Source organism: Equus asinus, chromosome 30 (genome assembly GCF_041296235.1).
Source record: "Equus asinus isolate D_3611 breed Donkey chromosome 30, EquAss-T2T_v2, whole genome shotgun sequence".
Taxonomy (NCBI): domain Eukaryota; kingdom Metazoa; phylum Chordata; class Mammalia; order Perissodactyla; family Equidae; genus Equus; species Equus asinus.
In genome coordinates, this window is record NC_091819.1 from 17,381,911 (window position 1) to 17,453,999 (window position 72,089).

Here is a 72,089-nt window from a genome sequence, read left to right on the forward strand (position 1 = left end):
GTGTGGTAGCCTAGGTCCAGGGGTCTGTAAAGAGCAGATAGAAGGTCTGCTCCTCCGAAACACTGTTGACTCTTGGAAACCACAGCTATCTCACTCAGAGCATTCTTTGCATCGAAGTGTTGAATGTGACTTGTAACCTATACAATGGAGCCTCATTTGAATGTTGGTGTCAAAGGACAAAGAAAATACCTGCTTGATAGGCTGTGAGGTGGGAGGTGAGGTGAGAGGTTCACCATTTACATTCATTCATTCATGTATTCAACATGAATTGAGGATTGACAGAAAGATACCAAGGTATCTGGATAATAGTCTGGCCACTCACAAGCTGTGTGACCTCCCACGCTATGACACACATGCTATCCAGACTCTCTGTAGTTCTTATTATTTGACCCCATTGTGGTAGTGATGACTGCAGTGACACGAGAGTATTTCCTATGAGTGCGTACAATGGAAGCACTAATCTTAGGCATCTGGCAGGTCTTCTCATCGTGATGTTAATGTTGTTTTTTAAAATAGTCCAAAGATGTAGAGAAACAAAATGAGACAAAATGAGAGACTGTATTTGATTCATGTCCTAAAATGAGACAGTCATGGAGGCAGACAAATACAGAAGGACTCGACAAAACAACTAACGTTTTTAAAGCACTAACTCTTTACCAGGAACACACATGCTATCACTTAATTTTCACAACACCCCTGGGAGTAGGAGTCATACCTCACACACCAGGTGTGGAGCATCCTGATGCTCCAAGAGGTGAAGTAACTTGCCCAGGGTCACACAGCTTCTAAGTGACCTTCTAACCAGGATTTCAATGCTCATAGCCTCACGCTAGCTTCATTAAAATGTACCAACAAATATAGGAGTACCAAAAATATAAGAAAGAGACAAGCAGGTCTCCTGACATCTGGAAACTGACCCCTACAGCAAGGCCTTGGTGTTGCCAGGACAAGCCTGGCATTCACAGCCAAGCCCTGGTATTCTCCTGTTGAATACAATCTCTCAGAACACCAGCAGCAGACAAGAGGCCACTCTGTACTCTTGTCTAAGCATAGACAAAAACAGGAGAACTCTGCAAACCACAAAAATACCAGACATCCCCTTGTCTTGGATAATATGAGTGACTGTTGCTTCTTTACCAATTAGAACTTGAGCCTTGCTTCATTCCTCCCATCTTGCAGACAGGATTTATTAAGATGCCCAGTCATACAGAGAACAGATTGGTGGCGGCCAGAGGCAGAGGGTTGGGGTGGGAAAAATAGGTGAAGGGAGTCAAAATGTACAAGCTTCCAGTTATAAAATTGGTAAGTCATAAGGATTTAATGTACAGCGTGGTGACTATAGTTAATGATACTATATTGGATATTTGAAAGTTGCTAAGACAGTAGATCTTAAAAGTTCTCATCACAAGAAAAACAAAATTTGTAACTATGCATGGTTATGGATGTTAACGAGCCTTATTGTGGGGACCATTTTGCAATATATACAAATAGCAAATCATTATGTTGTACACCTGAAACTAATAAAATGTTATATGTCAATTATACCTCAATAAAAGTAAAAGATACCCAATCATAGAATGATCCCCACTTGGTGGCAGCATCCAGCCCGGGGCAAAGTCCCACTTCCTTAAATCTTCCCCAGGATATTTTGTTTTCCTAGGGATATGGTGCCTCGGGATTTTTCGGTCATGTGATCAGGTCTCCATTGTTCTTTGATGAAGTCATGGAATATGGCCTCTGCCCTCCAGGAGTTCAAAATCTAATTGGGTGCTGACACTCAGGTTGGTCTACAGTATACATTTGGACATTTCCACTGCAACTAGTGAATCAATATAGGAATAAACCTAGTTGTCATCTTAATTACTAAAGTGGGCATTTGAAAGAAGATCTAACCTTCCCAGAGCCAGACCCTGTGCTGAGCAATCCACGCAGGACATCTCCTTTCATCCTCACAACAATCTCATGAGCAGGAATTATGATTGTCTCCATTTTTACAGATGGCAAAAATGAGGCCCAGAAGACTTTTTTTATTCACTGACAATGTACTTCCTGACGTCAAGCAGCTAAAGAGTAGTAGAGCTGGGATTTCACAGCAGGCTGACTCTAGAACCATAACACTCAACTTTAAGCTATACTTCCTGGTATCTGTGAATTTTTATAATAAAATCTCTCTTTAAAGCACTTTTCTATAACCTAGGTTTCATCATGCCACAGGCCATGTCTCCCCACTTAAGTGTTATGTATTGCAAGTTTTAACAATAGCAAGCAAGCATCAAGCATCGTTCCATCCAAATGTGTCATATTAGTTTTTTCTGAACACCTTTGAACATCAGATTACAGCCAGAAACTCACGACACTCCAGCATGATCTTCAGGTTCCCAGTTTTCTGAGGCAGATAGGAGACCTGGTTATTATCATCGCCACTGCAAGCCTGTATCAACATGAGCCGTTCCAAGAATTTACTCCTCCCTCTAACCCTCTCCCCTAAGAAAATGTAGACAAAATACCACCCAGCCTTGAGGTTATAAATCCCATGCAAATTTACTCTTGCATCTCCAAGTCTAAAAGAACCCGAGTGATGTGCCATATATTTTGGCTCTACATTGGAGCTCATTATTATGGCATGGCCACATTTGTGACCATGTGGTAAAGATGTGAGACAAAGGCGAGTCCACCATTCTTTTTGCCTCAGTAAAGACCAGAGACCTCATGGCTCTGCTTCCAGGCACAGGATATGTCAGTTTGAGAGTGCACTCCTGAATCAGGACACTAGCCTGGAAGGGTGGCAGTCTGTCATCCACAAGAAATCATCCTTTGGGGCAAAGTAACATGCTAACATAGAAAAGAAAGGAATCTGCAAGAAAGAGAAACCAGAAAAGAAATAACTTGGTAAATCTAATTCAAAACTCCAAAAAGTGAAAAATGTCTTTTGAATATAAAAGGAACAGGTTACTGTATAATATTTACCCCTCAATTCACACAAAACTCGATTTACTAGTTAACGAGAAACTATCTATACTCTCTCACCTTCTAACTTCCTTAGGTATCTGGGCTCTTCTTGTGTGCTGAAAAGATAAAGCTTGTGGGGCCCGGGTGAGGAGAAAGCTTCAGTGACAGACTAAAGAGTTTGTCCCTCTTCCTGGAGCAGAGGGAAGCAAGAGGGTTGACAAGAAGTTTCAAAGTGGCCAAGGGGCTGGTCAAGAGTCTTCTGCAACAGTACAGGTGTGAAATGATGAAGCTGAACCCAAGAGATGGGGACAGGAATAGAAAGGGAGGGGCTGACATCAAGAGTCCTTTGAAAGGAACATTAATTGAGCACAATGACTAGTTAGAGGATGAGACTAGAGGCAGCATTAAACATGGCAGCAAGGTTCAAGGTGGTTTGGGGGGACGAACATGAGGGGACTGTGGACAAGATGCTCTCACTGAAACCAGCAGAAAAGCATCACAGAAAGATGAGTTTAGAATTGGGATAAACTCCAAGTGAATTTGGAGTGTCTACAGACTCTTGGAGGACATGCACAGTGAGTCTTAGCAACAGCTGGTGGAGCTCAGGACCCCGGGAAGGACAGGAGATGAGGTGGCAGATGCTCTGAACTTGGAACAACAGAGCAGCATGGAGAACACGTCTGGATGACATTACTTCCCAAAAATATTCTACTCCTGACATTTCCCCAATCTGCACCCTGCCCCCACCTCCCTCCTACAAAAGCTTTAGGGTCAACTGCCTCAAGAATGAAATCTAAACTCTCCAATTGGATTGTCCTTTCCTTCTTTCTCCACCCACTGAACTACTCCAAGGCCAATTCTAAATGCCAAGTCTTCTGTGAAGCTGTCCTTGACTCCTCCTTCTTTCCTCTTCACTTTTATCCATGGTGATTGTACCACTATTTAGTGCTATTTAGCTTTAAGTGGTGTTTGATTGACAAAATGGAATTTCAGAGATGAGAAGAGGCAGGATAGGAACAGGAAGAATGTGGATGGCAGATTGAAAGTGTAAGGTAATAAAATCCATTGACACTTAACTCTGCTCTCACATCTTATCTCCTAGGATTCCTACAACAACCCTGTAAGGAAAGGAACACAGGCTTCATCATGAGCCTCATTTATAGATGGGAAAACTGAAGCACAATGAAGTTAAATAATATTCGAAGCCTATAACTGGGAACACCAAGAGTTGAACCTATTCATTCATGTGTTTACTCATTCATTCATTCGTAGTCTCATTCATCTAATAAATAAAGATTTATTGAGCCACTACCATGTGCCAGGTACCGTGGCACTGTTCCAATCACTGTGATAGAAGCTGAATAACACAGTGATGCATTATACAAAGTCTTATTCTAGTTGGGGAGGCAGGAAATAAACAAATAAATGTACAATAGAATGCTACCAAGTGATAGTACTAGGAAGAAACATTAGGCAGGGTAGGAGAGACAGAGAAAGGCGAGATTCTCTTCTAGGTGGAGTAGGCAGAGATTCTGTACCACAAGCCCTGGGTTCAGTCCCCTGCTTCACACTACAGACTCTTATTGCTGAAGGAAGCTGCTGGTCATGGAATGTTGTATAGCCTTCTCCTTTTGCAGATGCTGCCCAGGGCTTAGAATGTGCACATTCAAGTACCAGAACCCATAGAGCACAAGATCCCCCCACTCTACCCGCGGCAATCCCAGGCTATGGATAGCTCTCCTTAAACTCCCACAAAGTTGGACTGCCTTACTTAGCTCCACATGCAGACTACAAACTCCTTGGAGGCAAGAACCACTTGCACACAGTAAGTATATGCTGATTAATCAGCTGATTGATTGATAAAATAAAAGACCATTGAAAGAACTAGAAAATTCTTCCCTTTTTTCAATATTCATAAAGATGACAGTCAGCTCATTGGAGAGTTTCCCAAATCTATAGGGTCTCTCCAAAGTAATGCTAGCCTCTCCACCATTCCCTAAATCCTAGAAGCTCCCCTCCCGCACAAACCCTATTGGGTAGTCCAGGGCCAAATAGACTCCATGAGAAAACCAGGTTAGTCCAGGTTACAGTAACTATGGCAGCTAGATCAATTTGTGACATCTCTGCCAAGAAGGGCCTTGTGACAATGTAGTTGGTGGAGAATGGCAGAAGGGGTGTGATGAAGAGAACAGCAAAATGGAGACAGAATTAGTCCCAAATTATTAAAACCAACCCACAGAGTTACTGAGTAATAAATTGACTCAAGTCAGTAACAAAGACAAAATGAGTTCAGCCACTTTGAATTATCTGTTTAATTTCCACAAACATCTTGGTCATACATTTCTTTTTAAAATTTTTTATTTACAGCACCAATGAACATTTTTCACTTTTAAAGGTGTGCATATGTGTACACATTACTGGGGGGTTTCATGTGCAATTAGTAATGAGTTATTTAAACTTCATATCTCAGAGATTTAATAATTCCCCCAAATGTGACAATTATAGCTTGGCAAAATCGCCTATGAAGAGAAATGGAAGACTTTAGGCAACAGAACTCCAAAATACTGTAACATAACTTCAGACCTCCAGGAAGGTCTTGCAAATTACCCCCTTGAAAATTATCATCTCTTCTGGATTACTCCCATTAGAATTCAGAGCAGGTTCAGTGTCTCTGGCCTGGCTTTGAACCAAGAGGAGAGAGTTGATACATCTAGCAACATTCAAGAAAGTTTCATGTAAACAAAATGTCCAGAATAAAACATCTGAAAAGAGATGCTCCAGGAAATGACACACGTGCGTTAGCTAAATTCCAATTCATGAGAACATTTAGATTGCAGTGAGGATTATGGTCCAATTCAAGCTCCATTTGAGCAGCTAGTTTCCTGATTCAATTACTTCATTCTTACTTCATTCCTGTAGCTATTCACGTGCAAATACACTCAGAAGCACAAAGAGGAGACAGTTTATCTGATGAATGACAGAGCAACGGAAGAGGCACGTAGTGGATATTCATTACTCAATCTAAATTCGAAACCCAAATCAGGTCGTGTTTCCCCATTTTTTTCTAAACCAGTCTGTTGTTGTAGTCTTTAATCACAAGAGCGTGAAGATCTATTTAAAAGCAGGATAATTTTAAAGCAGGAAATGTATTTTGTCCTCCTGGAAAAAATGGATATGTTTTGGCAACGGATTAAGTTAGCCATAAATGTCAAAGAATTTGTTTTAACATCTGAACTTATCATTAGCACTAAAGTGAGCTTGTCAATAACAAGAAACATCATGAAGTTCAAAATCGGTGGAGAATTAAACACCTTAACCCCAAGAATCAATTGTACTGATATTATCCAGTCTTAGCTTGGCGTGGGGTCATCAAATTGGGGATATTCATGAGTTGAAGAAATCATCACAGAATGGTGACAGCAATTGCTTTTTTCTTCGCTTCCTTCAGTGGTATAATGGCTGAACTGTATCATCAGATTTGTAAGGGCTTTTTTGTACAAATTATATTTTTTCTTTAAATGTCCAAAGTTCCTATGTAGAGACAACTGTAATTTTTATGAATAGTTTGATCTCGCCTTGAAAAATATTTTTTTACAGAGTGAATTCTGCAGAGTGGATTATATTCAAAGAATTATTGAGCTCTGGAAGTGCTTTCATCAACAATATCCTACAACTATCTCTAGGTTAAGTCAGTGGTTCGGAACTAGAGGCGAATTTGCCCCCAGGGGACGTGTGGCAATGTCTAGAGACAATTTTGGTTGTCACAACTTGTGGAGATGCATCCAGTGGGTAAAGGCCAGGGAAGCTGCTAAAACTCCTACAATGCACACAACAAGGAATTATCCAGTTCAAAAATATCAATAATGCCAAGATTAAGGAAGAATAACAAAAGCTCTTACTACCTCCCAGGGCAGCTGCCTTGTTATAATCCAGAATCTGCCTCAGTGGTTTCTTTGACATTCAGAGCACCCATTCCTTCTGAACTTTGGGGTTCCTGATTGACCCCCACTAGAGTCTGGCCAGCTGGTGGCAAAAAAAAAAAAAAATTGTAACTAAATATGGAGAACATTTGTAATTCTTCCTAAACAATGTCTCCCTATTTTATTGATATTTTATCAAAAAATCTGAAGGATAATATGTTTTTTTCTGTCAACAATGGAGCCTGGTAGCCCTATGGATATTCATAATGGCCAAACATCATGAAAAAAAAGTTAACCTCTATTTTCAAAAATGAAGTTGAAAGTTGGAAAATTAAAGCAGACATAGGGCTTGCTAAAGCTGGTGCTGAAATAAAGTAGAAAGGACTCTATCAAAATGGAAAGACAGAGGGCAGTGGAAAATGCCAGCCCTGTCTTTCAGGTGAGCATACAGGATGGGTAGTCCTGACCTGACACTCAGAGGACGCCCCAGACTTTTTAAAAATTATTTTCAGTCCCTAAAAAAAAAGAGAGAATTTTCTGGAATTAGCCTAAGCACCCAGGAGCAGTAAACTGAGTGACAATATTTTTCTCATCACAGAGAAAAATAGCATTCAAATCAACTGTTCATCAGATGCTACTGCCACCAAGCAGGGCTGATTCAAAAGGCAAAAGAAAACTCCTGCATTTCCTTGGAAGGCTTAAAATGCAAGACAACTAAACAAAGAGTAAAACCCAAATAAAAACACCAGCCAGCAGGCATCACGGTGCCTGAGTGACAAATGCAACCACTTCCCCCAATACAAAAATATTGCACTTAATCAGCCTGTTTGGACCTTATTAAATGCACTCACCAAACTGTCTTAAAAAGGTATTATTTCACATGGACTCTGCTCCATAATTTGGTATGTTCATAAATGCCCATCAAGATACTTTTCTGAAGTGAGATTTAACTACATTGTGATGAAGTGCCTTTTCCTTTCCAGAAAAATACTTTCGAGATTAAAGAACACTATTTGGAGGTAAGCGAATATGCATTCCTTTAGCCAGTGGCACAAAAACTATAAAATTATAATTTTTCCCTTTTAATAGAAGCAGAATGATGTGAAATCAAATGAGACCTTCAAATTTGGAAGTGAGAGACAAATTTCTTCTTTGGCTCCAGTTAAGGCGTCTCACCCAACATTTATCTAGGAGTATTTGGTCCATATATCCCTATGGTGAGTGTCACAGAGAATCCTCTGGTTTTTGTGAGTGCCATACTTTCAACGTTAAGAGCAAAATTTTTGTCTTATATCTTACCCTCTTTTAAGTTACACAATATATATAGCCTAGTTCAACGTACTCCTGGGATAAAAACATATGTGGGCATTTTTCTATTTACCTAATTCGTGGCCAATTTAAACTCACATAATAAATTTTCAAGGAGTAAAAAAATTCCTATCCTACTGATTTTGGTTGCTTACTTATTTCAGCCTTTGAATTTAAGCCTAAGACACCTTTTTTAAAATGGCGTTTGTGCTGAAAAACGTGAGTGCTTTTTCCATTACCAATCCAGCATTTCTGATGAGTTCTATGCAGATTTTAAACAGGACTCAATGCTTAGAGCCTAAAAGATGATCATTTTCAGTCAGACTGGCAACCCATCAAAGAAGATTCTAGTTCCCTAGTGAGGGGCCTCTTATTTTCTCATAGCTATTTTGAGACTGTTCTAGTTAAAATATCGCTGCCTGGGGCTGGCCCAGTGGCATAGTAGTTAAGTTCATGTGCTCCACTTCGGAGGCCCTGGGTTTATGGGTTCGGATCCCAGGAGCAAACCTACACACTGCTCATCAAGACATGCTGTGGTGGCGTCCCACATACGAAAAAACAGAGGAAGACTGGTACAGATGTTGGCTCAGCAACAATCTTCCTCAAGCAAAAAGAGGAAGATTGGCAACAGATGTTAGCTCAAGGCCAATCTTCCTTACCAAGAAAACAAGAAAAATATATCACTGCCTAAACAATTTGTTAGGTACATGACAGATGCTTCTCCAATACTAATATAGGTTGGTTATGGATCCAAATCAGATTCTAATCAATTTATTTGAACTTGGTAATGTCAGTCAAAAACATAAAAGCAAAGTGTAATCTCCTCAAAACACATTAAAGGCAGCAATTAAATTAATGCTCATTTCTCCCTTGTACATACACTTTCCCATCAAGTTACTAGTTGGCAACAATAATAAATACTTTAAAATACGTCTAATTAAAGAAAAGTCAATCTAGCTTATTATTTTGGCAGGAATGAATATTCAATGCCGTATATTCAATCCCAGGAATATACTCATTCTCTCCTGGTAAATGCTCATAGATCAATGTGATCATATAAAAGAAGATTCAAAGGAAATTTAGACAAATAAGTAAGTCATTATGAAGCAATAAATGAAGACAGTCCCAACTGGACTGACTTTAAAAAACAGTATATACGTGGGGCCTGCCCAGTGGCACAGCAATTAAGTTCGCACACTTTGCTTTGGCAGCCCGGGGTACCCCAGTTCAGATCCCAGGCACGGACCTATGCACTGCTTATCAAGCCATGCTGTGGCAGATGTCCCACATATAAAATGGAGGAAGATGGGCACAGATGTTAGCTCAGGGCCACTCTTCCTCAGCAAAACGAGGCAGATTGGAGGTGGGTATTAGCTCAGGGCTAATCTTCCCCCCCCCAAAAAAAAAACAGTATATACACACTTGTGTCATATTTAAGGATGTAGAAATATTTCCACACTTCCAAGTGGGAAAAAAAATATTTTATGTATTTAAACACTTGAAACACCCTATAGCTGACGTTCAGTTCACAGCAGAAAGTAAATAGTAGTTTCTCTCCACCTCACGAAATGAAGAGGTAGTCAAAAAGCATTTCCTTCCAGTGGAATGGGGGAAAATATAGCTATTATGGTTCTTAATGTTCTTTGTTTTTTTATGTACTTGGCTATGACCTCACCTGAGAGTCAGCTAGGAGTTCTAATCAGTTTAAAACAAACACTACCTTGAATCCTTGTGTCCACAGCCATTGAGGCCCAGCCTTCAATGTCCCTGATCTATAGACTAGTGCCGTTTGCTTCCGAAAATAAATGTTCAAACTAAAACTGTAGAAGAGCAGCTTGAGACACCCAGGACAGTGCAAAGAGGTTATCCGTCACATCAAAATTAAGAGACATGTTCAACTAACATCCCAAACAGCCAACCTCTTACTGAACACAGAGCGTGCACATTGTGAGTGGTCAGTATCTACAACCCACAAAGCGCTTTCCCAAGCCAAGCCAGTAGTTTCAAAGAGTCTTGTCTATACAGTCTGTTTATGTGGGTACCAGATTAAAAATGGGTGCTGTTGACATAACATTGGTCCTCCTGAGTTTTGCTAAGAGCTTGTCCGTGCTCACTCAGAGAGCCATCCAAAGATACTTCAATAGTCACTTCTGTGGTTTCTTGTCTCCCAAGGCTGTCACTTTGGTGTGTGTCTAGTGAGGGACCGCCATTGTGCTCAGCACAGCCATTGACATGGGCCAGAGGCAGAGGCCTAGGGGGACAACACAGTTGCTTCTCACAGCTCTTGGAGATGCAGGGTGAGCTGCAGAGCAACAGGTCCCCCTGCTCTGGAGGCTCCCTCACGTCCACCTTCTCAAACTGTACGGTCACGCTGTGGATTCCTGCCTCGTGGAAGATTTCTCGAATTTTGATGCTGGCATCCTGATAGTCCCCGTCTTTCTGAAACTTGATGTGCAGGGTGGCAATGATCTTTCCACTTATAAGCTCCCAGATGTGTACTTCATGTACACTGCTGATTCCGGGCACGTTGGAGAGTTTACTCACTAGAATAGAGAAGAGCGAACAATAGCCAAAGTGAGAGCTGTAAGTAACACATGGGACCACTCACCACAGGACAGATATGGACCCTTTAAGCAGTTTCACCAAAATGATGTATTTACTGAGAATAACAGGAAGAAAAATAGCTATACCTAGACAGGTACATTTTCCCATAATCTTCTTTCTCCTCTCTGAATTCCTACACTATACACTGTTAACCCATAAAAGGCAATTCAAGAAAATAAGTTTAACAACAACCAAAAAAATGCCCAGAGTTGTTGAGCTTACAAGAGAATGGACACCTTAATGGGCATATAAACTAGGATGCCTTTTTTTTTTCCAGTTTTTTTTTTATTGAGTTATTGACAGGTTACAATCTCTTGAAATTTCAATTGTACATTAATGTTTGTCAGTCATGTTGTAGGAGCACCACTTCACCCTTTGTGCCCACCCCCCACCCCACCTTTCCCCTGGTATCCACTAAACTGTTCTTGGTCCATAGTTTTAAATTCCTCATATGAGTGGAGTCATACACAGATTATCTTTCTCTTGCTGGCTTATTTCACTTAACATAATTCTCTCAAGGTCCATCCATGTTATTGCAAATGGAATGATTTTGTTCTGTTTTGCAGCTGAGTAGTATTCCATTGTATATATGTACCACATCTTCTTTATTAAACTAGGATGCCTTTTTGAGAGGGGGTAACTTGGCAATATGAATCAAAAACTTATACCAGCAATTCCAGTACTAAGAATATAATCTAAAAGAAATAGCCAAATATTTATGTACAAGAATGGTTTGGGCAAACTTTGTATTAATGAAAAAATGGAAACAACAAGGAAATAGTTAAATCAGTTATATAATAGAATGTGATACAGCTGTTAACAAGTAAGTTGCATACTTAAGGATATGAGAAAAGGCATATAAGTATTTTTAGGAAAAAAAGCAAATAGCTAAACTGTATATATGGCATGATCTTTTTTTCTTTTTTTTTTTCTTTTTTTTTACAAAACGTCAGTGTATATACACACAAAAATTTTCTAAGGCAGATAAAGTCTTGTTTTATTGAATGTTTGGTACAAAAATATTAAGAGTGGTCATTTCTGGGTGATAAGATTATGAGAGATTTCTACTATTTGACTCTTCTGCATTTTCCATACTTTCTAAAATGAGGGTGTATTTGGAGAAATGGTATTGAATGGTGATTATGAGCAAAACCCCTGTAGACAGCTAGAGTTTGAATCCCAGTTTAGTCATCTACTACCTGCATGACCTTGGACAATTTACCTAGCTCCTCTCTGCCTCAGTTTCCTAAATTAGGAATAAGAATAACAGTACCTCACAGGATTATTTTAAGTATTAAAATGAGTTAATACAAGTAAAGTACTTAGAAAAAGCCCTAGCATGTAGTAAATGCCATGAAAGTGTTGCTATTCTTATTACTATTTTTAATATCTCTTTTTAAATATATATATTATTGTGTTAAAAGTCAATATAAGCCAGTATAGGTCACAAATTGTTTTGTATATGATTTATCTTGTTTCCTCAACTGAGAAACAAGCTCCTAGAAGGCAAAGACGATGCCATCATTCTGTACGTCACGGCTTCAGAGGAGCAAGTCTAGCCACAGCCAGACAATGTATTAAGAACAATTCAAAGCTAATTTCAGGTATTTGTCATGAAATAAGGTCTTCCAACTTTCAGCCTCATCGTGGACCTGGGCTCTAGTTCATGTTCACTGGCTCCCTGGTGAAGCAATGACAGACAGCACAAAAGCAAACATGCATGAAAGAGAGAGAGTTCGACCTTCTGTTTGAGCAAAGCAAAGAAACAGATTTCATTACTGAATGAGGTCATGAATGATGTGAATTTAAAACACGGCCCTTTTTACGGTGTTATAAGAGCCGTGGTGAGTTGCATGCTCATAAAAGTCACTTAACTAGATATCAGGATCTAGAATATGAAAGAATGATTTGTGTTTTCAGAAAAAGGACAATAAAAATCAAGTGCTTGGCAGAGTGCTCTGTTTGAGCTTAAATAAATCTTTGACATGAAGGTAAATACCCAGGAGTAGGTATTGACAAGTGCTACATTCTCAAAAATTTGCAGCTGAGTCAGAGAATCATGGGTTGCAAAGAACCTTTGATTCTTGGAGCCGTGAGGCATTTTACTAGGCTACAACACATGTGATGGATGTCTTTATTGCTTAGTGATTTTAAGTATTTCAGGATATATACGGCAAACACCACTCTGAAATGACGCTGGCCCTTCGGCCTGAAGAACATTAAGTGGGCAGTGGTTCTAGATCAGAATTCTCCGACTTACTCAGCTCTTCCATGTTGACTCCTTTGGGGACCATCTGCAGGAGAATAACAGCAGTCTCCTTGATGAGTGGGAAGGCAGATGACAAAATAATGATGACCATGACCACAGTCAGGCTGGGGTCAATGTAGCACTGCCAGTTACACGGGTCCTCAGTTTTCAGGGGACGCACATAGAATATGATGGCTGTGATGACCACAATCACTGACCCCAGGGCATCTCCCATCACATGCAAAAGTACACCTGCCAGAAAGAAAGAAAGACCATTAAAGCACAGATCCAAGTTGGGGAGCCATGCGACACTCAGTGACTCAGGTTCCCAAGTCTATGAACACCTGTTGCTATTTGTTTTCTTTTTGGTTAAAACAGCAAGATGGATGTGAATGAAAAAACAAATGGCAACTGCTTCACAGTTGCCCAGGCCACCATCCCAGGACCCAGAGAACCTAGAACAATCCAGGAGGATTCTGAGCTGCAGACGCCTGTGGGAAAAAGGACTGTGCTCATTCATAGTGCCACATGGCTGCCACCCGTCCAAGGGCACCAAGCTGGAACACAGAGGCTGTGCAAATGGTTTCTTTTTCTTTCAGACAAACGTCTGTGCTTTAAATTGCTTTAAACATTTTTAAGAAGAGAAGCAACTAAGATATGTCATGAGAGTGGTTCTTTTGATTCCTGCTCTTGCCTCTATCTAGATCCATTTTCCTTCCTTATACACATTTGCCTACTACTACCTTAGCTCGTGGTCATTTAAATCGCAATTTGTTTAAGAAGGCCTCAGAACAGTGACTCCAGCAGTGGTCCCACTGAATAGAGAACCATTTGTCACAATAAAATAAAATTAAAATTCTACAGATAATAACAAAAATTGTCAACGCCTATAATGAAGGGACCGTTTCGAAAGGTTTTGATTGTGATACAGATAACATGCAATCCTAGCAAAGAAGATCTGGTGTCCAGTTGTTTGTCAGCAAACAACACAGACTAAACTGGGGTTTAGTGAAGTAGGTGAAAGCTTTGTCAGAAGGATTATAAAATATAAACGCAAAGTATTTTTATGCAGAATGCAACACCAGAATCTTGCTATTCAAAGTATGGTTTGCAGACTAGCAGCATCAGAATCCCCTGGGAGCTTGTGAGAAATGCAGAATCTCGGGCCCCTCCTTGGATCTGTTGAATCCGAGTGTACATTTTAACAAGATCCCCGGGCGATTCAAAAGTTTCCAAGCCCTGCTCTAGAAGAAAGCATATAGATTAAGAAAGGTCTTCTTTGTCTCTCAAAGTATCCCACAGATTCACTCAGTAGAACTAATAATAATCCAAAATACTAACAACTCACTCATGGCAACGACTGAACAGTCTCCCTTGGGCTTTAGTCGAGCTAATTGCTCCTCTTGGCAACACTTCTAGGATTCTAAGCAGCATCGTAGGTAAAATAACATTCCGTAAACATACTAAAAAACAGGAATGAAAAGAACCCCCACATTTCCTTCTGGCTGAGTGTTTATTTATGGTAATAGAACCTTGGTTTACTAAATGCATTGAATGATCCCATTTTCCAATTCTGCGCTCCCTTTTCCCTCACCTCACCCCCAAAGGAGCTTCTTACTCCCCGGGACCTGTCCTGAGCCATAAAGGGAAACTCAGAATGTTCCCAAGAGTTGGTCTACATGACGTATTCCCACAGGAGGAACTGAAGGAGCTGAAGATCGAAGCTTTAACTCTCTTCAAGGCAGGACAAAATATTACCATAAAAATAGAAAGACCAAATAGTTCCCCCACACACTTGACATCACTTTCACTGCCTGAGACATGCGTTATTCTCTCAATGTTTCTGCATGTCAGCCTTGTTTCCTCCATTAGACTACAAGCAACATGAAGTTTACAATGCAGCTACTCAATACAACTGCATTTTATGGTTAGTAAAGTCATAACTCCATGAGACAGAGTAACTCTTGTCTTTTACTTAATAACTGTAATGCCAGCTGTCACCAGGCATGTTTTAAGTATGTTACATGTATTTACACACTAAGTCCTCTTAAGGACTCCCTAAGGTGGTTACTGTCCCCATTTTACAAATGAGGAAACTAAGTCACAGAGTAACTAAATGACTTGTCCAAGATCACACAGCCAGAAAGTGTGAGAGTGAGAATATAAGTCTGGGGAGTCTGACGAGAGAACCACTGCATTCTGCCTCATACAAATCCTAAGTTCCAATTTCAGGTTTTCCTTCTGAGAAATCTCACTACCTACCCCTAACAACTACATAAAATAGCTTTCAGATCTATTTTTCAATAATCCACAGTAAAAATCATATCTTGCATCCTAGCATACACATTGAAACAAATATTTCATGAAAAAATAAAACCTATCCTTACATATGACTTATTACCATTTTCTGTTCTATTTCATTCAGTTCTAGTTAATTTTCTAAATGTTGATCATACTCTAGTAAATTGATTTTATGAACCAAACTATCATTATCTTCAGTTTGAAAAAGTACTTAAGGCATCATTTCACTAAATTCTTGAGATTGAATATGGCAATGTGTTTTCTGGCTTCTCATGCAAAGATGAAGAAGGCATTGTCATTATCCTCTGGGGACCACAGTCCATTGGCAGGATTCTGAGACAAGTGCATCAATAACCCCAAGGGGGAGAATTATTCCCTGTAAAGGGAAAGTTCCTCGAGAGGTGGGCAATGTGGGCAGGACTCTGAAGAGGAGACAGACTTCAACAGCAACAACATTCCAGGCAGAGAATTCAAGGGAGGCTGCAGATGAGGACACACTTGTCAGACAACGTGGGAGACAGGTGCGCTAAATGTGGAGTCATAGACCCGGACAGCCTTTATGAGCCACGGACCTTGTGAAAGTCAACCTCGCTAAGCAACAAGATTCTCATCTGTGAAATGGGAATGATTATAACATCTGCCTCACTTCTCTCAGGGGCTTGTTCTGAAGAGCACGTGAAACAATGTCTGAAACCCTCTGAGAAGTAAGTGCACAGAACTGATGACAATAATGGGCACCATTTGTTGAGTGGGTCCTCCGAGCTGTTCCCACCACTCATGTAACTCTCACAACACAGTGATGCTGATACTGTGATTATCTCCATTATACAGATAAGGAAACTGAAGCTCAAAGAGGTTAAGTTACTTGTCCAAGGTCACTCAGCTAATACAAGGTAGAGGCAGAACTCAACCCAGATCTACCTGACTGAGCACTTCTCACCTAGCTCTAAGTGTGTGTTAAATGGTGGATGCAGGGGAGACCGTTAACGGGTGGCAGGAAGGTAAGGCTGTGGAAGGGTGAAGAGAAGGGCAGAAATGTCTAGAAAGGAGTGTTAGCACCAGAACAGCAAGCTCTTGAATGTCAGCAGTGTTAGGACCTTATTCTGGAGGCAGTACAGGTGTCTGAGCAGACTCTGATGCGATCACATCTGTGAATCAGAAAGACATATTGGGCAGTGCGATCGGAGAGACAGAGATTGCCACTTGGTAGACAACTCAATCGCCTGGTTAGTCAGAATGCTCACAGGGTAGCTTTGCAAAGACAGGACACCTCAGCACTTGGCCCTCCCTTGCTGTCTCTAGATGAAAATAAAACTCAGAAGAAACTGGCATATAACATGAATTGGCCATTCGACATAAACTGAAATTTGATGCATGTCCCGGCACTTGGAAAAGCCATCAATGCTGTTGACTTTATTGAATAACTGGAAACACGGTGCATTAGCACTGGGCATTAGCAAGTGGTTATGAAAGGATAAGAGATCTTTCTTATTGGGAAAAAAAAACAAAAGTTAGAAAGAAACATCTCATCAAAGGAGATTAATTTTCGAATGACATCAAGATTGCTATTCATCTATTTATATTTATACCCAAATAGAAAGGGCTAATTGCCTTTTTTTTTCTTTTTCTTTTTTGGTGAGGAAGATGCACCCTGAGCTAACATGCATTGCCAATCTTCCTCTTTTTTTGCTTGAGAAAGATTAGCCCTGAGCTAACATCTGTGCCAATCTTCCTCTGTTTTTTGTATGTCGGATGCCTCCACAGCATGACTGATAAGTGGAGTAGGTCTGTGCCCAGGATCTGAACCCACAAACCTGGGCCACTGAAGCAGAGTGTGCAGAATTTAAACCACTCAGCCATGGGGCTAGTCCCTAATTGTCTTTCTGACACTCCATTGCAACAGTTTTTAATGTATCATGTTTGATCCTATTAAATAAAATTGAGCTGAAATTTATATAATGTTACAAACCAATCTTACCTCAATTAAATAAATAAACAAATAAAATCAACCACTACAAAACACATTGACGAGAATTTTTAAGGAGCCTGCTTTTACTACGCTTTGTGGTAGAAGATGGAGTGTGTGTCTTAGAAGACATTTTTTTTACCTCACTGGAATAAGAGAACTAATAATGAAAATCAAGAAATGATTTTCATTCACAAGAATTCTTATTGTAGATCTGGGGGGACAGTCCTGCTTTCTAAAGCAGTGGCTTAAATGTCAGAAACGTCACCATTCAGTGGACGGTGGACACTGGAGCAGCAAGCCATCCTGCGTGGAGTCTAGAGGCAGTGTGCAATAATGGAAAGAGCTAGAAATGCACAGCAGTAGCCCAGGATTCCAGCCTTGCCTCTGCTGCCAGCCAGGGGACTTGCGATGTCACCAGACTCTCTGGATTCTGTTCCCTCATCTGTAATGTGAAGGGGTTGGGGTCCATTGTCCCTGAGGCCTTTCCAGCTCTAACATTCTGTGGTCCTTCCCCAGAATGTGGCTCCATGATGAGGACACATGACCCAAGGTGAGGCCAGCCTCACACTTAGCCCCAAATATGGAAACGCCCCTGTTAGCCATCACCTGGGCACTCATCACAAGCAGCAGGAATGATCTGAGCTCACCTGATGGTGAGTGAGTAAGTAAACAAGCTGAAGCATTGCAGGTGTGTACCCAGCAATTCCACTCACTCTCTGAATGACAGTAATGAGATTGTTACTCATACTAAATGACTCAATCGTGAATGGTACCTGGCACAGAGTACTAGGCATGCCATAAAAATGGTAGCTGGTTTCCTTCATGTGCCTGAGCACTTCACATGCTTTATCTCACAACCACCCCATGAAGTGGGTACTCTTATTATCCTCATTTTAAAGATGAGGGAATCGGAGGCTTAGAGAGGCTCCAGAACTTGCCCAAAGTCATATAGTCTTAAGGGGCAGAGCCAGGACCCAAACCCAGGCAGCTTGAGCCCAAATCTCAATCTCAGCCACTGCATTATTCACCTCTATTGGAAGCTAGAGGCGCACTTTTGTCAGGCCCTGTGGACCACAGGCCTCAGCATTTTACCACCGACACACTTCTATCCAGGAGCTCCAACAGCTTTGACTAAAAATTAAGAAGATCATACAAGTTTCCCTAGGCTATGCTTCCCAAACAAAGTCACAATATCTACTGGGGCCTATTCTTTATTCCTCTCTGCTTCTTTCCACTTACCTCTTCACTTTCTCTGTAACATAACATAAGAATGAATAATTAACAATCTCACTTATACATGGAATCTAAAAAATAAAACCAAGCTCATAGCTACAGAGAACAGATTGGCGAGGAGTGGGGGGGTGGGCAAAGTGGGTGAAGGAGGTCAAAAGGTACAAACCTCCATTTATAAAATAAATAAGTCATCGGGATGTAACACACAGCATAATCACTACAGCTAATAGTACTGTACTGTATCTTTGAAAGTTGCTAAGAAAGCAGATCTAAAAAGCTCTCATCACAAAAAAAAAATCAGAACTTTGTATGGTGACAGATATTAACTAGCCTTATTGTGAAGATCATTTCACAATATATACAAATATCAGATCATTACACTGTACACCTGAAACTAATATAATATGTTAATTATACCTCAATAATAAAAAAAGAATGAATAATTGACAGAACGTGCTTTGAACAAAGTGCGATGATAGTGAACTCCATCTTAAAAACCTACAATATATATATTTTTAACTGAACCTTAAAAAGGAAAGAAATTAAAAGATAATGATTTTTCATTACAGATTCTTTCCAAAAAGATTCACCACCAAGCTCTTTCGAAATTCCCCTGTCGCGGTTAAATTTTTTAAAACTAATTCATTTAGAAATTTTGAGGAGCTTATGTGTTGTCGTTATTTTCTGATTTTCCCTATGGATCTATTCTGGGTATCACTTTGCAAAACAGATGTGAGACATTCAGAAATGAAGGTGCCTCCCACATTGTGAGTTTTTCTTTCCGTTATTTCCATCTGAGCCCCAGGACAGCTTCCCCATCTAGAGGTAAAAGTCTGCATAATCTTTGTTGAAATTCTCAGTCAAGATTGGGGATTGACCCCTCTTGAATCACTCTGAAGCAAAGTCTGTGTCCAAGAAGCTGGAAAGGAGAGATGCTGTGGACAATGTTGGTGTCTGGTGAGAATCACACCTCTGAACTCCCTGGGCTGACCTCTGCCCAGTTCTGTGACCTTGAGCACATGGTAGAAGGGATGCTAATGATGTGAGTTCCAGAGACCTCACCAGAACTCCCACTTTGGGGATGGAAGTGGAGATTCAAGTGAGCCACCAGACCCATCACAAAAGCAGATTTCTGGCAGAAATAACTGAGGCAATGAGGGTCATTCATCAGTGCCACCTTGGACAGCAGCCCAGCTACTCTTTTTCTTGCCTTTCTCAAAATGAGATTCAATTAAAATAGGCTGCATTTTATGTAGCGATATCCAGAGCAGGGCAAAATCAAGTGAAATTGTATCATGCCACTGCTCTGTGACACTCTGGAGCAGGCAGCTTTTAGCAGGGACCCAACTGGAGCAAGGATAAATCATTAGCAACTAGCTTCTCCCTCTGAATCGATGCAATGATTAGGCAAGAGACTAGGGTCATAGTCTCTGCGTGTCACTGGCCTACTTTCTAACCCACCTTATGAAAAGGTAAACAGAAATGAAGAGGACAGCACAGTCCACATGTGCCACTGAAAAAGATTTCAAATGGACCCAAAGTCAATCCTACCTCTGATATTCAGGGCTTCGGACTTTTTCTGCTTTTTCACAGTCTCTTCTGGCTCATTCTGGGTGTTCAGGGAATCACCTGCATTCAAAGAAGAAACCTTGTGTTGTGTATAAGTTCTACAAACAAAAAAAACCAAAGGACTCAAAAAAAGTTTTGTTATTTTAAATTCCTCCTAGCTTATCAGACCCCTTATCTCTCCACACACACAGCCCAGAATGGTCTATTTTGGCCTGAAAACAAGCCATGTAATCCACCTTTGGACTTCATCCACACTTCCATTCAAGTTAAAAGAAAAAAGAGGCAAGTGGGAGCCCGCCTGCACCCCAAACCCATAACTCCCAAGGGGGCAGAAGGATGGACAGAAGGGGGAGGGAGAAAAATAAAGTGCAGATGGCATCTAATGAAAGGAGGAGGGGTGGGAGTGCTCCTGTTGACCAATAATAATAACTGATTTCCAAGGAAATCAATACTGATAAACAGAGAGAATGGGGTGGGGGCGGGGGGGAGCCTGAGGATCCGGGAGAAAGAAAAAAAAAAAGAAATAAATCGTGGGGAATATGGTAAAATAGCAGAAGATAATTAAAGCTGGACTGCAGAGGAAACAGATTTAAAAAAAAAAAAAAAAAAGCAGACAGGAAGGAAAAAACAAGGCGTGGGGTGAAGAGGAAGGGACCAGGACAGGCAGGGGGGGAGGAGTTGGGGCGGGGAGGGAAGATGGAGAAGCGGTCCAGAGGATGCAACCGAAAGGCACCTGCTACGTTTGAGAACACGGTCGCCCCCTCCTCCTTCTTCCTTTCCACCGAAGCCCCGCGGAGGGTCACGACCGAGTCCCGGCCGGCGTGCCACCGGCCCTCTGTGCCCTGCAGACCCCCGAGAGCGCCGCTAGGGCCGCCCTGGGCCAGCTGCTCCTGATGCTGCTGCTGGCGGCGGCGGCGGCGGCGGCCACAGCAGGCGAACCAGGAGGCCCAGTCCTGGAAGATGAGCAGCCCCACCACGTTGACCGCCAGCCCCAGGGCGCCCACGATGAGCACCAGCTCGGCGTCGTCGATGCGCTCGGGCCTGACCAGGCGCAGCATGGCCTCCACGAAGATGGTGAAGCAGAGCGCGGTGAGGAAGACGGCGTTGCTGAGCGCGCCCACCACCTCGGCGCGCGCGTAGCCGTAGGTGGCCTTGAAGTCCCCGCTGGGGCGCCGCGCGATGTAGCCGGCGGTCAGCCCGACGCACAGCGAGATCAGGTCCGACAGCATGTTGAAGGAGTCGGAGATCAGCGCGATGGAGTTGCCCAGGTAGCCCGAGACCAGCTCGGCCACGAAGAAGGCGACGGTGAGCACGAGCATGAAGAGCAGCCGGCACGTCTTGCCCGAGTAGCGCCCCATGTCCCCGCCACCGCCTGTCGCCCCGCGCCGCCGCAACAGGTGGGCGCAGGCGGGCCCCCCTGACTCCGCCAATGCCCGGTCCCCGCCTCCCGGCCCGGGCGGCCTGCGCTGGTCCGTTTATAAGGCGGCGGCAGAGCGCCCCCAGGCTCTGCACGGCCAGAGTCTAAAGGAGTGGCCGCGGCGGCGATATCTGAAGACCTTACGCCGCCTCCCGGGTCCAGTCCTCCGCCCTGGCCTCCCTTGGCAGGTGGCCACGGGCCTATGTCTGTCCTTCTAGGACAGAACTGGGCAGAGAGGGGAGCTGCTGAGAAAAGGGGGCGTGTCTGGATGTCGCCTCACAGACACAGCAGAGGTGGGAGTCACCCAATGACCCCCGCTTCTCCAATCACTCCGATCGCCAATGCCCCAACGCCCTGACTGTACAGTCTCAGTGACGATGACTTTGACCGCTGTGAGCTGTATTCTCTGTGGACTTGGACACTTGTGCGTACGTGCCCAGGCGCTGCGTGCCTTACAGATTCCCCGTGAACCCGGGAAGGCCCTGGAGCGCTAACCCAGCCAACCCTGCCCTCCAGGGTGTTTCCTGCTGTCCATTTCCTGAAGTTTGGGCAGATTCCTCCCTCAGCACTCCCACTCCGCGACCACCTATGCAATGGCTATTTTACCCTCTCTTCTTGCTCACAGCCTTCGGAAGGGCACATCGTTTCTGTCACCTCCCCACCTGCCATGTCACAGTATCGGCTCAGTCCCCCATCTCTAGGATCTTCACTCACAAGGCCTCCTTCCCGGAGTGAACTGCAGGCAGCCCTGGAGGAGAGCGCACATCACGCTTTTGTAAGCATGACATTCCCACCCAGCACTCAGAAATGCATTTTCTCTATGGTGGACACACGTCGTTGGCCACCAGAGAAGCCAGGGCAGGCCTCCTCTGTGTGCTTGTCTCCTTCTCCATTGGAGAGAATATTCTGCTCACCCCCATGTGCCCCTGACAGCATGACCTGATATTCCCAGTTCAGTCAACTGACCTACATGGAGGTTTATTCCAAATAGAGCCTTTCATGTTGACAACAGGCTGTGTTCCAAGTGGAAGTTGTCCAGAAGAGAACTGCCTTCAGGACCCTGGGAGAGGCCGGGGACGGCCCCCCAGGAAGAAGGGAGTTTGCTGCTGGTCAGTTCAGGGAGGGGGCGGGGAGCCCTTGCAGGTTTCTTCACGGCTTATTTTTGTTTTATACGGTTGTCTCACTCCAAAAAGGATCTGAAGCTGATCTCTATTCTCCTCCCCCATCCCCAACCCCTGAACTTTAGCCATTCCTGAAAAAACACATCTGTTTTTGGCTTGGAAATGAATAAAAATGTCTCGCTCCAAAAAAGTCACAGAATCCATCAGCCGAAAGTTCTGACTCTAGCCCATTTATTGCCTTAGCCTTGTAAAATGTGATCTTGACCTTCAGTGATCAGACAAGGTCCTTAATCAAGCTAAAATATCCTTGATCTGAGGGTTCCACCTGAGCCTGTTAAGCATTCCCTGCCCGCCTCCAGGAAAATATCTCTACACAGAGAACTTGAGGAAATTGATCATTTAAAATATTCTCTAAAAATTAGTACTAAAATGATCAATAATTTGAAAGAAGTAAGGAGATACAGGCTGATGAAAGTTTCAATGCTGTGTGGGCTTGTGCTAATTCCTTAATTGTCTGGGTTTACAGTAGTGATTTTCACTACTGTAAAAGGGAATAAGCATTTAATCCGCATACTGTTGTGAGGATTAAATGGGTTAATGAGTGTAAAGTGATTATAACAGTGTCTGGCACATATTAAGCACTCAATAAATGTTAGTTGCATGCTTAAAAAAAATAGAGGGCCTGGCCCAGTCGTGTAGTGGTTAAGTTCATGCATTCCACTTTGGCAGCCCGAGTTTGCAGGTTCAGATCCTGGGTGTGGACCTAGCACCACTCATCAAGCCATGCTGTGGTGGCATCCCACATACAAAATAGAGGAAGATTGGCACAGATGTTAGATTGGGGCCAATCTTTCTCACCAAAGAAAAAAAGAAAGAAAGCAGAAAGGAAGAAAAAAGGCGTGTGGAGTGAACAGGAAGAGATGGGGTGGGAGGAGGAGGGAAGGGCAAAGTTGTCCAAAGGTCCAATATTATCATTAGTGTATTAGTATTAGTATACTGGTATTACAGCACATGCATGACAGACTTACCCTCGAACCAGAGATGACACACTCTAATACAAGAGATGCCCCAGAACACTGCTCCCAGCCTAGTCTCTGGCTTATGCTGTCTTCAAACTATGAAACCTCTGAAACTTGTAACATATGACAGCAAGCAAAGCAGTCACAATAAGAGACTTTTGGAAGTCTCCTTTTGGAAATCACTTACAGTCTAACAGAGTCCCTGATGAGTGCATTTCTTTGTCATTCACAACTGAAAGAAAAAGCTGAGGTCAGCAGAAATCTATCACTCATGCCAAGTCATTCTCCTTAGCGAGGGCAGATAACAAGAATTATGTCACTGCCCCCGGAGGACAGTTGATAGAACTAGGAAGCCAGTGGCTGAGGAAGCAGAGGAGGGAGCTGACAGGGTCCGAGGAACTGCCCAGGGCTAGTTCCTCCCTTTAAGAAATGCTAAGGGTGTCAACAAAATGCGCTTCAGAAAAATGTGTTGATTAACTACAATTATATATATATACAGTTTATATATATACATAGGTTATATGTATATAATCTGTTAACTGACAAAAATTTAGACTGCATCATCTACATGGCTGTAAATGATGGGGCTTCAGTAGCTTTTGTTGACTGAGCGCTGACTCTCTGCCCAGCCCTGTGCTGAGCACTTTATGGGCATCATCTCATTTCATCCTCATAATAGCCCCATAAAATAAGGACTGTTTTATAGGTGAGGCATCTAAAACCCAGAGATTTTAAGTAACTTGCCCAAGATCACACAGTCTGGAAAGGATAGACTCAAGAGCTGATCTAGGCATCAAATTTTAGAGTGTACATTCTTTGCCCCCACGTTATACTAATTTGATCATTTTTAACACTTTTGTTCTAAACAAATAATTGTGTGCGTGTGTGTGTTTGTGTGTGTGTGAGGAAGATTGGCCCTGTGCTACGATCTGCGCCAGTCTTCCTCTATTTTATGTGGGACGCCCCCACAGCATGACTGGAGGAGCAGTGTGTAGGTCTGCACTGGGATTCGAACCTGTGAACCCTGGGGCCCCCAAAGGGGAGCATGGAAACTTAACCACTATGCCACCAGGCAGCCCCAGAATTTTTTTTAAGTTCAGTTTTTACAGGTGCAGAACTCAGTGTGCCACCATCCATAAAGTCAGATTATGACACTAAAAGTTCTTTCTACACTGGTGTTTGACTCAGAAACTAACAAACCATTATTGTTTCAGAAATTGAAAAAGCAGCTGTTTTTGTTTTCATTTTTTAGTTCTACTTGACAAGAGAAGGTGCTCCCTTCAGGGAAGAGAGTGGACATCTTGTCCAAGGCACCAAATTCTTATTCAAAAGAAGACGTAGCTCTTTTTCCCCGTAGCAACTGCCTCTAGATTTTAAATATGTCATCAAAAGATGGAGACTTCACCATCAGCCCAGGTCCAAAAGGGAATCGCTCCTCCAGATAGCTGAGGAATCTTGGGTACAAACTCAGTTCTTCATCAGTGAATTTATAGAATATATATATTTGTAACACTTCGGCTATAGAAAGGTACTGTTTGTACCCCAAAAGTATGCATTTTATCATTCAAAGCTTTTCAGAATACATTAAATTTAAGCGATTCTTGACTTGAGGTGACCACTATTTTTTTATTGATGGAGGCATGAGATGTGAAAAAGAGAAAAACCAGGCAGTGCTCAGCACGACTTCGAATGGGCTGTTGCTGGGGGAGCTACTCAGCAGCACTGTGAGTTGCAGCTCTGAGATTACCTTAGAGCTGCGCCCATCAACCTGCCAAGCGGCACCTATATCATTTCTCTGAAATGCCACATATTCTTGCAGCAAAGTGGTGTCTGCTCCTAGCACCAGCCCAGGAAGTGTTCAGAACACAAGCCTCGCCATCATATCAAATAATACAACTTGCTTATTGAGAAAAGACTCGACTCTGAAAAATTCTAAATTTGCACTCAGTTTAAGAAAACTGGAAAGGCAGAATAGCAGAGCAGTTAATAATTTGAGCTTTGGAGTCAGGCGGACTTGGAACCAATTTAGGGAGGGGGAAATATTTCCCTTCACCAAAGGATTCACGTAAGAGTTACTTTTAGAAAACGATAGACATTTAAGGATTTGTTTGCAACGTAATCTTAGGAGGGGTGAAACTTATGCAGACATAAGATAAAACATTTTCGAGTTCCTGCAACTGGAGGGGAGTTATGGTCCGAATGTCTGTGTCCCCTCTAAATTCATAGATTGAAATCCTAATCCCCACACAGGATGGTATGAGGAGGCGGGGCCTTTGGAAGATGTTAGGTTATGAGGTGGAACCCTCACTAATGGGATTTGTGCTCTTATAGGAGACCCCAGAGAGCTCCCTAGCCCCTTCTGCCATGTGAGGACACAGCAAAAAGGCTCTGCCTATGAACCCAGAAAAGAGTTCTCACCTAACTCTGCTGGCACCCTGATCCCAGACATCCAGCCTCCACAACCGTGGGCAATAAATCTCTGCTGTTTATAAGCCACTCAGTCTTAGCCAGACAGACTAAGCTAGGAAGTTCAAATTACAATTCTTCAACATATACAGAGTACAGGAACCCAGGTTACCAACTGTTGAGTACAGGGGTGTAAAAGAATGACATTGCTTTTATGTCATACCAGGGATCATGGGTTGGGGCTGCTTGATACATTTAGCAGTGACGGGGCCACGTTATTCGGGCTCAGCTTGTCTTTGCGAGCACTGCAGTTCTGGTCTGTGTGCTTCTTACCATCTCCAGATCCCAAGGGCACACCAGACCCTCAATCAAGGGGAAACGCTATGGGTGAGGTTTGGAGAGAACAAGCAGGTGAAAGGGGGTATGGCTACTGGGAAGAGGAGGAAAAGAGTAGAGGCAGAACTGGGAATATAATAAGCACTTATCAGCCCAAATTCCTCATCACTTATGATAGCATTTGGAGTGGCGTTCCTCCTGCTTGGTGAATAGGAGGGAAAAAATTAGCTTTTGGACCATTTCCAATTCAAATGGAAGCAAAAGATCTAGAAGTCCTGAGAAACAGGGGGACTCCCCTTTGACGTTGATTCTAAACCTGATAATAGTTTTTAGCTATAAGCTAAGTCCTGTATCATTTAATAATTTACAAAAAGCGTTCACATGTGCTGTTTAATGCCATCAGAAACAATCCTACATAAACAGCAAATTTCTTCACTGCTAGATTCACCTTATAGATTTCACTATATGAAAATGAGAAGGCCATTTGCCAAAGAAATTATGGGAATAATTGGGGCATGGGATGAGTTAAAATAGAACCTATAAATAAATACCTTTACATTTATCTGCCAAAGGCACTGGTTGAATGCTCAGTGTTCTGTAGTGGAGACATGTAGGTTTGGAGCCACTCGGATCTGGGATCCGATCTTGGCTCTCTCAGTTACAGGCAGCTGGGCAAGTCACGCCACTTCTCTGCGTCTATGTCCTCAGCTATAATCTGGGGGTAGAGATGTCACTGTCTCACACAGCAGTTTTGAGAATGAAAGGAGAGAGTATGGTGGGAGGCCTTTCATGGTGCCTTCAGTAGATAATCACCAAATAGTGGCTCCTCTCGTTAACTTCTGGCTGTCATCATTCCCAGAACTGTTGTTGACTTCTAGAAGGTAACATGGTGGAAGCTCCTTCACAGCTATTTAGATTACTCTATTGTTTATAAGATCGTCTATTTCCCCTTGATTCAAATACTCTAATTAGCTTGGAAGTCATTAGCTATTGATTAAGCAAGTGTATTACAAATGTAAAATACTTATTAACAAAATACTTTGTGAATATAAAAATATTTAAAATAAAATATTTTACAAATCTAAAATTCCAAACTTCTCCACTATCATTGCTATATTTCTCCGCTGTCATATGCTATCCATCATGACCTTATTGTCCATTACGGTACAATAGAGGACTAGAGAGAATCAGGGTCAGTGGACTGGGTGACATAACTTTATTACCATCACAGAATGAGGGGCTGTGTTGAATACTGACATGAGGTCTGGAGGACAACTAAGATTCTTGACCTCTGACACTAAATTATTGTATAACTTAGATCAGTCACTAAATTTCTGGCCCTTAGTTTCCTAATCTGTAAAACACAAATAAGAACTTCATACTACTTAATGCATATAGTTTTGGGGGTTTTTTTTGAGGAAGATTAGCCCTGAGCTAATATCTGCTGCCAAGCCTCCTCTTTTCTTTCTTTCTTTTTTTTTTCTTTTTGCAGAGGAAGACTGGCCCTGAGCTAACATCCGTGCCCATCTTCCTCTACTTTATATGTGGGATGCCTACCACAGCATGGCTTGATGAGCAGTGCATAGATTCACACCCGGGATCTGAACCGGCGAACCCCAGGCTGCCAAAGTGGAACGTGCGAACTTAACCGCTGCACCACCAGGCTGGCCCCAGTGCATATAGTTTTGAACATCAAATAAGACAGTGAAGGTACAAATATACAGACCAACAAAAGGCATTGTTATTGTTATAACAATCAACATGTTGTATCATGTGTGTAACAATACATGGATTGAACTTATATATTAACATGAGTTCTAGAAAGCCAGCACTGTATTTGTAACCACCAGTAATTTAAATAGGTCCGCTAAGGTTTCAGGTGGCCTGGAACCCCTCCCTGCTTCCTGCTGGTAAGATACCCTGATCCCTTGGACCCAGACATGAGTGTGTAACCGAGGCTGAGCCAATCCTACTTCCTCATCCCCTGGCCAGGGTGCTTGGTTCAGGTGATGGGTACTTGATCCAAGATGAGCCAGAGTTCTTCTCTTGGAATTTTCAAAATGGTCCCAAGAAGAGGAGAGCTTTTGTTTCTTGTCTAGCCACTAAGCTGTGAAGATGTGACTCAGAGCCCCTGGTAATTATGTCTCCTCCTGCTTTCTTCCCAACGTCCTTCATTCTGCAATAGGAAAGGAAGCAGGAAGAGATGAGAGACAGTGAAAGAGAACTCTATTGGGATTTAGGTCTCTAGTTCCATCTTGATCATGTGAACCAATAAATTTTCTCTTTTGACTTAAACAAGTATAAATCGGGTTTTTGTCACTTCCAATCAGACACTCCCGGTCAATAGTTGGCCAAGAACCTATGCTGATTAGGAAGCGCTAAGAATGGTTTTCTCCTTTCTCCACATTCAAAACTCAGGAGAAATATAAATCTAATCCTTAAAATAAAATGGCAAATTAAAAAGGACCTTCCCTTACTTTGATTTCTCCCCAATGCTGGAGGAATTATTCCCACTTTATTTCTCTGCTCCCCTCCAAAGGAAAAACTCTTGAAAAAGTTGTCACAGTCTTTACTTCCTGGAATTCCCTTCTCTCTCCCATCCACTCTAATGCCACCTCCATCTCCACTGTGCCACTGAAAAGGCCTTGTCAAGCTTACTCATGATCTTCTCATTCCTGAGTCCATTGGCTTTCTATTCTCATCTAGCTGGAATTCTCAGCAACATCTGTTACTGAAGTCCTTGCTTTCCTTCTTGAACACTCTCTCCATTTGACCACTGAATAATGCACCCTTACGGCTTTCTTACATCTCATGGGTAGTTCCTCTTCCTCTAAATTTCTAAATGTTGGAGTGTCCCAAGACTCAGTCCTAGGCTTGCTACTCCTCTCTGTCTATGCTATTCCTTTGGTAATCTTGCCCAGTCCCTTCTCTGGGACTTGGCTCATGCCAACCCCTCCTCCTGGAGCACTCAGCACCCAACTCATTGCTCCGTGCCAACTCCTCTTCATGCCTTGGGTCTCAAATGCCACTTCAGGGAGCCTTCCCTGGCACCCAGCTCTAGGTAGGGTGCCCATATGCCCGATGGCATGGAGTGCTCCAGGAGGAGGGGATGGCACGAGCCAAGTCCTGGAGAATGGAGTTTGAGATGGTAGAGTGGAAGGAGATGAGGCTTTGGGTGAGCAAGGTACCGATTACTGAAAGTCTTCTAAGCCAAGGAAAGGATTTGGAACTTGATCTTAAGGGAACAGGGAGCCATTGAAGGATCAAGCAGGGGAGTGAGAGCCACTGGTCATCAACAAATCTTTACTGAACATTTGCCATATTCTGGGCACCTTATCTAAGATAAGGACATAGCAGAGAACAAGACAGAGAAGGACCCGGCTCTTGTGGATCATGCATTCTAGAGAGGAAGACAGGAAATAAAAGAAAGAATGGACAAAGAATAAAAGAAAGAAAGAGGGAGTGAGGAAGAGGAGGAAGGAAGGGAAGGAGTGAGGGAGGGAGGAAGGAAGAGAGCAAAGAAAGAAAATGTCAGGTAATGATAAGGGCTATTTTGAAAATAAATCATCTGCTCCAGTGGCTTTCAAACTGTTTTGTACCGTAGAGTGGCTGTGGAGCAACTTTTGGTGGAATGGTCATGGAAGACCATGTAGTAAAACGTGGCTGGGAGGGCTAGATCTTAGTAAGCAGGGGGAGAGGGTTAAGACCTGAAATCAGAGAGACAAGAGGAAAGGGAGTTATTTCTTGTAGCCGTGTCTCTATCAAAAGGGGAAATGTGAAAGATGAGAAAGCCACGCATTTGAAAATGTGTCTGAAGCCTCGACTGCTCTCACTCTGTTGTGTTAGCTGCCTGACCTCTGGAGACGTTTGATGTTCCAATGCATGCCTACGCTTTGGGGTTGTTTATTCTTTTAAGTAGACTTTATTTTTCAGAGAAATGTTAGGTTCATAGCAAAATTGAGCAGCAAGTACAGAGTTCCCATCGTATTCCCTGCCCCATACACACACAGCCTCTCCCATTATCAATGTCCAGCCCCAGAGTGGGACCTTTGTTATAACTTATGAACCTACATTGACACATCATTATCACTAGAGCCCACAGTTTACATTGGGGTTTACTCTTGGTCTCATACATTCCATGGATTTGGACAAATGTATAATGACATATATCCACCATTATGGTATCACACAGACTAGTTTTACTACCCTAAGAATCCTCTGTGCTTGAGATTGGATTAGTGCTTACCACAGGGGAAGGGGGGAGGGAGGAGGGTGAAATGGGTGATTAGGCTCACGTGTGTGGTGATGGGTTGTAATTAGCCTTTGGGTGGTGAACAAGATGTTATCTACACAGAATTCAAAATATATTATGATGTACACCTGAAAGTTATATAATGTTATAAACCAATGTTATTGCAATAAAAAAAATTAATTAAACAAAAAAAAAGAATCCTCTGTGCTTCACCGATTCATCCCCCCCTCCTCTCTAACCCCTGGTGACCGCTGATATTTTTACTGTCTCCGTAGTTCTGCCTTTTCCAGAAGGTCATTTGGTTGGAATCATACAGATGGCTATACTTTTTAAACCTTGAGGTAAGCAAAGAACTCAGGACAAGATAAAAGCTTTTCTGCAGAGGAAATTATATAAAACACTATAAACAAGTGTTTGCAACTCCCACAGTCCTGCCCTGCAGATGGTGCGTCCCACATTCAGAGGAGCAACATGACTCTGCGACGGAGCTAGGGCGTGCATGGCTGGACGGCAGCGAGCACTTGATGGGTGCCCTTCAGACATGCTCGCATATCTTTGCTCATGGTATCCTCAGGACAAGAAAAAAGGTAAGTCTGACTGTGTCGTCGTTTTGCCTGGAGAAATCTGGGGTTAGAGAAGTTAATAACTTGTGCAAGTTTTCCCAGCTAGGAAGTGGGAAACGATACCATGACCACAGAGGCTTGACTTTGAATACTGACTCTGCCACCAAGCATGTCACTTGGACAATTGCAACAGCTTCTGTCATACCTATAAAACATCTCAAATGTTGATCCTCTGGAGTTCATTACACAATATCACACAACATCATTATTATATTATTATTCTGGGAGGTTCTCATATGATTACCTCATTCTTTTTACTTGCTTTTGCTATTTCATAGAATAAATGTGTGTACGTAGTTTATTTAAGCAACCCTTATGTCCACTGATGGATATTTAGTTTTCTTTTTTATCCACTTGTGTGTCGTCATGGTTGTGGTCACTATTGTAGTTGTTTATGTAAACACTGTGTAGTAAAGATCCTCGTGCATATATAGTGGCTCACTCTTTGGAGTATAAGTTCCTAGAAATATTAAGTCAAAAAGAATGGACATTTAAGATAAAGAAGGACAATATCTGTATGACTCCACTCATATGAGGAATTTAAAAATGCAGACAAAGAGAACAGATTAGTGGCTACAGGCGGAAAGGTGGGGTAGGGGGTGAGCACAAAGGGTAAAGGGGTGCACCTACAACACGACTGACAAACAATAATGTACAACTGAAATTTCACAAGATTGTAACCTATCATTAACTCAATAAAAATTAAATTAAAAAAAAAAGAATGGACATTTAAAATTGTTTATAGCCACTGACAAATTGCCATCCGAAAATATTGTACAAATTTATACTTCTATCAAAAATGCATGAGATTGTTATTTTTGTTTTATTTTCCAATTTTTGGCTGCTAGTGTATAAGAATATAATTGAGTTTTTATATTAACCTTCTATCCTCTGACCTTGCTAAATTCACTTATTAGTTCTTATAGCTGTTTCATAGATTTCCTGGTATTTTCTAGGTAAACAATCATATCTTCCAACAGACAATTTTATTTTTTCCTTTTATAAAAAAATTATGAACGCATTTCTCACTTTTAACATGACTACCCCTTAAGTTCTTTAGCTTTATTCAGTGATTGTCTTTCTGATGGTTTCCTCATTAGTCTCTAAAACATTTACATTCTAGTCTGGACCTAGAATTCTGAAAGTGGTTTAGCCATAGTTCTGTATTTAAATTGGTCTGATGCTCTCTAACAGTCTTTTCAGACCACGGCTTTTGAATTTCCGAGCTCATCTTGATTCATATTTTGGTTGACTGAATTTTATTTAATGTTTTTTTTTTTCAAGAAAGGTTCTTGTATTTTACATATTTATTTTATAATGGCTTTATGTTGTCATTTATAAATAAACAAAACTTAGATGGGTATAAAATTCTTAGGTTCGTACTTTATGTCTCAGGACTGTGTAGACATCCAGTCATTGTTTCTTGGCATTGCATGTTGCTGTGGAGAAAACTGAATCCAGCTTGATATTTACTATCTTGTAGATGGCACATTTTTTCTGCTTGGGTGCTTATGGGATTCTTTCTTTTGCCTTCATTTTCGGAAACCTCCAGAACGCATGCACTGATTGCTCCATATCAATTTTCCCTTTCAATTTATAGATTTTTCCTGCCTTTAGTTCAGAACAAATTCTTCAACTGTATCTTTCAATATTTTTTTCTGGTACATTTGTCTGCTTTCTACCCCAGAAAACACCTAATATGATGGTGTATCTCCATGTTTGTTGTCTGTATCTATGTCTTCCTGATAATTGCTTTAAATTTCTTGGTCAATTTCTCAAGCTTGTCTTCCATATCACTGAACGTTTTCGCTCTCCTTTTTCTACGTCTCACTGCTTGCAAGGTGGGCTTCCATTTCTGTAATGTTTCCTTATCTTCCGTTTTTTTTCCCCTGAGTTCTAACAGTTCGTGTTCATTGATTTACTTGAAAATTTCTTCTGTTACCTGGAGTAATTATTATTCTTCCATATATTTTTCATCTGCCTTTTTGCTGCTTCCTGTGTTAACTTTTTCTCTGTAGCATCTCTCTGTAGTTCCCATGTTGGATCCTTGCTGTTTAGTGAACATCTTTGAGTGGGGCACTTAGATCCCAGTCTGTTAATGGTGTGGGAAGGGCTGAGGAAGGATCTGGGGCATAGGTGTCTCTGGCGACTTTAGGTTGGACTTGTTGTCTCAGAACCTCCTCACCAAGTGTGCTTCTTCCCGTCAAGATAAATAGTCACCCGGCCGATAGTCTCCATGGTTCACATCAGAGACTCCCAGCTTGTAGTTTTCTGTTTGTGTTAAGGAGACAGTATTCCCCAAGCTTCACATTTCCACAAAGGCACCTCCAAAGGAGGAACACTCCTGGCCTCTTCCTGTCACTTCCCCGACTTTTCCTGGAGGCAGGATAACTGCTCGGATTAGGGAGTGTGTGAGAAAGAGTGGAGGATGCTCAGCTAACCTCTCCTGGGCTTTCCTTTACAGATGTGCCTTCCCTGCAGTCCTGGTCTGTGTGGACGTGAGGGAAACTAACAGGGGCAGGCTCTGCCCTGCGGAGGGAGGTCCAGGACCGGGTAGGTGAGTGGAATTCTAGGATGAACTATTAAAAAGCTCTTTGTGGCTACACATCTAAGCCATATCCTTTAATACATAATTATTTTTAACAAAGTTGATACTATGTTCAACTGTCACCTATATCTTATATATCAATTGCTTCCAAACCCAGGAGAATAAGAAAGGGGTATTATTTATTAATCCCTAAAGCCCTAACATACTGGTGAGTTTGGCAGGTACCTTGATAAAGGTGAGATACTAAAGGATAAAGGTGAGAAACTAGAGGTCAAAGTAACACATGGAGATTGAGTTTTCTGGTGAGGTCAGGGCAGGAGCTGCTAGATTTTAAGGCTCCAGTAAGTGTGGGTCAGGCAGTATTTTGACCCTGGCAAGTCACAGCAGGCAATTCTTCTGCATTGCCTACAGAAGAATGGCTGTTGTTACAGATATAAGGCTGCTTTAATAGGCCTTAGTGAATGTGAGTTTTGAAGACTGGCTTTTACTATACGCTTCAGTCGTACTGTGCAGAGAAAATGAGAAGGAGAGTGGTTTGCTCTCAGAAACAACAGGCAGACTGAGCCAAAGGAAGAGAGAGCTTTCCTGAGGCTAGACAGATGCAAAAAAGAAAAGGAAATGCACACATATCTAAATATTCTTAAGAAGGGCATTAGATTAGATCATATTGAGAACAAGGAACCAAAAAATCTCTCAGGGGCAGAAAGGCAAGATGTCAGATAGGTGACTGGGATCTGGAACGCAGGCCACCACCACCAGAGGGAACCAGATCCAGGGAGCTGTCAAAAGTCATCCTCTTACAACTGTGAATACTGTCCGAAATAAAAGCATCTAGGGAACACAGCACTTATGCCATGTCTGTCCCACCACTTTATGTTGGTTGTGTGGAGAGCAGGTCCTCAGTTTCTCTAGTTCTCAGATCTTCAGATGGACGGGAAGGTATTTAAGGAGCCGTACCTGTGGAACCGCATCTGAGGAGCTTCATTCACCCTGGCCCTGAGTAAGATGACAAGATGCTGGAGCTGAAGCTGATGCCCCATGGGATGAGATTTTAGGGGCCTTGGGGAGTGGTGAGTGTATTTTGTATATAGAAGTGACCTGATGTAGCCAGAAGGCAGACTGTGCAGATAGCTTTTTCCAAAGACGGCCACAACAATACCTCCTTTTCCATATGTTCTTCCACAGAGTAACTTTGATGTTTCTTCCATCTAGAAGTGAGGTCTATGGGCTTGACCCTCCTTCCATCTTGTCACTTGTTTGTAATTCCTAGAATCTGAGGTTGGGTCAGAAAAGGCATGGAAGCATCTACTTCGTTTGATGGAACACTCATGCTTGAAATGCTGAGCTACCACATATGATGTCCTGAGGCCATGCTAGTGTGAGGAAGCCAAGCCATACAGAGAGGTCATACGTAGGTGGTCCAGTCAGCAGTCCCACATGTTGAGAACTTCCAGCCCAGGAGCCAGACATATGAGTGAATGAGCTTTCAGATAATGCAGCCTCCTGCCATCAAGTCACTACCCCCAGCCTTAGAGTCTTCTCAGGCATCATGGAGCAAACAGGCTGTTCCCACTGCATCCTTTCCAAAGTCTGGCCCACAGAATCCTGAGTGTCATAAAATGATTGTGGTTTTATGCCACCAAATTTGTAGCACTTTACTACACGGTAACCAGAACAGGGAACCACTGTGTGAAGATCGGCACAGCCGTACAGGGCTTCCATAAAACTTAGAACTGTCTGAGAGACAGAGAGGAGAAGCCTAGAAAGATTAGCATAGAATAGTTAAGGTGTTATTAGATGAGCTTCAAAGCAAAACAGTTATTGTAGACATAAGGCTTTGCCTGTGTCCTGTGGGAACAAGTCAAGAAGCAGTCAGGACTCCAGGACAGGCACAGGGAGAATGAGATGCACTGAGGGGACTGAGGCAGGAAGAGGACAATTCGAGCCCAGGCCCGGGTTAGGTTTTTGGTTAGGCTGGAAAATGCTTTTCAAGTGAGATGATCCAACTCAGAGAAGTGAGAGTCAACAAGATTTGTTTGGACAGTAGTTGTTTTTGGCAGATCCGTAGAACATTGACTTCATTTCTCTCACTGTGATAAGAAAAAAAATCTATGTTGGTAAAACAAATGTCTGACCCAGAAAACAAAGACAAAGGAAAAGGGAAAAGTCCAACAAAAACACCAGCCTTACATGTGGTGCAGAAGGAAGGGGAATAACTGAAGAATCTCATTAAACCATCAAGAACTCAACTGAGCCTTCCTGAGAGAAGAACACAAGGGAAGTCAAACACTAGAAGGATGTCCCAAACTTCAGAAGACAAGATTCAGCAGGAGGACATGGTACTCAAGTCCTGAACACTCAAAAGCTGCAGAAAGAGAGTATCTGGAGGAGCATGAAGCAGGAGCAGGAGCAATGGGACAAGCTTCAAAGTTCAAAACAGCTCAGCTCAGAAACCTGCTATGGCTGATCCTCAGGCTGAAAGAAATATGGGACTGAGGGAGAAGCCTCCTTAGGAAGCAGGACTCATAGACCTCAGCAGTTCTGGAGCTAGAGGCAGTGGCAGCAGTCCCTGAGGATTGAAAAATGTCCACTCACAAGAGAGTGAGTATAGACCGAGCCAGAAACAAGAGCTCAAGACGGAAATGGAGTTCAAGAGGTTGCTACCTTCCTTCTTTCATTTCTCTCTCCCTCTCTCTTTCTCTTGCGCGCGTGGATTGGGAATGAAAAGTGCACACAAAAAATCTGGAGCCTAGGATGTCACTGATTTCTGAACTCTGCAAGTAGACAGGAATATTTTAAATGTCCCTCCCTGGGAAAGGATGCAATGTGTTTACCAGAAACGGAAAACTTGGTACCATAACTAACCTCTGGTGAGATCTCTGCCAGTGGATCTAAGGGTGCAGGTCATGGCCCTGGCCAAGTCTGGTACATGCTGACTGGCATCTTACAGAGACAGAAACCAAGAACACTCTTTCTGACTGTTGTCCTTTCCTCTGACATTCCTGAGTCTCTGCTATGGTCCTTGTAAGTGGTAATGAGAGTCCTGGCTTACACGAATTGCTGAGTTCTGGGAACCTAAATTTACCTATATTAAGTACTCTAGCTCTGGGATATATTATGTGGTTCTGTCAAATTTTTTGAACTTTTCAAAAAGTGTGCCTGGAAATTAACAAAATACTCAGAAGCCAAAAAAATGAAGTGAAAGCCAGAATCCAAAAAGGTGAGAAGCCAGAATCTGACTTAAGGATATCTTTCCAACAAAGACAAATGCTCTAGTCTTGAATTTTAATGGCATAAGAGACAAAACGTAGACCCGTGCAAGGTGGAGAGTTGGATCAGAGATCCCCTCATAAAGCTAAATCCCTTGGTAAAAGATTAACCAAAACAAAACAAACAATCAAACAAACAAAAACGCACTGCCTCAAAGGATGTTTCAACCTTGGTTGTGAGTGGAGAGATGAATGTCTCCCATGGGAAGTCGAAACTCTACTGTGGCCTTCATGTGGGAATGCAGTATAAATTCACAGTATCTATGTACCTATATATTAATAATAAAAATAAAAGCCCTCAAGCAAAGAATTTTTTTAGTGCTTATAGGTTGGTAATGCCCTCAGGTACCTGACAGAAGCAAATGTAAATCTTCTGTGGAAAAATGTATTTACAATCTGTTCCTCAAAGAATTCCCCCAGAGAAAGTTCCATTGAACTTGAGTTCACAATGAAAAATGATGAAACACGCAAAACATGAGAAATCAAGCCACCTTGAGAGAAGCAGCAAAAATAATAAACAGCAGAAGTTACAGATGTTGAGGATATCAGATATAGAATATAAAGTAAGTATATTTAATATACAGGAATAAAGGAAAATATGGGAGGAAGAGTAAAGATCAAGGCACTATAAATGAAAAATACATTAGTTGAAATTAAAAACTCGATATACGGTACCCCTACTCCTGCTAGCTAGGGTGTTACCAGTGAAGGCCTCGTCAGAAGCCTGAACTCCCACTCCTGCCCAGCAGTGAGGAAGCACCCCTCTTCCTCAGGGTGCCAACAGAGGCTGGTAGGAAACCTGGCCTTCCACTCCCATCTTGCAATAACAAGCAGCACCCCACACACACACCAGCACAGTGTCAGGGAAGGCCTGCTCAAATAGAAAACTTAAATAAGATCTACCGTCTCCTAATACCATACATGTCCAGGATTCTATTAAAAATCTTTCATCATATCAAAACCAGGGAAATCTCAGCTTGAGTGAAAAAAGACATCAATGCTGAGATGACACAGATGTTAGAATTATGTGACAATTTTAAAGTAGCCATCATAAAAATACTTCAGCAAGAAATTACAAACACATTTGAAACAGATGAAAAAATAGAAAGCCTCAGCAAAGGAATAGAAGATATAAAAAAGGAGCAATGGAAATTTCAAAGCTGAAAAATACAATAAATGAAATAAAAAACTCAACGAATGGGCTCAACAGCAGAATAGAGAAGACAGAGGAAAGAATCAGTGAATTTAAAGAGAAAGTAATAGAAAGTACTCTGGGGGTCGGCCTGGTGGCGCAGCGGTTAAGTGCGCACATTCTGCTTCAGCAGCCCAGGGTTCACCGGTTCGGATCCAGGTGTGGACATGGCACTCCTGGGCAAAAAGCCATGCTGTGGTAGGCGGCCCATGTATAAAGTAGAGGAAGATGGGCATGGATGTTAGCTCAGGGCCAGTCTTCCTCAGCAAAAAGAGGAGGATTGGCAGTAGTTAGCTCAGGGCTAATCTTCCTTAAAAAAAAAAGAAAGTACTCTGAACAACAGAGGGAAAATAGGGGAAAAAAATCAACAGGAGTTTCTGGGTTGGTAAACACATCAAGGTGCTAGGAGGATGGTGCACCTGGAGAGCGCATGGAAACTCTACACCCTTCCCCCATACTTTGCCCCATGTATTTCTTCCATGGGCTGTCCAAGTTGTAACCTTTATAATTAATGGATAACAGACTAAGAATAATAGACTAAGAAAAAGAAAAAAAGAAATAATGACTCCACTCTATTTGTATCTGCTGAAGAGTTTGGCTACCTGTTTGAATGAAATATGGGATCAAAGTTTGATAATATTGGCATGAACACCATAGCTAACAAAGATAGTGCAAGTCTCAAACAACTTAGATGGGAGGCTGAATGCAAAGACTGGCTACACAACAGTGATGTGAAAATTATCATCAAGGAAAAGAAAGATTTCAAAAACAAAAGACTGAAAATGACTCAGACAACTAAAAAGAAAATGAATGTTTTTAAAATAAATTATGAATTAAAGTTATACTTACTCCTAAAAAAAATCAACAGAGTCTCAGGAACCTGTGTGACTATAACAACTGTAACAGGACATAAAAGGAGGTAAGGTTTCCATACTTCACTCAGAGTGGTAAAATGTTGACACCAGTAGGCTAAGATAAATTATGTTTGTGTAACATAATGCCTAGAGCAAATGTATGCCAAGATATACTCAAAAACTCAAAAAAAAAAAAAAAGGAAAATCAAAATTAAATTCTAAAAAATGTTTAAGGAGCAGAAAAAGGAAAACAGAGACATGAAAAACAGAAGGAACACACAGAAAATTAAAAATAAAATGGCAGACTTAAGCCCTAAGCTCCTATAATTGCATTGAATGTAAATGATCTAAATATACCAAAGAAAAGGCATAAAATTGGCAGAGTGGCTAAAAAAGCACACCTAACTACATCCATGCCATGGAGTAGTCAGAATAAAAAGAAACCAACTACTGATACATGGAACAACTTAGATGAATCTTAAGGGGTTTATACTGAAAGAAAAAATCCATTTTCAAAGGTCACATGTGTGATTCCATATAACATTCTTGAAATTAAATTATAAAGATGGGAAACAGCGGTTTTGAGGGCACAGAGATGGGGACTGAGGATATGGAATGGTGGGTATGACTATAAAAGGGCAGCATGAGCGATATATTTGTGATGATGCAGTATTTCTGGATCTTGATTTTGGTGGTGGTTACACAAATCTACACATGTGGCACAATGGCACAGAACTATATACATATACTGTGCCAATGTCAGTCTCTGAATAAGCGAAGGTAAATCTAAAGGACTACCTAAACTACCAAGAGTGCAACACAAGACAACAAAAAGTGGAAAGTATGAAAAAGAGTTTACAAAACCTGGAGGACAGTGTGGGAAGATCTAATATTATCTATTTAGTGTTGCAGAAGGAGAAAATAGAAGGACTGTGAGAGAGACAAAACTAGAAGAGATGATATATGAAAATTTTCTGGAATTTATAAAAGATACAAAGGCTCAGATTTAGGAAACAACAATTCTCAGGTGGGATAAATAAAAAGAAATTCACATACAGAAATATTGTAGCAAAACTGAAGAACACCAAAGACAAAGAGAAGCTCTTAGAAAGGTGGAGCACATGGAAGTCTTGGGGCCAAACATACAACTTTGAATGTCCTAAAGGAATGACATCCATTCAAGTGGAAAGCAATCCAGACTAAAAATACTGAAGGGACCATGACTCTACCAGGTATGACCATACTCAAACTAAGACTGAGCTCAAAGTGAGGAAGATTCGGGGTTTTACGTTTATATTTTGACTTGCCTTTGGTCTGGCCTTTAAATTAATAATCAAGGGCTTGCTAATTGGTTTCTCTGGATAGGAACTCATAAGGTCAAATACATTTAATGTTGAATTTTAATTTCTCCCTAATAATTTGATATTAGGAAGGGATTCCTATGATTTTTTTTTTTGAGACAATCATTTATTTATTGGACAGGACAAGGTCATTTAAAGAGAGGAAACATATCCAAAAGAATACGTTTAGCTTGGTGTTACAGGCATCAATGCTCACAACAAACACCACCACTCAATATATCATGGAAACAGGCCACATACAATCAGGAAGATGCTGCCATGCCACTCAAAAATAACCCACAATGCTTAGGAAACAATCATTAGGGAGTTACAGAGCATCATCATCTCCAATTCGCCAATCTGCATTTTCTGCGGCTGGGCCATTAGCCCATAGCATTTGGCTGGTTCCCTGGTTATTAAGAAGTGAGTATTCCTATATCATAGAGAGCCTTCAATAGTACACACTTCTGAATGTCACTGAAATCACAGTCAACTGCAGGCTTAACTAGCTCAAATCACTACATTTTTGGACTGCGCTAGGTAGTCATGGACTGTGTCACAGCATTAGAAATAAAATTCTGAACTTAACACATTTAGCACTGTTACAATACAACCAAATCATCTTTAGTCCTATGGCACATACCATAAAGACAGCAGAAATTCACTGGAGGAAATTAAAGAAGAAATTTGGGAAGCTCACCTGGCCCGAGGTATACAAGCTGCTAACAAAGTTAGACACGCTTGAAAACTGTTATGTCAATTATTTGCCAAATTATTTGGCATTAGTTGTAGCAGGTCTTTCCTGACTGGGCAAAGATTTCAATACCTATTCTAGAGACTAGCCAAAATATTTTAAGTAGTAGTACATTACAAATTCTTGGTCACGAGAAAAACCTATTCGGCACAAGATTGACTGAGAAACCTGTTAGGTATCTGACCCTCCCTCCTCACATCCACTGCCTTTGCCAACCACTGCCTTTCACAGCAAGCCGTTTCCAAGATGCAAAGTTCTCACTCCACATAGAACAAAACCATATTTGGGAAGCCAGTCGCAAAAGACCAGATATTGTACAAATTCATTCATATTAAATAACCACAATAGGCAATTTATAGAGACAGAAAGTAGATTAGTGGTTGTCCGGGGCTGGGAGGCATTAGCGGGTAAATGAGAGGTGACAGCTAAAGGGTACAGGGTTTCTTTTGGGAGTGATGGAAATGTTCTAAAATTGACTGTGGTCATGGTTGCACAACTTTGTGAACATATAGCAAAATTGCTAAATTGCACCCTTTAAATGAGTGAATTGTAAGTTATGTGAATTTTCTCTCAATGAATTTATCAGAAAAACATATCAGGAAAGGAAGACAGCCCCAAAAGAGAAGAAAACAAGAGGCTCTTGCAAATCACGTCAGACCTGAGGAAACAGTAGACGAGCCTGATGTAAGGAGCTTGATTCGTGCACAATATTTTGATTTAATTATCACCACTTTAACCCGTGACTTCACATTTTTAACTTATTTCTACATTATTTTAGGTTATCAGCAGATTTCTAACTTTGTTCTCCTTAGAGAGCAGGCAGAGTCAGTATTCCACACCCAGACTGGGTTGGCAAACAAAGCAAAACTGAACAACAATAAAAAGCCAATGACAAAATCATCTCGTGCTTTGGGGCTGTGTGTTAGCAGGCAGAAGAGAAGAGCTGAGGTTCACTTCTAATGGAAAAAATGCCATCAAGCGTTAAGAGCATCTTATGACTCTTGCCTAAAACACATTTCCTTTTCAAATCTGCATACAGTTATTCCCTTTACACCTATTTTCATACCTGTACAATTCAACAAAAGCAATGTTCTCTACAAAGAAATGTTAAGCTTCCTGCAGATCAAACAGCTAGCCAAATTTCCCCAAAATTACTGTTTCTAAAAAAATTCTACTCTGTACCCCATCCTCACCTTCAGCAACATACAATGAAGATGGTAAACTCTAAGCCTGCCACAAATCAGAAGCTACGAAACAATTTAACTGACCTTTTTAAAAAATTAAGGATATTAGTTCCAAATATATAGAACATATTTGGCCCAATTCCTTTGAAGCCTACCTTTAATAAGAAGTTTCCTTCATTTTTACTAATTCACTAGTTTAGTGTGCAATGAAATAACAGAGACTTTGAATAAGTTAAACTGGCTAATGACATGGAATCAGTTTTCCTCAGTGATTACTATTTTTTTACACAGGCAAGATAATCAAATCACGAATGGTCTTTTCGGTCTATCTTCAACTATTCTTATAGTACAAAATCAATTAGGGAAATTTTTTACAGATAAATGAAGAGAACACACGTCGCTTTACAACAAGTTGAATTTGTTAAATATATTTGTTATGACAAAGAATTTCTGGCACAAAAATTGCTCACTGCACACAGAACCCCAGAGAACTGATGAAACAAGACAGCTGATGTTAGAAGGTATATGGGAGCAGAACGGGGTGAGAAGTCATGGGTAAATTAAAAACTGGCCAGTACCTGGTGAAGCAGAGTCACTTTTTAGGGGGCGTAACAGAAACTGATAAGTCACCTTTAGTCTCCTTAGAGAAGTCCATTTGTTGTTAAGAACTGAAGACCATTTTACTATCGTTCGTGCTGCAAAATGCAATAGTCACACTATTTCCAAAAGAATCCTAAAAACTGTAACACAAAAGAAATCTAAGAAAATAATTACAAAACCATCAACATTTTTCCAAGAAATGTGTTCAAAACAGTGACTTTTACAAAAGATGTGAATTTGTTTTAAATGAAAATAAGAACTCTTTGAAAGATCAAAGACATTTCACAGATAACTTATATCGCATTAATGATTTGATTAACAATGTACAAACAAGGACCATGGACTTTTTTTAATTAGGTCTGAAAGATCAATATAAATACCGATAGGGGAGTGTTTTATACCCCAAACTCCAATATTCCAGCTCTGTGTCCTGTCCTATTATTATAATTTGTAAAAATTTTGACGCAGTGATTCAAGTTTTCGTAACTTCAACGATGTGCTAGAGGACAACGCATCTTGGTTTGAAGAATTTGTTTTATCCGAAGGCCGGAACAGTACTCGACCACGATGATTAAATACACAAAATGATGGGTGATTCCTGAACGCGTCAAATGTCTTATTTTTTAGTTCTGAAGCGGCATCCACGTCTTTAAACTCCCCTTCATTATGGACTATACCGTAACAGGTGACTGCAAAGGCCAGAAGCGTCTGAAGAACTATATCTATCGGCAGTGATTCATCTTCCTTTTCTGTTAATCGCATATATGAACGATGCTGCGCGGCGGAAAAGGCCGCGTGGGCCAGGGCAAATAGGCCGATGCCCACCAGCCCCCTCCACAGCGACGGCGCCATCATTCCGGCGGAGCAGCAGCCCAACAAAAGCAGCGACGGGCGGCGGAGCTGTTCCTTCCTCCACCGGCGGGCCTGCTCGTTCCTCCACCGGCGGGCCTGCTCGTTCCTCCACCGGCCGAGCTGCTCCTTCCTCCACCGGCGGGCCTGCTCGTTCCTCCACCGGCCGAGCTGCTCCTTCCTCCACCGGCGGGCCTGCTCTTTCCTCCACCGGCGGGCCTGCTCCTTCCTCCACCGGCCGAGCTGTTCCTTCCTCCACCGGCCGGCCTGTTCCTTTCTCCACCGGCGGGCGTCCGCGCGGCGCATAAAGATGACGTCACTTCATAGTCTTTAAATGGGGGACTTTTTTCTATCGTTGACACTGGATTATCAGAATCTTGATGCTGTCGTTTCATGTCGCTATGTAATCTCTAACGAGCAATACTGAACATTTGTGGAGCCTTGGAGTTAATTTAATTAATAAAGTTAGTTTAATTTAATTAATATACTCACTGTTCTAATCCGTTTTAGTCATTAGGGAGTATCTAAATTGCCAAACACTAGTTCCAAGGAGAATCTCCAAAGGGAACAGTGGTTGGTAAAGGGAGGCGCACGCCTTAGGAAAGTGTAGCAATACCGTGCTGATAACCGTGCATCTGGTCCTTCAAAGAGAGCCACGAGTGAAGAGAACATAAAGCTGCAGAGTGTTAGGGAGAGATCTCCATTCCTCTTGGTTCATGTTTCCATGAGGAGACAACCAGGGTAGCCGCCTTCTGACCCCCTTCATTCCCTCTCTAACCTCTATGTATGAAGTCACCCCTGGGGCGGCAAGGTCTTCTCTCATCGGTGGATTTAGTTGAAAGAATGGAGGAAGCATGGCTCAGCCCCTCCTGGGCTTTACCCTTCAAATTGCCTTCCCTCAGAGGATGTACATTTTCCCTGTTCCTGGGCCCACCTCTGTGCCTCCAGTGGAGATGCTCTAAGTGGATGGGTATGTCTACTGCTAAGACAAGTATTAGGAAGCCTATTCTCCAATCCAGCTTTTATTAAAAAAAACTGAGCTATTTTTATCACTATCCGACTATCTTTGGTCCCTTAGTTCTCAATTAGTTTTAGACTCATGAGTGAAAATTGCTTATTGGCCCCATAAAGTCCCAGCGATGTCATCAGTTGAGTCTGGTCACCAGCTACAGAGCTAGTAGCTGGTTCCCCTCTTTACTCTCCTACAGAATCTCAAGGCAGCTTCTCCAGGTAAAGAATTCTACAGAAAACAGGTGGCATGCCCAGACAGTTCCTTCTTCAACCTGACTTCTCCACTGCTCTCCCATAAGGAACCAAACTCTTGTTCTCATTGACCTGAGTTAAGGACCATCTTTTTTCTACTGCCTATTGAGTTGACACATTTTTAGGGTTGTCATGGCACATGAAAATCAAGAGTGCAGACATACTTCATCAAAAATTACTTCCCGGGGTCAGCCCAGTTGCATAACTGATATAGTTATATAGACTACATAACTATTCCGGAAGCCGTTCCTCTAAGAAAAAGGAGTCTCAGAGGTTATTGCCTCTCATAAAAAATGAGGAGAGGACTTTGGAAGACATTCTTCTGAGAAAAGGGAGTCTCTAGATGTTATCGCCTCTCATAAAAAAATGACAACAAGGGGTCAGCCCCTTGGCATAGTGGTTGAGTTCGGTGCACTCCACTTCACCAGCCCGGGGTTCACGGGTTCAAACCCGGGCACAGACTTACACCACTCATCAGCTATGCTGTGGCAGCAACCCACATATAAAGTGAAGGGGGATTGGCACAGATGTTAGCTCAGGACTAACCTTCCTCAAGAAAAAAAAAAAAAAAATGATGACAAACTAGTGTATCATAATCATTAGAGACAGTCACATACAATGGTGTATAAAAACCACAATGACTTCTGTCTCCATCAAAAGAGCAAGTAAGAGGCAAAAAATAACAAATATATTCTTTATATCTTGTAAACATCTGGCCAATATGAAAACCAAAATAATAATCTTACTTTCACCCTACCTTCCTGGAAAATTAAGGCTCTCCATAAGGAAAATGGGAACATCATTACTCACTCAACAGAACTGCAGGGAAATGTTTAAAAGGCAAATCATCTTATAGCAGACAAGAGGTATGGAAATGCAAAGTCTTGGTTCTAACATCAACAGTGGGGTAACTATAAAACATTTAATGCCTCAGTTTCTTCATTCATACTTTGGAAATACGTATCTTGGAAATGTGAGCTACATTTGCATTATTTTAATGAGTGACTTATTGAGATGTTAATACCATTACAACAGTTTAAAATACATAATTATTAACAGTTGAAAAATATAAGTAGGGGCTGGCCCCGTGGCCAAGTGGTTAAGTTTGCGTGCTCCGCTTTGGTGGCCCAGGATTTCACCGGTTCAGATCCTGGGCACTGACCTAGCACTACTCATCAAGCCATGCCAAGGTGGCATTCCACATAGCACAGCCAGAAAGACCTACAACTAGAATATACAACTATGTACTGGGGGGCTTTGGGGAGAAGAAGAAAAAAAGAAGATTGGCAACAGATGTCAGCTCAGGTGCCAATCTTTAAAAACAAAATTATATATATTAAAAAAAAAAATATATATATATATATAAGTAATACCCTTCTACAAAGTGCTACCTTGAGCCCTGGAAGATGAGGAAGGTAACATTTATGACAGACCTTTGAAAAATCATGTATTGCAAAGGTATTATTATTTATCAAAAGAAAAGCATAGAGATTCTTTAAAATGGGTGTAATGATACCTGAGATGAAGCTCAAAGTGGTTAAGTATCTTGTCCAGTATCAGACCCAGTGAATGAGGGAAGAAGTTCCAGAACACGCATTTTCCAGTTACTAGTCTATGCTTCTTCTGGTTCACCCCACTAAGGACAATACTAACCAATCCTCAGTGAGACACATGGTTTGTGTGGGTTTCCAGGAGTGGTGATGGATCTGTATTGATCATAGGTATTATGAGTGTTGGCCAGTGATAAGGTGGCTCCCAGTCCAGGGTTGTGGAAGAGAGCAAGCAAATTGTCCACAGAGGGATCTTATTAATATTTCATTTATTCTTTGTCCCTTTCACCTGTGGATGATCACAACCAACCACCACCACCAAGTGCCATGTTGAGCAGTTTACACACACAATATAATTTCATCCTCACAACATCCTTAGGAGAAACGTTACCCACTTTACAGCTAAAGGAACTGAGATTTAGAAAGTTCAAGTAACTTTCTGAAAGTCATTCAGCTACCAGAACTAGGATTCAATTTATGTTGTATTAATTTACACTTTTTGACATGCTATTTTGTGATTATTGCCAAGTAACTTTTCACTGCCCATGATATTTTTTTCTTTGTTTGGCCAAGCAGAGTAGGGTCTTTAATTTAGGGCCTGGATTCAGCCTTCTAATTTCTTTGTACTCTACCATTAACGGGTTTATGACTGTGGACCTGACTCTCAACCTCTGTTTTCTTGTCTGGACATAGCAAATACTCTCTCACAATACATACAATTCTCCAAATGTATGTGATACATTTTAATTATTTCACAAAACACACAAATCTCCAAATGTATGTGATAGGGTGCTGTAATTATTCTCTGTACATGTTCGCAGTGCCTGACAACTCACAGTGTCGGTAAACACCTGGTTTTCATTAAAATTTAACTCATCAGTCAGAGCAGCCTCTGTGTATTAGAAGAAAATCGCTGAGAACAAGGAGCTGGTCTCTTTATGCCCTTTTTTTCTTCAGTTGAATTGGATTTCACAAATGTGAAATACAACCATTTTCAATCTTCCTTTAATCTTTCTTATTCTCTATAACTGACCCAAGGTCAGGGTTAAGCAAGCTGTTGCAAACATACAGAAGAGATGGAAGGGAATCTGAAGCACGTACAATGGTGTAGATGCTATGGTCTGTGATATGTGTGTGTATACTTATCACTGAACCCTCAGGTGGAAGTGAACTGTTCAAAACCTGCGATAGCGCTTGGAAGAGAATGGTGGCGCATCAGATATGGACAGACAGCAAATACGTAACAGCTTCTGGGAATTAAGCATCATGCTTCCTAAAATTATTTAATAATTATTAAATTATTGCAGACTCCCAATCATTCCAATCCTGCCTCTGAACTAGAAAGAGAACTCTGGGAACCTGTGCCTAGAGCGCCTTCCGTTTTCCAGGTTGAAAAGCTGCCTTTGTGCAGTTTCTGGTCTCCCATTGACTCCATGATATTTGCTTCTAGGAGAGAGACAGAAAATTCCCCTTGCCTCTCCTAAAACTCGCAGAGCCTGGCCTACTTTGCTTGTCTCTGGATAAAATTCACCCTACAAGGAAAGGAAACCCTCCTTGCTTTCAGTGTCTACAGGACTGTCCGGTGGAAAGCTCCCAGGAAGCTATAGTCTTGTGGTCTATAACTAATTAGAATTTAACTAGAAGCTTGGAGAGCAACCACTCAGTGGTGTGTTATTCTAACTCAAAAGTTTACTTTAAACTTATTTAGGTGATGAGAAGAATACCAAAATGTATGTTTTAGTAAAAGTGATAAATGCGTAACTTGAGTTATAAATACTAAGAAGCTAAGTAACTATCCTAAAATTACTTGGAGGATTTAAACACTCTAAAATTTCTAATGTAAGAATTCAGCAATACCAAAAGCTACCTAAATAATGAGTTAACACAGAACATGGATCTTAAAGCACTAGTTATATGTGTATAGTACCTAGCACTATACTTAGTTATTTAAAGTAGAATACTAAAAAGCATCAAATACCTCAAAACAAGACTGCTAGTTTGGAATTAAGACAATAGAACCCCATATGTTCAGGGTGAGCTATTTGTCTTAAGCTTCTGATTGTTATCTTAGCATGGACATAAACATTGGAAAGCACCCCTTCGCAAGCAAGAGCTGAACTAAGACCTATCCAAGAATAACACAATTTATAAAACTAGAACTATGGTTGTCTACCAATTGTCATGTGGGTCAAATAGTCCAACCCTTTGCCTAAATTGCTTTTGCTATAGGCAGGTAAATATCACATATCAAGAGTAAAGACAAAAGAAGAAGTAAAACACAATGGTAAGCTTAGTAATGGTGACACTCCCACTGCCAATACTGTTTGTTTGAAATCAGCTTCCTTGCCTGAAATCTATACTTAGCAATAAAAAAATATCTATTTGACATCAGTTATATGAATTTATGATCCAGAACCCCAATTAGTAATTTTTGCACGATGACTGATGTAAACAAGGCATGGGGTCCCAAGTTAACTGATTATTGTCTTTTTTAAAAGATGAGGTCCTAATTGATTCATTAAATCGAATAAAGATGTAGACTCTAGTCTCTTGTTTGTTCCCTTTTAGACTTAACACATGCTAGAGGTGCTCCCATAACATACCTTCTACCAAGAGGAACATTTAGACAGAGAGAGCATAAAGGGCTGGACCCAACTGACATAATTTACAATGGTTGCAAAGACAGGAGGAATACAACAAAAAACGCAAACTTTGACTGTGAGACTCACCCTCCCCGCCCCCCAGGGTTACTTATATAATGTTCCTACTAGTGAGAGAAAACTGATCAGCATCAAGTAAGGAAAATCTTGAAATTGGTTAAAATCCAGATGATCAGTTAGGATTCAATGATACTATTATCACATAATTCAAAGTCTTGCATTTTTTTAATTTGATTTTTTTAAAAAATACTCTTTACCAAGTGTCTATGAAGTACTCGTCACTTAGGATCTCACTGAGTCCTTCCTACGTCCACCTTATAGGTGGGCAAGCAAGCTCGGGGAGTAACTCGACCAGTGCCCTGGGGTAGAGCCATGATTGACCCTGGTCTGTTCATGCTATAGGACTCCTTCAAAAAGCACTTGAAATTTCTCTTCTGCAAGAAGCTTTTAATATATATTTTTTAATTCCTCTTGTGGAAATAAAGAAACATGTTTCCATTGAATTTATCTTTTGGATTTATTGTTTTAGATTTCTGGTCGTCTTCCAAGATTTAATTCCATCTTTTGACAGGTGACCCAATAAGTTTGGTATCCACTTTCAAGTCCCTCCTAAAGACTTTTAGCAAATAGTTTTCATTTTTCTCAAATAGGACGGATGTATACAATAAATAAACACAAATATTTCCATCCAAAAAAGAACTAAGTTTACTAGATTCTCTCCTTTATTTTTTCTCTCTCCATTTTATGTAACATTCCTTGAATATATTCCAAAGAGTTTATCAGCCTAGCCAACTGTTGATACTTTGCTCTGCATGGGCTGGTTATGCAGTCCAGTATTTTTTGCACATATTTTATGGGGAGACAAATATTATTTTTAACCTCAAACAGAGTCATGTCACATCTGGGTAGACAAAAATGAATCATAAGTATAAGAGAGTGCTTTCAATGCCACAGACACTTTCTTTCAAAATGATCCCTTTAAGCCTCCAGTTAATGTCTTTCCTTCCTCTCTACCGGTCTGAACACTTTTTCATTCTCTGTGACCAAAAACTAAAGAAGACCCCCGAGATAAAAGTGGCTTGCTGCCAACCAGCTCACAAGAACTTTGGACTGAAGGCAAGTCTTCTGAGAAAGACATTTTGTAAAGTCACAAGGACAAGAAGCTGGCCAAATGAATCGGGCCTCTCTCCGTAGCACCATCAGAGGGCCCCGAAGGGAAAACCTGCTGGGAGTCTGACCACATTTACTACAACGTCTGAGGAGCTGTTTACCTGTTTCAGTGTCTCCCTGTGGCCTGCGTGCTGTGCAGTAACAGCAGTCCAAGAAGATGACATAGTTAAGAGCATTGAAGAACAGCCCGATAATTCCAGCACTGAGAACCAGCAGCGGCTCCTCTGTCTTCTGGGGATTAACATACCTTTTGATAGCTTCAATCAGGATGCTGAACATCAGTGCCACAGCAAAAATAGAGTTGCCAAATGCTCCCAAAACATCGGCCCGAATAAAGCCGAAAGTGCTCTTCCTGTGCTGTGTTATACTGCTAGCCCTTACCCCTACCAAACCTATGATCATGGAAACAAGGTGGGAAACTACAGCAAAAGCATCGGAGGCCAAGGAGAGGGAGTTGCCTACATAGGCGATCACCAGCTCCATCACAAAGAGAAAGAAGCTCACGATGCACATGAGGACTAAACGGCAGCTTCTTCCGGAGTATCGCCCCATGGCTCTCCAGCGGTTCCTCTGCCTTTCTTGAGAAGGCTGAGCTCTTCGGGGAACAGCTACAGATTTAGTGATTACAACTCCTGGATAACTCTCCCCTTCAGCCTTTCAGTGCTTGTCATATTTGGAAATCACCTTTTATAGGCTGCTATAAAGCCATAAAACAGTTTAAAGGGCGATTAAACAAGAGATGTCACGTGAGCTGGAACTTATGAAAATGAAAGATACTGGCTTCAGATACGGACTTGAAAGATTTCTTTTGTTTATTTCTTTGTGTACTTAATTACACAAGTCAAGAGCCTCTGTGTCTTTGATTCATGCAGAAGCTCAACCATGGCTTTGGCCTTCCCAGCGTCCACACTCCAAGTGCGCTATAATTGCTCTGGTAAAACAAGTCATTTGGCATAAATCATCGTATCTTGTCTACCTGGTGAGCAAATAGTTTTGAATTCTGTTTACTGCATGGAACAGGAAATATTCCAGGGGTCACTAATCCAGAGATCAGAGCTACAGTAAATGAAAGCAAAGATGAAGCTAGGGTGAATTTTCTACCACCTTGTCCACTGATCTGGAATAAACCAGCACCCTATTTCCAAACGTTCTCCATAAATAAGACAAGAAAAACATTCCTCATGTTCAGAAAAGATAAAACACCTTTAAAGTGGAGGAGCTAAAGACATAAATCCTGTTAGTTTCAAGAAGAAAGGCAAATTATAATGACTTGATTTAACTGATCCAGGAAATTTTTTTTGTTTTTAATCATTTTTTTAATTATCTATTTTTTTAATTAATTTTTTTTTTGAGGAAGATTAGCCCTGAGCTAACATCTGCTTCCAATCCTCCTGTTTTTGCTGAGGAAGACTGGCCCTGAGCTAACATCTGTGCCCATCTTCCTCCACTTTATACATGGGACGCCTACCACAGCATGGCTCGCCAAGCGGTGCCATGTCCACACCAAGGATCTGAACCAGCGAACCCCAGGCTGCCGAAGCGGAACATGCGCACTTAACTTCTGCACCACTGGGCTGGCCCATTTCTAATCTTATCTTCTGTCGCATATAAACCTTAAAGGTTTACCCAGTTCCAGAATATCTAAAACAGTAGCGGCCTCTATTGTTTTGAGTAGACTGCCTACGATCAGTCCTTTAAAGAAATATGGACTGAAATTACTGTACCCAATCTTTTCCTTTCTGAATTTAAAGTGTGACTGTGGTGATTGATTTTATGTCAGTCTGACTGGGCCATCAGGTGCCCAGATATTTGGTCAAACATTATTCTGAATGTTTCTGTGAGGGTGTTTTGGATGAGATTATTTGAATTTGAACTGGTAGATTGAGTAAAGTTGATTGCCCTCCCTAATGTGGATAGGCCTCATCCAACCGGCTGAAGGCCTGAACAGAACAAAATGGCTGACCCTCTTGCAAGTAGGACAGGATTTCTCCTGACTGCCTTCAAGCTGGGACCTTGGGTTTTTCTTGTCTTCAGGCTTAAACTGAAACAGCTCCTCCAGGGCCTGGAGCCTGTGGACCTTCAGACTAGAGCCACCCATTGGCTGTCCTGGATCTCCTCTTCTTCACTCACCTGCAGATCTTGGGACTGCTCAGCCTCCATAATCACATGAGCCCATTCCTTATAATAAACCTCTTTCTATTTATATATACATTCTATTGGTTCTATTTATCTGGACTAATTCACTGACTTTAACTTAAACCTGACAGCTTAGATGTAACCCTCGTAATTTCCTTAGCATCTCATAAATAATCTCTAATTCAGTTGACATTCTAGCAATGAGACTTCTAATACAACCAGATTGTGGGAATTACGGCACTAAGACAATCTCCTTCATCCATTCATGCAACAAACACTTACTGAGTTCCTACAGGTCAGACACAGATTTTGGCTCTGGGGATATGGCACTGAAGAAAACAAAAATCTCTGCCTTTACAAAACTTTCATTCTGACGGGGGGAGAGAGATAATGAACAAAATAAATTTTAAAACGTACTGAATGTCAGATGGTAATAAGAATAGTGGAGTCAAATGAAGCAGAGAAGAGGCATAGTGTATTGGCATGGGATGGGTTGTAATTTTAAATACAGTGGACAGGGAAGAATTTACTGAGATGTTCTTTGAGTAAACACCTGAAGGAGGTAAGAAACTGAGCCATGAAGACATCTGAAAGAAGATCTCCCTAGGCAGAGGGAGCAATGAGCATGGGAAGTTCAAGGGCACCAAAAGAGCTCAGCCTGGTTGGAGAGGAGAGACTGAGGGAGAAAAATAGAATATGAAGTCAGAGAGGTGACAGAGGGAAGGGGAAGATCATGTGAGGTTCTGAGAGAGGACAGTATGGAGCAGAAGAATGACAAGATTTAATCTATGTTTTAAAAGAATCATTGGATTCTGCATTGAGAGCACATGAAATCAAAGATACCAGTTAGGGGGCTATTGCAATAATCTAAACAAAAGATTGGTGACTTACACCAGGTGGGAAGTGGGAACATCCAAGCAGAATCAGCTACATAATTTAAGGGTTTTGTTACAAAATGAAAGTTCGGGATCCCTCGTTCAAAAATTAAAAATTTTTAAATGGCAGGGCCAGCCCCGTGGCCAAGTGGTTAAGTTCGCACGCTCCGCTGCAGGCGACCCAGTGTTTCGTTGGTTTGAATCCCAGGCATGGACATGGTACCGCTCATCAAACCACGCTGAGGCGGCGTCCCACATGCCACATCTAGAAGGACCCACAACTAAGAATATACAACTATGTATCAGGGGGGTTTGGGGAGAAAAAGGAAAAAAATAAAATCTTTAAAAAAAATTATTTTTAAATGGTACAACCACTATGGAAAACAGTATGGCAGTTCCTCAAAAAATTAAAAGTAGAACTACCACATGATCCAGTAATTCCGCTTCTGGGTATATATCCAAAAGAATTGAAAGAGGGTTTCAAAGAGATATTTGTACACCCATGTTCATAGCAGCACTATTCCCAATAGCCAAGAGGTGGAAGCAATCCAAGTGTCCATTGACAGATGAAATGATAAACAAAATGTGGTCTATACATATAATGGAATATTATTCCACCTTAAAAAGGAAGGAAATTTTGACACATGCTACAACATAGATGAACCTTGAGGACATTATGCTAAGTGAAATAAGCCAGTCACAAAAAGATAAATATTGTATGATTCCATCTATATGCGCTATCTAAAGTAGTCAAATTCATAGAAACAAAGTGGAATGATGGTTGCCAGAGGCTGAGGGGAGGGAAACATGAGGGAGTTGTTTAATGGGTATAGAGTTTCAGCTTTACAAAATGCAAAACTTCTGGTGATTGGTTGCCCAACAATGTGAATATACTGATTATTGAAGTGTACACTTAAAAATGGTTAAGATGATAAATTTTGTTATTTTACCAGAATTTTTTATAAGAATTTCAAAATAGCAGACCATTAAACTAAGCACAGGGCCCTGTACGATCGCACAGCTCACACACCCATGAATATATCAAGGACATATTTTGAATTTAGAGGCAGCAGCATTTGCTGAGCAATCGGATGTGAGGTATGAGAGAAGGAGAACAGTCTAGGTAACACTAGGGTTTTGCCTGGAAGAATGATGCTGCAACTGAGATGAAGGTAAGACAAGGATGACAGCTGTGAGGACAATGTGGGAGCAAGGGGTGGAGATGACGCTAAGTTTGGCGTATCTATTAGACATCCAAGTTGAAATGCTAAGTAGGGAGCTGAATAAGAGAGTCTGGAGTTCAGGGGAGATGGTCAGGCTGAGAATATATGAACTCGAGAGTTGACAATCTACAGTATTAAAAGCCGTAAGAATGCACAAAGTCACGAGGGAAATGAGAGAAAATAGAAAAGAGAAGAAAATATGAAGAGATAAGAGGGAAGGGGAAAGAGATAAAAGGGAAAATAGGAGAGTCCAGTATTCTAAAGGCCAAAGAAGAATGTGTTTCAAAGAGGAGAGAGAATCAGCTGGGTCTAATGCTGAGAGGGTGGCAAAATGAGGACTGGAAATGATGAATGGATTTGCCATTATGGAGGCCATGGGTGACCTTATCAAGAGGACAAACGTGAAGTGGGTTCAAGAGAAGAGAGAAGAGAAATTGGAGATGGCAAGTACAGACAATCCTTTCACTGAGTTTTACTTTAAAGTGAAAGGGATATGAAGTCAAGAAAGGGTATTTTTAGGTTGAGGAAGATAACAGCATGTAAGCTGATGGAAAGATCCAGTAGAGAAAGAAAATCTGATGATACATAGCAGAGAATTGCTGACATGCCACCGTTGAGAAGGCAGGAGGCGGTGAGACTTGGTGCGTAAGTGGAGGCTGCCTTTTGCTATGAGAAGAGAGCTCATCTGAAACAGAGAGAAGGTAGAATATATGGACACATGAGTAGGGTAGATGTGGTGGAGGGAGGTTCTGGTGGGTCGAGTCTTACTGTTTCTATCCTCTCAGTGAAACAGAAATCAAGATGATCAACTGAAAGTCAGAAAGCAGAAGGATTGAAAATTTGAGGAGGAAAAGGTATGAAATAATTGTCTGGGAGAGTGAGAGAATGATGAATGAGGGAAATACAGTACAATTACATATTTACCACATAAAAAGCAATATGTATGTTAGCATTGTCACCAGCCTGTATATCCTCCAAACTCCTCATTCATGCCACAAGTATTTCTCAATCACAAAATTTGGTTTTGGTGACATACTTAAAATATATTTTGAAATATCCCTATTACATGAGATATTTAATAAAATCTTTTTACATCATTTCAGTACTATTGATGTTCCAAACTCTTAAATCTTCCAGTAAAGTTGAACAAGACACTGGTTTAAAGCTACCTACTGAGTCATAGAAATGTGATTGTGTCTACTACTTTAAGCCTATGGTGTGGCAGAATAGCATGGATTGAATTTTCCAGCTACAGGAAAGTCTCAGCATGCTGCTGTTGGCAGGATAATCTCACAATGTCTCAGGAAGGGTCACGGAGGCAATGGCCTCCTACTGACAATGCTCAGCCCGGTTCATTGCTCCGTCTCATTGTCCACTTGATTGCATGATTTTACATCTAACATAGAAAAACTTCAAGGAGATAAAGCCAAGAAGAGGAAAGAGCATGTTTAGGTTTACTTACTACTGTCTACTCTGGCCCTCTGCACAGAGCAGGCACTCAAATTTATTAAATAAATGGCTAGCATTTTCGAGACACAGTAAAAGCGACAAGCAAAGGGCCAAAGATGTATCTGAAAATAACAGGGTCCTGGTAGCTGCCTCCCCAAACTTTTGATGCTACTGACAACCCCTGAGCAGCACAGTTATATGATAGATGGCTAATATTTATAACTAGAATCAGATATAAGTAATGTGGTATGTCCAGACTCTCCAGTCAAAATGCCTTCTCTTTGCTTGTTTTATGGAGTTTTCCCCTGCTGATGTCAAGACTCAAACTCAGAGCCTCTCCACTAGCAGGCCAAAGGAGTTGCTGTGATTGTCCAAGTCTCATAAAGGCTGCATTTGATTTACTGACCTAATTAAAAACTATTTTAAACACCCTGTCACGGAAGAACTAGAAACTGCTAACACGTAATATACACTGGTAGTCCCAGTGAGCAGAGCCACTGGTCAATATACCCTGATCTGTTTGTTTTCTTTTTGCTGCAATGAACACTAGGCACACTTTTGTGACTGTCAGTCACATATCTAGTTAACTAATAGCTGTCATCTGCAAGTAAAATAGTGATCATTTCTTAAAGAATATCATTCGGATTCGGGTTTACATATCCTCTTGAAAAGCACCACCACTCTTAACATATTTGAAGATGTTTTGACACTTTAGCTGAACCTCAATTTAAGAAAAAAGCCCATCTATCACATGCAGATTCTGGGTGAAGGATTCCAGTCTTAACATCATTACTTACTGTGGAATTCTTTTAAAGTAAATTCCCTTAAACCAGCAAACTTCAAGCTTTTCTGTGATTAGTTCTACTCATCTGAAACTTCAAAAAATAGCCTTAGGGGACCAGCCTCGTGGCGCTGTGGTTAAATTCACAAGCTCCGCTTTCGCTGCCCAGGGTTCACAGGTTCAGATTCCAGGGAAGACCTACACACTGCTCATCAAGCCACGCTGTAGCAGTGACCCTCATACAAAACAGAGGAAGATTGGCATGGATGTTAGCTCAGGGCCAATCTTCCTCACAAAAGAAAAAGAAAAAAACTGCCTGGGGATTTGTCCTTGCACCAGAGATGGCCACCTCCTCCAAAATAACCAGGGGATGTGGTTATTAGTCTATGAGCTACTTTTCAGGCTTTGTCACAGACTGGCCTAAAAAAACTCTTGTCCTCTAAAGCATTTGTTAGTTTTCAGAAAAAAAATGAGAAGCTAAAGTAATTACTGTTAACTAGACTTATGTATTAGGGGTAACTCCCAGTTGACCCTGCATCATTGTCATAACTATTTATTATTATTTCGTATGTGTTAGACATTGTTCTAAGCACTTTATGAGACAGAGTAACTCTATAAGCGTTAGACTCTCTCCATATTACACCTGAGGAACTAGGCAGCTTACACAGCTACTGAGGGTTGCAAAACAAGATAAAGTATTCTGAACTGCCATAGATCAATAAAAAAAATTGATTCCGAGTATAAAAATGTAGCTCAGATATTCATCTCATCAAGCTAGGTGTATGAATACACATACTCCAAACATCAGTCTTGAAAGAGTGCTGTATTTAATCTGCTTTCTTTTGGCAATTTCCTGCCAACTTAAGCTGGTTTTGCTGTGTTCTCATACACAGCATATACTTTGATGGCTTTGCATACATATGTTGTTCCCTCTGCCTGGAATGTCCTTCCTCTTTTTATTAAAATTCTACTCATCCTTCAAAGCACACCTCAAAATTCAAGTCCCTCTTGAAGGCTTTTCCCTTTTTTTGTTTTTAAGGAAGATTAGCCCTGAGCTAACTGCTGCCAATCCTCCTCTTTTTGCTGAGGAAGACTGGCCTTGAGCTCACATCCATGCCCATCTTCCTCTACTTTATATGCGGGACGCCTACCACAGCATGGCTTGCCAAGCGGTACCATGTCCACACCCGGGACCTGAACCGGTGAACCCTGGGCCGCCAAAGCGGAATGGGCGAATTTCACCACTGCACCACCGGGCGGGCCCCCCTTTCCCCTTTCTTGGCATATTTATCACTACCAAGTGGAAAAGCATATTGGAATGGGCCCTGAAATAAAGAGATTTATCAAGTAGGCTAGAAATGAGGAATAAAAAGCATTCTAGGCCAAGGGACAGAGATAGAGATGGGCAACAGCATGTGGTTTACAGGAAATCCTAAACGGTTAACTTGCAAAGACTTTGCTGGATTGAAGAGAAGACAGGACACGTAGGTGGAACCAGACCAGGCACAAAGGTTTAAATTTTATCCTGTTAGTGATGGTGAGCTACGAAAAGATTTTAAGGGGAAGAAAAATATCTTAATAAATTGCACGTTAGGAAAAAACACACTTGTAGAAACATGCAGATGACAGTACTCAGCACAAGAGGTAACAGGTATGAAGGCAATCCAGAGCCCTGTGAAAGGCAAGGCCCACGAGACAGGAGAGGCAACAGCATATGCTTTGCTGGCCAAGTGCACGTGGATGGCAGTGTGTTGGAGGGGCTGACTAGGACAACTCTCAGGTTTCTGGGTACATTTTGGTAATGCTAATCTTTCAGGCGGGAATACTGTAGGAAGAGCAGGTCTGGAAGTGGAGAAAGAAATGAGATTTGGGGGACAGGATGACGTGAAACGTTGATGGAACACTCAAGAGAATTCAGTTTGTAGTTGGAATAGAGGTTTAGAGCTCAGACCTAGTGATAAAAATGCTGGAGTCATCATCCTATGAATGCAATTTAAAACCACGGGATTAGAGGAGGCTCATCAGGCAGCCTGAGAAGGGGGCCAAGTCTGGAAGTTTAGTACACCAACGTCTCAGAAGCGGGCCAAGGAGGAAAAGCCAGTGAAAGACACATAATTGAGAACAAGAGTCAGAGAGGGAGGAGGGCAAGTTACAGGAGTAATTTTATTAAAGAGAGAAACTTTTTATAGCCACAGAGTGGCACCGTAAGACAAGAACTAGGAAGTCAGCTTTGGTCAGAAGGGGCATTAATGATCTCAGGGAAGAGCGGTGGGTGGGGGAAGCAGGAGGGTAAGGAAGAGCGCCAACTAAGAAGGAGCAAGGAAGGCTGGTCGCTCTTTCAGAAACCGTGACTTGTTTTTTGAAGACCCCACAGCAACTAGTAGTAATGAGAGGGAGAGGGGTTTCAAGGCAAAGCCTTTTTTTTTTGGTCCATTTGTGGTTTTGTTTAATTTTTTAAAGAGAAAGATTTATGGCAATCTTAGATTCAGCAGGAGTTACGGAAAGGAAGTACTTCAACATATGAGACACAAGATCATTGGTGGTTCAAGGTCTGAAACATGAGGGATGCTTAGATTCAGCACAATTCCCTAGGCTTCAGTTACCTTCATCTCTTTGTAGGAAGGTCATTGTAGTAATAATTCAGGTATTTGAGAAACAAAGGAAAGCATAAAACAGTATCAGTTCATGATATTTATTACTGGGGTTGTTCACAGAAAAGTCTTATTCTACTGTTAATTTAGGCATAAGAATAGGTGTTTGTTTCACGTGACCTCTGTTTAGAACTTTTATTTAAAAAATCAAAAAAACAGTCTAGATATATCTGGGAAGATAGTAGTATCAATTTCTTAAAAAGAGAGGAGGGTAGGAGCTGGGGTTTTGTTTTATCCCTTAGTAACTGCGACCAAACAAGGTGTAGAACTTGGCAGGGTTCTTGCCACAGACGCATCTGGCTCCAGGCTGCAGCTCACACAGTGGTTTGAAGGGGATGCAGAGGCTTTTAGCTCCCATGGATGGAGCACCAGGTTCAAGATCTTGATCCCTACAATTAAACACAAATAAGAAGTCCGTTCATTGATGCTGTATATTTCTATACTTTTTCATTGCAATACCTCGCAAGTTCTATCCGCTAATTCTATTCACCTGGCAGTGGTCTTTTTGATCCAGTCTTCACAGTCAATTTCCCCACAGAATGGAATCTGAGCAATCTAATAAGAAAAGGAAAAATATTCAGTATTTGTAACTCCTTCTATTCTATAAAAGGAACACTTGAGGTCTCTATTAAACTTACAAGCAAAGAGGATAGATCCCCCAGCCTTTTTCAGGCCATGGTACCTTTGCGAACCTGCTGGGAACTTGGCTCAGAGGTGCAAGGGATGGGAAAGAATGTTTTTCCACTATCCAAAACTCACATACCATAAAACACCAGGACACAACTGTCAAAGACAGCCTCGTCATATACTTAAATGCCCTAAGATATTGGCTACCACACAGCACCTGAGAGAAAGAACAAAGGGTGAGCTGACCTGCATCCAGACTCCAGTTGCACCTCCCGCCTATGAATCTGAACTACTCCCTGCTCTACTTTGCTAAATGCTCATCAGGAGGCGAGGGGAGGTGACGAAGAGTAAACTAATTTTTAAACTGTTGTTAACACAATTAACGATCAGGCAAACCTCACTTTATGCCTCACTTTTTTTTTTAACATTTTATAAGTGAATCATTTTTAAAGTCCAAGGATATTTGAAAGTCAAAAATCATTTTCTATTGGAAAAAACCACCTCTCAGATTTTCTTTCGTAGATCATATAGAATTACAGGCTGAAACAGGACACCTGGAATTTTATTCTAATTTTGAAATTCACTGCCTATCTGAAAACCTCCAGCACTGACTTTTCTATTGTAAAATGTGGATGTTGGACTAGATGAGAATTAAGATTTCTCTCAGTTGTGAATCCTAAATTTCTCATTGCATGTCTATCTCAAAGTGAGGTTTGTCTATAATAACAATTATGTAATAGTCCTATAAAAAATTCCTGGAGATCAATGTTAGTTTTGGGGAAATCAAAGGTGTGGATAATCTCCATACATCAGAAATGCTAGTTTGGAAACAGCTAGAAAGTTATCCAGCTTCCTCATCAACTTCTGATTCCCAGTCACGCATTCTATGCTCTACCTGAGTCCTTCCTGCAAACCCTTCCTTGCACTTGGGATTTGGTTAAAGGCATTTCAAAAGGTTTCTCTCGTAAAGCGAAAGTAAACAGAGATTAGGAAATTACAAAAAAACAAGGAATTCATCAGGTGAACCTTACTGCAAGGTGAGGAAGCGTTAGTTATCTACATTGCTTATGTTCATTCGGCAAAATGTGTTAGCCTAATTCCCAAAACTGATAAAAATCTAGAGATACGAGCCGAAATAACACACAGTTACTTCCCTGTATTGAAACTTGGTAAATCATTAGCATTTATACAAACAAAAAACATGAAAAAAATGTACATTCATAAACTACTATTTAAAATTCATGACAAAGACAGAATAGAGGAAAAACTTTAATCACTGTCTCTAATTATGCAATGATAAAAATATTAAGACAATTACAAAGAATGACTTTGGGTAATAAATTTGGTTGCTTAGGAAATTTTACTTTTATTAACTCCCAACACTTATGGCTATAGTTTTTATAACTTTAACAACTTTTACAGTAAACAATCTTTTCTTTTTCTCTAAAAAAACTGACAAAGCCTTGAGAAGGCATTTTTAAAACAGTAATTTTTAAAATTTTAAATGTTAAACGGTGTAGCATGAGAACAAATTCAACTAAAGTTATTATTAAATGTACGTGAACTCATGTTAATTTTGAAAAAAATGTTAATTTTGTAAAGTATGTTTTACTTCTTTCTAGCTTCAAAGTAAAGCTAAGACCTGAAATTTCTGAGTATTTATGCATGAATTCATTAATATGAAAGGACAGTATGCATTTTTAGGCTATTTATTCAGCCATGGGAAAGATTTTTAACTTGTTACTTTTTTTTATTTCTATATCTGTGTTTTAAAAACACAATCTTTTGCAATATATAATATCTTGAATTCTGTAGCAGAAAATGTTGATGAGAAATATCAATACTCAAAAATCATAGTGACTAACAAATTAGTAATGTATGTCAACAGTAAAAAGTATATATTATATATAAATAACATTTACTTTTCATTTAATTAAGATCATCCCCATTGAAAAATCTACTAAAATCAAGTCACATAAATCAGACATAAAACACTTTTTTTTCATTTATACCAATAAGGGAGAGTAAAAAAAAAAAAAAAAAATCAAACTTTCACCTACATTCAAGTTCCAAAGATCTTTTCCTCCTTCTCCTCTCCTAGTAAATACAATTTTATTTACAACAGCCTCAAAGGTTACTTGATGGTCAGTCAACACATTTAAGCTGACCAACATGAGGTGTGACAGGGGATGGAACTAACTACTCAACACAAGAAACAAAATTTGCTTTGGTGTCTACGTGTTCTTTGGACATAGAACTAAAATACTACATTCTGCTTTAGAAGAGAGGTTGAAATCTCTCCAGTATCTTATCTAATATTAGAATAAACAATACGATTCCATTAGTATCTGCTGAGATTCATTTCTTTGAAAGCAATGGATTAACTAACAGCTACTCTGTTGATTTATTAACTCTTATGCAGTCTTTAATAGACTGTACTGCAAAAGTGACTACCATATTTCTATAATAAAGGAAATTTTAAAATTCAGTAATTAATGGGACAAAAATTAAATAATCATAAATAAATTACAGTGAAAGGAAAATAATACACTGCATCAGATGACTCTCTCTTCTCTAGCTTTCTATTAGCAGCACATAGTTTGAATCAAGTGACAAACATGGAAAGCAGAAAGGCTGAAGATTACAACGGCAATAAATCAAGAATAATAAAAGGCTAAATACTGAAGAATTATGGATCTGAAGGGGACCTTGAGATTATCTACTTTGTACTCATTTTGCAGATTAATAAACTGAGAGCCAGAGAGATTAACATTTTTCCAGCTCATGCAATAAGAGATATAATAAGAGGTTATAACCACAACCAATTAAAACTTTGCCTTATACTCTCAGCATGAATTTAAAAAGAAGAAAAAGAAGAAAGATACAGCAAAAAGTACATTAAACAGAGTCAGAAGAAAGACCTAAATTCTAGTACCAAGCCTGCTTCTCTATAACTTGGAGTAATTCATTTAGACTTTGGGCCATGGTTTTCTCATTTATAACCTGGGGACACAGGACTGATTGTATAATCAAACATGTACACCAGAATACTAAAGTTCACAGGTGATTCACTCCAGTGATTAATAATTTTGCAAGTCAGGACCTCTTATCAAAATTAAAAGTTTCCACTATTAACATCTGTATACGCACAACACATAAAGCTGATAAAATCTTAAGAGCCATTAACCACCTAATCAGAAAAACCTATGTAGTTCTTTTATTGAGTTTATGATAGTTTACAATCTTGTGAAATATCAGTTGTATATTATTGTTTGTCAGTCATATTGTAGGTGCACCCCTTCACCCTTCGTGCCCACCCCCCCCCCCCCGGTTGCCACTCATCTATTCTTTTGTCTATATGTTTAAATTCCACCTATGAGTGGAGTCATACAGGTTGTCCTTCTCTATCTGGCTTATTTCACTTAACATAATACCCTCAAGGTCCACCCATGTTGTTGTGAATGGGATGATTTTGTTCTTTTTTATGGCTAAGTAATATTCCATTGTGTGTGTGTGTGTGTGTACACACACACACACACACACCGTATCTTCTTTATCCAGTCATCAGTTGATGGGCACTTAGGTTGCTTCCACATCTCAGCTATTGTAAATAATGCTGCAGTGAACATAGGGGTGCATGGGACTTTTGGAATTGCTGACTTCAAGTTCTTTGGCTAGATACCCAGTAGTGGGATGGCTAGGTCATATGGTATTTCTATTTTTAATTTTTTGAGAAATCTCTATACTGTTTTCCATAGTGGCTACACCAGTTTGCACTCCCACCAGCAGTGTATGAGGGATCCTTTTTCTCCACAATCTCTCCAACACTTTACTTTTTGTTTTGGTTATTTTTGCCATTCTAATGGGTGTAAGGTGATATCTTAGTGTAGTTTTGATTTGCATTTCCCTGATGATCAGTGATGATGAACATCTTTTCATGTGCCTATTGGCCATCCACATATCTTCTTTGGAGAAATGTCTGTTCATGTCCTCTGCCCATTTTTTGATTGGGTTGTTTGATTTTTTGTTGTTGAGTTGTGTGAGTCCTTTATACATTATGGAGATTAACCCTTTGTCAAATATATGACTTGCAAATATTTTTTCCCAGTTAGTGGGTTGTTTTTTTATTTCAATCCTGTTTTCCCTTGCCTTGAAGAAGCTCTTTAGTGTGATGAGGTCCCATTTGTTTATTCTTTCTATTGTTTCCCTTCTCTGAGAAGACATGGTGTCTGAAAAGATCCTTTTGATACTGATGTCAAAGAGTGTACTGCCTACATTTTCCTCTAGAAGCCTTATGGTTTCAGGTCTTACCTTTAGGTCTTTGATCCATTTAGAGTTTATTTTTGTAAATGGTGAAAAAGAATGGTTTTCATTCTTTTACATGCGGCTTTCCAGTTTTCCTAGCACCATTTGTTGAAAAGACTTTCTTTTCTCCATTGTATGCCCTTAGCTCCTTTGTCAAAGATTAGCTCCCTAGATGTGTCATTTTATTTCTGGGCTTTCAATTCTGTTCCATTGATCTGTGCACCTGTTTTTGTACCAGTACCATGCTGTTTTGATTACTGTAGCTTTGTATTATGTTTTGAAGTCAGGGATTGTGATGCGTCCACCTTTGTTCTTTTTTCTCAGGATTTCTTTAGCAATTCGGGGTCTTTTGTTGCTCCAATCAATGTCATTGGGATTCTAATTGGGATAGCGTTGAATCTGTAGATTGCTTTAGGTAGTATGGACATTTTAACTATGTTTACTCTTCCAATCCATGTACATGGAATGTCTTCCCATCTCTTATGTCCTCATCCATTTCTTTCAGGAAAGCCATGTAGTTTTCATTGTATAGGTCCTTCACCTCCTTAGTTAAATTCACCCTGAGGTATTTTATTCTTTTTGTTGTAATTGTGAATGGTATTGTGTTCCTGAGTTCTTTTTCTGTTAGTTCGTTATTAGAGTACAGAAATGCTACTAATTTATGTAAGTTGATTTCATATCCTGCAACTTTGCTGTAGTTGTTGATTATTTCTAAAAGTTTTCCAATGGAGAAAAACCTACGTAGTTTTAAGGAGCCAGAACTACCCACTCATTCTGAAAAACAGGTTTATACATGAGCAATACTTTCCCCCTTATTATTCAGAAAGTTCAACCAATTAACATTTGGGTTAGTATATATGGTCAGAGAATTGAAAGAAATGGACTTTTAACCTTATTTTAGGAATCTGCACATTACATTTCTAAAGCTAAACAACGCTTACTTAAGGAACTTATGTGGAGCTGTAAAAAACAAAATGAAAATTTCCAATAATGAAAACACTAGGGGTCATACAGAATGAATGTTGTTTTGCCAGCTTATCAGGCATGAGAAAGCTTTTACATAATTAGTTCACAGTGTTATCCAAAAGTGATATAACGTTCTAATGCTCAAGGAAAGCCAGTGGGGGAAAAAAAAAAGAGTAGAGAATGCTGAGCCATATATAATCCTTCTGTGAGACTGGCCTTGAAAAGGGGATTAATACAGGCATAAGCTCAATGAGTCTTAAAATGCCATTTATTGAAATATTTTTATATTCAAAACTTCTCAGAAGTCTCTTACCTTTCCAGAATCTAACACCTTCTGAAAGTCTTCCATCGTATTAGCCACAACCATATGAGTCTTAAGGTCTTCAGAAGCCCTGTCAAAAAATAATTTAAAAATACATATTTTTTCTTACTAATACGACAAAGTTTTAAAAAAATATATGTATAATTTAACGAAAAAACAAACTGGAAGTGAGAAGAACTCAATTTGAATTTCGGCTTTGTCGCTAGCAGCAACGTTCAGTGCGTCTGAGTTAACTATTCATTGCGTTACCGTGAACACTACACGAGTGGGGACTTTGCCAAGCACACAACAGGGAATCACGACTTTTTTTATTGCTGTTAAACCTCTGTTCACCAACATTCCATTCCTGGCCACACCACTTACTACCTATGAGAGTCTGGGTTATTTTTAAACCACTCTGGTCTTAGTTTTCCCTTCCACAAAACTGGAAAAATACTTAAGTTTAATTACCATGTAAGATTGCTGTGAGAATCAAACACAATGGCATGAAAATGCTTTGAAAATAAAAAACACAAATATACATTATTCGAGCTATTTTCATAAACCATGTAATTCTTTTGTAAGAACCTCAGGTTTTAGAAATGGAAATAAATATTATCCTCTTCCACATTCAAAGTCACACACTACAGAAGGCCCACTCACGGGTGGTGACCAAGAAAGAGAAGGCGTATTTTTCTTTTCTGAATCTCAGGGCTAAGACCATGTTAACTCTGTGCCAACAACCTCTAGCTCCCCACCAAATCTGTTGCCCCTTCTTTGACCTTTTCATAGTGAGATGAGCCCATGTGACTAAGTTACAGCCAATGAGATCCAGAGAAAGGAATACACCGCTTACCAAGCTTACGCCTTAAGGTGGGAAAAAGTCGCACCCTTATGCAATTTACATTAACAAATTTACTTAACAAAAACATCAACACAAAAGCTGCTTTTCAGCCACTAAAGCAGTGGTTTTCTAAGCACAAGTGAGCATGTGAATCACAAAGACAGCATTTTAACACCACCAATAACCAGAACTATCTTAAAACTAATGTCAGAGCCTCCAGGTATGAGGCACAGGCATGTGTCTGTTCCCAAAGTTCTGAACTGACTCTGAAGAGAACCCGTGGAAGAAAAAAACCACTGCACTATTTGAATGGCAGCAATAAGGAGAGGTAGCTTTCTAACCTTTCATCTCTGACAGTATTACCTGTTCTGAGTTCAGAAGAACTTCAAATGCATTATCCTTGCGGTAACCCCTTACTACTAGGTAATTTATTACTATCTATGTATATAGATATAGTAGTATATATCTATACTACTAACTACTATCGTAATTTATTACGATACCCATTTTAGGGCAAGCAAGGCAAGAGCAGCAAAACAACTTGCCTAAATACACATAAGAAGCACCAAAGCCAAGGCTAAAACTAGTTCACCCCTCAAATGGAAGACTTATTGAAGCCAAATATGATTTAGGCACAAGGTATTAGAAGATAAATGAATAAATAAAATGCAGGCACTACCCTCCCCCAAATGGAGCCTCCATCCCCAGTGGCAGTGGGCCTTCCTCTCTGCTTCAGTTGTATCAGAAAAAAAAATAAGGCATCACACATGTGCCACCAATCTTCTAGCACCTGTCTTAACATCTGTGATGCTAAAAGACCATTCTCCAAAGGTCAGGGCAGCCCTGAGGCACCTCCTCACCCTCAGCCAGTCCGGAGGTTCCTGCCCTTGGCTGCACACCATAATCACCTGGGGAGCTTTAATACTGTTGGTGCCAGGCCCACTCTAGACCAATTAAATTAACATCTCCGGGGAGGGCCCAGGCACCAGTATCTTTTTTTAAAGCTTCCCAGGTATAGCTAATGTGTATCCAACAGGTGAGAATCAAGGCCTTAATCCTTCAAATTTGTATGTCATAAAAGGCTGGATCTAAAATTAACCCAAATTAATCTATGGGACAGACAGTCCATCACCGCAAACCTAGTAAGGAGCAGAAAGCACTTAGAAAAATAAGAATACAAGTCAAAAACACAAAGAGAAAGGCAAATTAAGAACCATGCGAGTTCAGAGGGAAAGATTACTTCCAGTTGGGGCAATCAACGAATCCCTCAGTAGAGATCTCAAACTTTGTGAGTAGGATTTGAAGATGAGAGACACAAGCAATTCAAAGGAACTAACTTTGTAAAAAGGTTAACATGGATGTCTTCCAGAATAGCTTGAAGTTTAGTCTCAGCCTCATTTTCAGCAACTGTCAGCTTTTCTCCTGTATCCCGTCTGACAGCTACAAACTGACAGCTCTTCATATCACGTGGCCCAACTTCAAGTCTAATTGGAACTCCCTAGACAACAAAAAAGGCAGTTAAAAAATGATACACGCATGTCTCCAATTGAATATATACTTGTTTCATGGCTTTATCCGCTATAAAAATCCAAAAGACAAAGGCATAAGCAAACAATAAAAAAAGCAGGTAATATTCCTGAGATATTACAAAAACCTATTCCAATAAAAAGGCATAAAGCTAAGAAAAAAATGTACGGCCCAAGTCGTTCTAAGAAAGCACTTAATGGAGAATCATGAGGGGAGTTGTCTAGATCCGACTTCCTAACTTTTCTCACATAATAGAACATTTAGAAAATCACGTGTATGTTACAAGGGGCTAAACAGACAAGGCTTCTTGAAGCTAAAGCCACCCCCGGCCACCGGTCAGTACCTTGGCTCATCCTTGACTCATGCATGGCACAGCTGGGTGCTTTGGTTGGGAAGCCCTAGCTCTGGGTCCTTGGAAAGCATCAGAATCTCTGAAGGGCTTATTGCAGCACAAACGGATGAGCTCCACCCTCTGCGTTTCTTATTACCGTAGGTCCGGAGATGGTGCCTGAGAATTTATGTTTCTACCAAGTTCTCAAACGATGCTGAGACTGCTGGTCGCAGGACTGCACTTTGGGAACCACTCTCCTATACCCTCTGGTTTTTACAAAGGGGCTTGAGGACTACATGTAAGTGCACGCGGGTGACTGTTTGATCCCAGTGAATGCATATACTGAGTCTGCTCTGTGAGAGGACTAAGGCTGAGAGAGACCTCATTTTTGGGGCCTGGAACCTTACATGATAAACAGTAGGTTTTTAACATTTTATTTTTGATGGAATAATCCTCTAAAATTAATCTGAGGTTTTCAAATTTAAGTTAGGAGTCTCTACATAGGGTTCAGCTGATCAGTGGTTCCCCAAATCAAAGCCACAGAAAAATTTTTAAATGTTACTCTAGAAAAAACGACTTGCCCTTTAGAGAAGATTTATTTTATAAAATAAGGAGCACTATGGAACAAATTGTTCTATGTTAAACAGTACATTATTTTATTGTTTTCCTTTATTCATCCAATGTACACATATGTCAGAAAGTGCTAAGTGCAACGAGATTTAGAAGATGACTAAGAAAGAGAACCTGTCTTCAAGAGCTTCATGTTTTGCAGGGTAAATAAGGCATGCATACAAATAGTAAAAATCAGTACAGAACCTAAGAAGTGGGAGACTAACCTCAACTGGAAGAGAGAACAAAAGTTACTGGAGATGGCAAAAATTAATGAGTAAATTCATGAAAATTGAAGAACATCCTATAAAATAACTGATCTATATTACAAAAATGTCAATGTCATGAATGACCAAAAAGGCTGAGGAACTACTCCTGATTAAAGGAAACTAAAAAGACATGACAACTAAATGCAACAGGACTGGATTTTGTGCTGGAAAAGGAGAGAGCCGTGGCAGCCCAGAGCAGAGTGTCAAAGCCTGAGGTGGGCATCTTCATGTGAGAACAGCCTGGCATGGAGTGAGAGCCCACGGGATGAGGAGGGCATTCACGCAGGGGGCTGGGGGCCAGGGGCAATGAGAGATTGGTTGTATACAGAGGCATTGGCCAAATAAATAAACACAGGAAGGAGAATCGGAGCTAGGTTTTTCACTGTCAGAAAAGGGAATTAAAATATGGAAAGAGAGAGTGAAAACTATGTTTTTGATTGGAAACAAAGGTATTAATGTGAACTCATGGTTATCAAATTACATAGACAGATATGGAAATACAGATGTAAACGTGTGTGAGTATATGCGTGTATCGACGAATACACATACTCCATAGCTCCATCTACTGAGAAGGCTTGGAAGCAGTGATGGCTCAAAAGAGATGAGCACACTCAGCACTAAATACCATTCTCCACTAAGAAGAACCAGGGCTTCTTAGAGATACGGCTAATTCCAGGGCTGGGGCAGAGAAAGCAGAAGATAAGCACTACAACATCTTGTTGTGCCACTAGGCAAGGAAGTGGTTGAAGAACACAAAAGTCAGCTTTAGGGGATCCTACCAGTCATACCAAAGACACCCTAAGCATCAAAATAAATAATGATAGTAACAGATCAGAACCTACTGAATAGTATCAGAAACCATGGCTCCATAAAAATATTCATTAATTATGGGGTCGACCCGATGGCATAGTAGTTAAGTTCACGCACTCCACTTTGGCGGCCCAGGGTTCAGGGGTTCAGATCTGGGGCATGGACCTACACACCGCTCATCAAGCCAGGCTGAGGCAGCATCCCACACACAAAACAGAGGAAGACTGGCACAGATGTTAGCTCAGCAACAATCTTCCTCAAGCAAAAAGAGGAAGATTGGTAAAAGACGTTAGCTCAGGGCCAATCTTCCTTACAAAAAAAAGAATTTAATTAATTAAAAAGCTAATGAGAGGGGCCGGTCCAGTGGCGCAGTGGTTAAGTTCAGACGTTCTGCTTCAGCGGCCTGGGGTTCGCCAGTTCAGATCCCGGGTACAGACATGGCACTGCTTGAAAGCCATGCTGGTAGTCATCCCACATACAAATTGGAGAAAGATGGGCACAGATGTTAGCTCAGGGCCAGTCTTCCTCAGCAAAAAGGAAGAGGACTGGCACCAGATGTTAGCTCAGGGCTAATCTTCCTCAAAAAAAAAAAAAAAAGGCTAATGAGAAACATGCTGTGTTAAGATCATGACAATCAAAGAAAAACTGAGGAAATATTCCAGACTTAAAGAGAATAACAGGGGCCGGCCCTGTGGCTGAGTGGTTAAGTTCGTGCGCTCCTCTTCTGCGGCCCAGGGTTTGCCAGTTCAGATCCTGGGCACGGAGACAGCACCGTTTGTCAGGCCATGCTGAGGTGGCGTCCCACATGCCACAACTAGAAGGACCCACAACTAAAATATACATACAACTATGTACTGGGGGCATTTGGGGAGAAAAAGCATAAAAAAAAAGAAGATTGGCAAGAGTTGTTAGCGCAGGTGCCAATATTAAAAAAAAAAAGAGAATACCAATTATATGTAACAAATAATTCTAAACTATGATCCTTCTGCTACGAAGGACACTAGCAGGACAACTCACAAAACCTGAATGGGTTCTAGAATTAGAGGGTAGTAATGTCCCAGTGTTAACATCCTGATCTTGTTGGCTGTATTGTGATTATGTAGGAGAAGACATTTGTAGAGTGATGGGGCATCAGGCCAGTAACTTATTTTCAAATGGTTCAGGAAAAAAGTTAATTTTTTGTACTGTACATGTGTTACTGTAAATTTGTGATTGTTTCACAATAAAAAAGTTCTACAACTCAAGCGGAAGACATAGCACAAAGTAAAGACAGAGAGGTGGAAAAATAAAGTGAGAAGAAAAAGAGAAGGGGATGTATGAACAGGGATAACAAAAATAGAAGTTGTGAATATTATCTCAGGCCAAATCATAGAGGAGGCATATATTTTGTTGACAATCTTCTCTAAGTACATAACTAGTTATTAATCTACTTATAAAGGACTCCTGTTTTTATTCATTTTTTTAACAGCAACACAAAATCATCTTAATCATCCAACATAGTAAAAAGAAAAGCAGTTAATTCACTCATATTATTTTCCCCTTTCTATTTTCATAATATATAAAGAGGTATTAAAGAAGTTATGGGAGTTGCTGGGTTCTGGTCTGGCAACCAAACCATATACCTCATTTACTAATGTGAGTGAGTCTCACAATAGGTACATACATCACAGACACAGAGACAGACAGACACCACTTTACAAAGTTAGTCACTATCAAATGAATATAAATCTAGATCTCCCAAAATTTTTTCTTTCCTCAAGAATTTTTGGACTAAATGGAACTAAAATGGCATTAAAGAGTACTATCAAGGGGCTGGCCCAGTGGCATAGTGGTTAAGTTTGTGTGCTCTGCTTCGGTGGCCTGGGGTTCGCAGGCTC

At 40.8% G+C, this 72,089-nt stretch overlaps 2 protein-coding genes and 1 pseudogene across 3 annotated transcripts in view; all 3 read right to left on the minus strand.

Moving 5' to 3' along the window:
- Window positions 1-6,481: 6,481 nt before the first annotated feature.
- On the minus strand, window positions 6,482-51,177 carry SLC30A10 (solute carrier family 30 member 10). Of its 2 annotated transcripts, XM_070501472.1 has the most exons (5): window positions 50,610-50,740; window positions 20,835-28,576; window positions 20,084-20,161; window positions 13,042-13,281; window positions 6,482-10,720 (listed from the first exon to the last, which is right to left on the minus strand). In XM_070501472.1, exons 2-5 carry the CDS (start codon window positions 21,457-21,459, stop codon window positions 10,224-10,226), a joined length of 1,440 nt encoding a protein of 479 aa, XP_070357573.1. In that variant the 5' UTR covers window positions 21,460-28,576; window positions 50,610-50,740; the 3' UTR covers window positions 6,482-10,223. The 2 variants fall into 2 exon arrangements, with proteins under 2 accessions (XP_070357573.1, XP_044618783.1); XM_044762848.2 differs by lacking the exon at window positions 20,835-28,576 and having other exon boundaries at window positions 50,610-51,177.
- On the minus strand, window positions 42,818-44,426 carry LOC106830444 (ER membrane protein complex subunit 5 pseudogene; annotated as a pseudogene).
- Window positions 51,178-59,650: 8,473 nt separating the features above from the next.
- The window catches only part of EPRS1 (glutamyl-prolyl-tRNA synthetase 1), a 71,903-nt gene continuing 59,464 nt past the window's right edge, over window positions 59,651-72,089 (minus strand). The window contains exons 29-32 of the mRNA XM_014840024.3: window positions 68,004-68,164; window positions 65,835-65,913; window positions 60,114-60,178; window positions 59,651-60,012 (exon numbers count right to left, since the gene is read on the minus strand). Coding sequence (XP_014695510.1) covers window positions 59,862-60,012; window positions 60,114-60,178; window positions 65,835-65,913; window positions 68,004-68,164 — 456 coding nt within the window. The 3' untranslated portion in view covers window positions 59,651-59,861. The remainder of the gene's footprint in view (window positions 60,013-60,113; window positions 60,179-65,834; window positions 65,914-68,003; window positions 68,165-72,089) is intronic.

Bases quoted from the DNA above. Each gene is read 5' to 3' on its own strand.
- SLC30A10 (XM_070501472.1), bottom strand. From the start codon at position 21,459: ATGGGGCGCTACTCGGGCAAGACGTGCCGGCTGCTCTTCATGCTCGTG. The intron at 20,162-20,834 runs GTGCCTTTCGGT...CTTTGAATGCAG, and splicing joins CGTGTTCTCAAACGTAGCAG to GTGATTCCCTGAACACCCAG. The intron at 10,721-13,041 runs GTAAGTCGGAGA...TCTCTATTCTAG, and splicing joins AGTCAACATGGAAGAGCTGA to TGAGTAAACTCTCCAACGTG.